This window comes from Ciconia boyciana, chromosome 1, assembly GCF_034638445.1.
Source record: "Ciconia boyciana chromosome 1, ASM3463844v1, whole genome shotgun sequence".
Lineage (NCBI taxonomy): Eukaryota > Metazoa > Chordata > Aves > Ciconiiformes > Ciconiidae > Ciconia > Ciconia boyciana.
Window position 1 is genome coordinate 185,404,367 of NC_132934.1, and position 72,089 is coordinate 185,476,455.

The 72,089-nt window shown below is 42.6% G+C and overlaps 1 protein-coding gene across 1 annotated transcript; it reads right to left on the reverse strand.

Annotated features, from left to right (window-relative positions):
• Positions 1-11,855: 11,855 nt before the first annotated feature.
• Positions 11,856-34,928, reverse strand: OLFM4 (olfactomedin 4). The gene is made up of 6 exons (XM_072854207.1): positions 34,848-34,928; positions 32,538-32,615; positions 28,603-28,755; positions 21,693-21,905; positions 20,608-20,761; positions 11,856-12,906 (listed from the first exon to the last, which is right to left on the reverse strand). The coding sequence occupies exons 1-6, from the start codon at positions 34,926-34,928 to the stop codon at positions 12,113-12,115; spliced, it is 1,473 nt and encodes a 490-aa protein (XP_072710308.1). The 3' UTR covers positions 11,856-12,112.
• Between the last annotated feature and the right edge of the window lie 37,161 nt (positions 34,929-72,089).

A 72,089-nucleotide genomic window follows, 5' to 3' on the forward strand; every position in this document is an offset into this window, starting at 1 on the left:
AGGAAAAGTAGGTTCAGTTCTATAATTGAAGCATCCATGCCAAATCATTTGCTCTGTTAAAATAAAACTACTTGTTATAGTGTCATAGACAGCACTTAGTTTCACTCGTGAAAGCCCAGGCAGTGTTCTAACTGGCACTTGGGGGATTCACATTGCCAGCTTTAGGCTTCCCAATGAAGTGCCTAAATTACGAGGCCAGTTTTCCTGGGCTCCCTGCGTAATCCACGGAGAAAGAACAAAAGGAACCAATCTCCCTAAATACTACCTAAATCTCAAACAGCAATCCATTCTGCAGACTTTAGAGCCTTCCCAGCCCTATAGATGCTTAATATCATTAATAAATTAGGTTTTGGTTGCTCTCACATGGGTATTTAGGACTATGCGAGATACCCTGGGGTATCATGGCTATGAGATAGGAAGCATAGACCCCTCTGGAATGGCTGTGGGGCCAGGCACAGCACCTCAGACAGCTCTAGACCTAAACTGCATGAAGGTCTAAGTGTCTTCCTACTTCACCGCAAAATTCCCAGAAGTTTATGTTTAATTACCCGTGCACACTGAAAAGGACCTCTGTTTTGAGGCTAAGCATTTATTGACTGCCTAAAGCTCTATTACAATCCAGGATTAGGAAGACAGGTGACGTTCAGGAGGCTAAGTCTCTTGGAAAAGCTCAGTTTATTCTGGTCTGGCAGAAATGCCATGGGAAGCCAAACGTCCCTCTTGCTGAAAAGGCTTTTTGGTGGCAGCCGAAAAAGGTAATGTAACGATTTAATGGTAATATTTGAAATTCACTTCACTTCACTGTGTTTGGACTTGTTCCCCCCACAATTGCCTTCCCCTTGTCTGGGACTGAACAATCCCCCTGATGTGACTGTGGAGGTCCTGAGATGTGCACCATATTTGGGACAAAATAACGCTATTATCATACAAATGATGCTGAAGAGCTGCCTCTGTTGTGCAGGCTACACTAAAAAATGAATGAAAAAAAGATTAGATTCTGTGAGATCCTTCCTTGCAGGAACAATGTATTGTGAAGCAGATTTGCTTCATTTCCTTCAAAATCCATCAGATAATGCAGGACAACGCTTTTCAATGGTTCCCACTATAAGCACTGTGTGTCTAAGTAAATGGGAACATGGTACACTTCAGAAATCATTGTAAAGAATTACTGTTTATCTGGATAAGGAAGGGTAGTCTTGAGACCTGATTATGCCTACTGATCCGAACGCATTGAAAACTCTGTTCTCATTTTCACATTCCTCAAGTAGCAAAACTTGACATCTGTGCAAAAACTGTCCCGCTGAACAAAAAATATGGCTGCTAGTGCAACTAAAAGGGCTAGAGTTTGCTGCTAATGAAACTTTCACCACATTTTTATCTGTCCTTCAGAGGAGTTTGTGGTTATTGTTTTTTTAAAGTTCCCACAGGAAATCTCAGCGGTTTTATCTGCACTTTGAGGGTCGTGTAAAAGGTTGAGGCGTGTTTGAACGCTGAAGAAATTATTCAGAATGCAGATTTGTAAACGAGAGCAATTATTTACTCAGAACAATTGAGTCTGGGCATAAAAGCCAGGAAGCACATATACAGCAAGAGGGCTAGATGCCAGGTCTACGTGCTCGCTGCCTATCTGGATTTCTGAGCAGCCGTATCTCTCCGTCACTGACACTAATGAGGGATGAGGATTTTCAGCATCTCACAGGCATGACTGCTATAGGGCTGTTTGTTTGCATGGACCATCCTGGGGTTTGCATGCTTGCCATAGTTCATGGAAATATGGCAGTGGGGATATATCACCTTGCACCTGGACCTCTGCTCTAGCCTTAAATATGCGGTACTGGTTCTGACTGCTGATATTTGTTCATCTCTTTAACACTAGAACGGCCACAGTCGCAATTACCCTGTATGACTTGACAGTATCCTGGCAACAATTTTTGTTAAAGGACGACAACACTAAATTTTCCTAAACAGACGTTCCATCCTGTATAACCTCACTCAAATGCACAGAACATGACTGATATCTCCCTGAAAGATTTTTATCTGTTTCATGTAGAGAAATGCTGAAGTCAATCATTCGGTCATTTGTGTAGTGAAATCAGTCATCAACCGTAGTAGGGAGCAGGCTGCAAACAGTGCTGATTTCATTATGCACAAAGAGCAGGTATTGAAATGATGGAGCATTCAACTCTGCCTCCTAAAGATTCCCCACCACACAAAGCAGAGTAATATAATTGTTAAGAATGGAGGGGTACATTTTCAGAGTGCTCTGCTCAGCAGTTTATTCTCCTGACTCTGATTAAAGTTAATGGGAGTCATGCAGCTGAAACCCCATGGATTGCACATGGTTTGATGACACAATACAGCTGCAAACGAAGGCAGGATTGTGAAGAGTCAGGTACAAAATGGCAATTTTTGCTCCATTTAACTGTCATCTCTTTTTCAGCTCTCAGCACATTAACCACTTTTCTGCTGATCATGTCTGCAATGTCTAAAACTAAGCGGTGCTCTTTGGAGCACCCTACTTCAGCAGTAAAACTGAGACCTTGTCTACACAGCCACCAGTACTATGGTAACACCTGTCTTGTGTTTTGTTCCCAAAAGAGAAGTTTTTTTACAATGATGTGGGCTAATGCAGGATGGTTTTCACCCTGTTGCAGGCTACTACTAATTCCTCACCAAGATACATGAAGGATTAACTCCTGGGAATGCTCCACAGATGCTACTGCTAAACCCTGTTCAGCGTATTGTTCCATTAACATCATTTTTCACTGTATGAAATAAACCTGTGTGATTTATGGGTACAAAATAATTCTTAATCAAAGGTGCATTGTAAACATATTTTACAAGCTGTAAACACACACTATTTATTAGGAAAATGTGCTAAAAGCTTGCTTAATAAAGTATTTAAGTGCCAGGAAATTTTGGTCAAGCATTATTTCTCTTGAAGACTATGAGTCCAGAAACCTGGCAGTCTGTCCTTGTTGTTTGTTCACCTCAAAATCCTTTCAAAGCCAAGCCATTCAAAACCCTTCTTTCTGTTTTGGTAACATCTCTGTATTTACAATTTTCACTTTTATCTTGTTGTTATCATCTTCAGACTACCTTGGACTCACTACATAGAACATCCTGTCCAAAACTCCACCATAGACTGGCAGTGGAAAAACTTCTAGCTCATGTTTTCCAGATATATTTCATATGGAATGCAGTTTCTCAAGCTGCAAAAAGTGTATCCATGACCTGCCTGTGAGTCATAGAAATCCACGTGCTGGAAGCTGAAGCTATGCACTAAGAGAAGACCTATAACTACCAAATAATGGAGGATGAGGAACTATGCTGGACTGCAGATCATCCGCATGGTGTTTCCTCACTCCCTGGCTCTGCGTTGAACCTCTCTAACTAGATTTCTTCAAGACTTAGCTATAAAAGAACTGGGAATTCTCACCAGTAGGGACTAGTGTCAGTCTATGCCACTTGGACTCAGACCTCTTTCCCTTACAATATAGACAGTACCAGTTATTTTTCTGAGGGTTGCAAAGATGCTTTTTTGTGATCTGCTTGTGAATACACAACTCCATTTCCAGGAGGTGAATAGCTGCACTTAAAAAGCCATTGATTTATGAATCTAACTATATTAAAATGCTTTTAGGAAAGCTGCTTTGCAACAGAAAGAAGTTCCTTGCCCATATTTCTCCATATGGAAACATGAAGAGTTAACATCGGATAAAACTAAAAATCAACAGAAGACCATTCTTGTGTCTTGACGTTCTTATGCTGTGACCATCACCCCAGATTCTGGACATCACTCCAGAAGACCAGAATAAGAAAAATAATTGGCATCCTCCTTGAGCCTGATTCTGTGCCTGCAGACACACCTCTGAATCTCTCTGGGCCACTTCTCTTACTGCCAATACAAAGAGAAAAGCAGAAATTAGTCTGAGCTAGGGAAAAGAGAAAATACTTCCCATCTCCCACAGAGAACAGACACACAGTTAAAGCCCCCAGGCCCTCAGTAAGAAGACATCAAAGAATCATTTCCAAAATATAATCCGGTTCCCAAAGATTTACACTAAGAAATCCCTGCAGGAGCTGGCAATGCCAGAAGCAGTACCAATCCCCATCCCAGTTCCTGTCCTGCATGGCAAGGTGTAGTGTGAAGCTGCACAGATTGCACCCCAAAGTTTCTGAGGGAGTCAGGTTGCTCGAAGGGAAAAGACCCCAGTAGTCAGCACAGAGACGAAAGCCCAGATGTACGCGCTTCATCAACCTACAGAAACCTGACTGTCCCCCATTCTGCAAAGCTACACATTCCTCAAGGCGAGGGAAGCTATAAAAGGAATGCTTTGCAGATGAAGAGATCTTTCACAACTTCCAGCTGACTTTTTCTCCTTCCCCATTTTTAAAGGCATGGAATTTAGCATGAATATGAGGAGTATTATTATATCTTCCCCTTCTTCACATTGAGGTTTCCATGCTAAATTACTGTTAGTGAAAGATTCTGTGGCCCACAGATAAAAGACACTATACGAAGAGCTAACCATTATTATTCCCATTTAAAAAGCCAAATGAATCTCTTTCTCCTTTAAAACACACCAAAAAGGGAGATGCAGAAAATGTTAAATCAAGGTGCATTTGATCACTCCAAACTTTCCTGAGTTCCAAAGACCCAGCATCTTTAACGTCACTGTTTCTTGGGGGTATTTTTCATCATAATAAAACGATTCAGCAGAGAATGTTTCCATTCAAAATGTTTCAAATTGCTTTCCTGTCAAATGTATAAAATGTCCTGCATTATGCATAAGAAGGAATTGTACCTCAGCTTTGCTAACATAAACAGTATTTCCAGCACAGGCAACTAATAGAACAGGTTAATGCTCTGGGGTCTTTTCATAATACAGATGGTAATGATTTGTGCAGCTTATGTATGTGCTTCCCACATAAATATCAAGAATCTGAGTTCTTTTATGCCAGTCTTCCAAACACTGATCTTCCATTGCACAGGCAATGGCAGCAATCCTCCGTCACCTCAGTCTTTCCAGAGCCTCCTTTGGCCCACTCTGATTACAGATCAGGAGCTAATTAGTTGAGTCACACAGACGCACATAAAATTAGCCAAGAACCCAGTAGGTTAACAAAGCTATGGCTCACTAGGTAGAGCCACAAAACGCGTTCCCACATCCAGTTGCAGAGTGCCCAGCACTGAGGAAAGTGCCTGTTGATGTACCCACACCACACTGCACAGAGGGGTTTGTCAGGTATTTCTAAACAAGCTAGGTCATTTCTGTGGCACAGTGCTTGTGCTCTGGAAGCAAGTTAGTCACATTAGCATAGCCTGCTAGCCAAGTGCTCATGTTAGTATCGTGCTAAAACAGCTATCCTGTTTTTCAGCTTAAAGAAGCTGTCTATACTGCCAAATGAAAGGTGGCAAAGAGATTTCTGTCCTTGGTCCAAGAGGCATGGACAGCTTTACATCATCTAGGCTTCGGGCCAGCACTCAAGTGTCACTGTAAGGAGTTGCACCACAGGGCACAGGCATATCCTTGGTTCCCTGTGCAATCTGGGGAGAGACCTGAGCTTCTAAGAGGAGGATGCAGAACAACCGACACACTGAGACACCCAGAAGGAAATGCCAAAGACTGAAATATCCTAGTTAGTTGCCATTGCAACACTAGGAGTCAGAGCCAAACTGCATACAAATCCATATAGCCCTCAACTTCCATTACAGCACCAGCAGGGAATAATACAGGGGCTGGGGTGTGGGGTTTGGGTGCAAATTCTCCATCCCTCCTCTGAAAACTGTTTTACCATGCAGGCAGGAATGCAATATCCCTGGAGCCTGAGGGATAATGACAGCCCAGTTCTTCTGTGCATCTCTGATGAAGGAGTCCCAGGGCTGGCTCCTATACCTTACACAGCTTATATATATCTCATGTACACCATTCATGAACATAGGTGCAGGACGCAGACCTTGGGACGCTCCATGTTCATGTTGCTTGGGTTATGGTATTAGCCTCCTTCTTGTTTCCTCTCTTCCTGGCTCCTTAGTGCTTTCCTTTCAAACGAGATGGGGGCCAATCCCGTCAGCAATACAAAAGATGGTGCCAGTTCAAAGTATTATATATGAGATTTAGAGGTAACCGGTCCATTCTCCTCAATGACGATGAAAAGAGTTGTAGGTCAACTGAAAGGAGAGATCAACACAAACTTTATAAGGTTTAGAAAACATGATCTAGGAGAAAGGGGTGGGAAACTGGGCTTTCTTTACCTAGAAAAGAGAAGACATCACAGATATATGAAAAGCATTTTCCACTACGTAAATGGTTCTTACACAGATGAGAGTTAACTGCGCTTTGAATCTGTTGCAGACAGACCAAGAAAACATTCCCAAACTTCAGGCTAAGGAAGTCCACTGGCAGGATTATCACTGCATCCTTCCCCTGCTCCTATACACTTTTCTGAAGCCTCTGCTATTGGCCACTGTTATGTACGGGACGCTGGGGCAGCTGAGCCTTTGGTCTCAGCAACACAGTCATGCTTGTCTTCTTAAATCCACTTAATTTGCAGCAGAGAAGGTTTATGAAAAATTTCCTAGTTTTGAGGGTAGTTAAGTGCCCAAAGAGGCCACGTAGGGAGACTGCGAAATCTCCATCATTAGAGGTTTTAAAGAACAGATTACACAAACAGCTGCCAAGGGCAGCTCAGACATATGTGATCCTGCCTTCAAGCAGAGGGGTGGACAAGGAGATCTCCTGGGATCTCTGTCTAGGATTCTGCCACTCTTCTGCACAGCCCCAGCCAAAAGCAGCGCACTCAGATGTCTTCTTCCAGTGACACCTTCTGCCATCGGTGGATCCACTAGCTGTATGGCAGTACTGTCCATCTCTTTCCCTCTCCAGCATAATACATGTACCAAAGGCAGAGAGATGTATGTGGGATATGGCTGTGTCCTGCTACTCCCTAGGAATCACATGTAGCAGGCAGAAGATAAAGAAGTTTGGGAGCTGCTGCACTGGGCATCAGGCCACCGCTTTCCAGCCTCATTGCTGAGGAAGAGCAATGGTTTAAAGCCGGATTTGCCCTCACCCGTGGCCCAAGGCCAAGTACAGCCCAACTGGCCTGGACAATGTAGGCCAGTGGCAGGAGCCATTCCCTGAAGACTTGAAAGAACGGTTGCCCATGCAGCTTCCCTCACTTCATTTGCTTCCCTGTACATGGCTAACAGCTTGCAAACTGGCAGCAACCCAGCAAGCAGAGGGGAAGACAGGATTCCTGCTAGACACACACATTCACCCTCACACGTGCTCTCTTTTACAAACCATAATGTTGCGATTCCTTAATTCTCATCTCTCCAAAACCAGCTCAGCTACAAAGCGAGCATTTTGTCCTATTAGGAGAACTCCTAGTTCTGCAAAATCACAGGGTTTTGGCAGTATGAAAAAGAGCATGGCTGCAGGCTTTGTGTGTGGTGCACGCTTGTGCCATTGGTCTCTGGCTTTCAGGGAGCAACTGTTGTGCAGTCACAAAAACGCAAAGAAAGAAAGGAAAGAAATCAAATATTTACAGGAGGAAAAGTGATCCTACCCCACATGGTACAAATTTAGGGTTGCATTGTAGCTACATTATGTGCACATAGCTACTGAAACAGTTTCCAACAGAATGTTTACACAGTTGTCTGGAAGCATATTGTTTGCCTACTTTTCAAAGCCAATTTATATGCAGCACACGTAGCAGCATGCATGAAAATTCAGACAAAAACACAGATGCATGCAACAATCCCCGGCCAGCTCTTGCTGCTCTTTATTGTTTGTTGCTCAGAAGTACCTAGGAGAGAGGAGGAAGGCAGCAGCCTGTTGTGCTAGGCGCTGTGCTACCCCAAACTAAAAGACAGGTATCTCCCTTGAGGAACATACAATCTCCATTTAAGACAAGATACAACAAGTGAATGTAACAGTAAGCGAGTGACATACGGGAATGAATAAGAGAGTTTATATGTGCGAGCTTTATGCTCTCACGTGCCATCTAATTGAATACATGATGCAAATAAATACCAGTTGCCTACTGAAGGCAACAAGTTAGCTGTAGTCAGTTGGCAATTTATCAGGACCTTCACAGAGAAATTCATGAGAGCCCAGGGAAGCTGATAGATCGGTTTGGAGAGGGCATTCCACAGAACAGTGTCCGTGTGGGATAAAGGGAAGGGTGTGCGACAAGGGAACAGGAGGATGAAGGAGCTTGGCATCACTTAGGCAGCAAAGCAAGGAGGCTGAGGTAACACAGTTGCTGAGAGGGAAGGATGTGAAAGTCCTGAACCAAGGAATAAAGACCTTGTATCTAACTTGTTAAAGAGAGGGTGGGACCAAGAAGGACTACGAAAGGCAGAAGAGGATGAATTTGTCACTGCACTTTGAACAGACCAGGGGGGACAAGGTCAGCGGGCGTCAGGAAAGTCTGGGTGAAAAGATTCAGAATGAAACTTATGTCACTGCAGGCAAAAGCCATGTCAAGAAATGGTGTGGAGCCACCAAACCAGTAACAGCCCATGCTGGGAAGCATGGGAGGGAGGTCTTCTCCATGTCCAAGGAGGAAGGAGAGGAGGAAACACCCCCCAAACAAAGCGGAGGTAGCACCAGCTACAGGAGAGGGGGCAACAGGGACAGCAAGTGAAGCCTGCCCAAGGTTGTGTGCTGTGGCCAGCTCAAGAAGACGCTTTAATTTTAACAGCCAGCACCACTGAACCACCTTCATCCAAGGCCTGAAAGGACAAGTCTAAGGGAAGAAGTGAAAAGATGTATTACTCCCTGTTCTTGAAGTGCTCCTTTGTAGAAGGTCCCTCTCTCCCCCCGTGCAATCGTTCCGACGGATCAGAGACGAGTCTCCCACCTCAGGTGCCTCCAGTTAGGTGGTGTGAAAACCACTCATCAACAAAATTGCATCAAAGTCCCTGTACTGCAGCTCCCTGTGTCACCGCTCAGACAGATGTCCTCTCCTCTGGGCTCTGCGGCAGGTACTATTTATGTTCAATATTGTTTATATACCCCAAAACCTCCACAGAGAGATGCCAAATCAATAGGCCAAGAGCTGAAATATAGTCATTTCGTGCCTTTATTTTCCTGTTTTTATAAGAACAACGGTCTTTCTACAACTCTGCAAAGCCTCTTATAACATTAACAGAAGCACTGCCAGCTGCCAGGGCCCCAGGGGCACTTATGTGCCTCGCTGCCCACCCTGCCCACCCCACTGGGGCTCCCTCCCACCCTGCCCATGGCCCCGGACCCCATGTCAGCCCCCCAGGGCCATCAGCCCCTGCCCCAGCGACATGGCAGCAGGGCCAGTCTCCAGCTCCCCACAGCCCTGCCCTGCCCGGCCATGGGCCCCACCGAGCCAGGCCCACCCGTGGGCCCATGTCCCAGCCCAGCCTCGGCCTGTTCCCATCCCCAGGGAGGTTCCTGATGCCTGGAGCCGGGGCTGCCCCAGTGCCCCTGGCTGCCCTGCTCCTGGCTGGGGCGGTGGGACAGGACAGGCTGCCAGGCCCTGCCCTGATGGACCCCAGGGGAGCCCGCGCTGCACCCTGGCACCAGCTGCCTGAGAAATACTAGCACAGGACAAAAATCAAAGGACAAGCTCAGCCTTGCCAGGACCGAAACATCCTGACCCAGCCCCTCCGCACAAGATATTTTAAGGTTTTATAAGTGCAGGGATGTTTCTGCTTTCCTTCTGGTACTGAGCTACCAAGTTCTAACGCAATTGTATTTTATCTTCTCTGCAGCCACATTGTGTGGTACCCTGAAGAGATGGCTGCTTCCACTGTCTTCCCACCTCTGGGCCACCTCAGTGAGGTCCAGCTGGAGCCCGGTCCCAGGTCACACAGGGTCTGGGCCACACTGCAGCCAAGCATGGTAGGCAGCCACGGCATCCCCACCTCCACTGGCACCGTGGAAGCCTCCAGTCCAGTCCGACTGCTGTTTCCAAAGGGGAGAAGCCTAGACCACAAGGACCTGTCCCCAGGAAGGACTTGAGAATTACATCAATTCACCAGAGTCGGTCACATACATGCTAACATCAACTCCCTCCCTAAACGGTGGTGAGCTGAGGAGCCTCAAGGCCCATGCTGATGGCATTTCTTGATAATAAGTGGAGAGTTGCTCACTTTCTATGACACACACACAGATGTAGAGGGAAAAAAATTTTTTTTGCAGTATTTTCTTTTTCCTTTCTCACCCAAATCCTTACTTGGGTTGTTACAGATTATTCACACAGCAGCCTCGCCTGTGCTGACTGATCAGATTACTGCACCAATGCCTCCATGGCTTTCAAATCCATTTCACAGGTTTCCAAGAAACAGATGCTGATACCTGATAAGTGGCAGCACCTGGCTTCAAAACGTGTCATCAGTTCATCAGCCTCTGATGTCTCGAGTAACATCTCAGCTTGGTTGAGAAATGTTACCCTAACCAGCTAACACATTTCTGTGTTGGGAAATAAAGCTCCTCTTATGTACTTGTTGACATACTGATTCACACCTTTGTGTTGTTCCCAGAACTATTTAAGCACATGGAGCCCAAGTGAGTGCAATGATCCTGTTTCAAACATTTGGTGCCCCAGCTTCCCATTGCATTCCAGAAGTTACCTACTTGTCACAAACATCTTTACATGGCTCTATGGCACAGCTGAGATCCTTTGAAATATTGTTTTTATTAAAACAAAAGCAATCATTTGCATATGTATTGATTTTTATTATCAGAGGACACAGGCACAATGTCATAGGTAACAGAAGAAAATGAACTACATGAACTGCTTTCTTCATCATTGTAGAGCTCTGAATTTCAGTATTTCAGCCTGCTTTCTGACATGATGAAGGCAAGACATTGATAGAGTGCACACACTCAAAAACTATTATACCATACCCATCAAAAAAAACCCCAACATATCCAACTAGTTTGACCAGAATTGTTTTCCACAAGACCTCTTACCTTGCTGTAAGACAGAATTACCCAGGGAACAAATTGGACCCTACACTAACAAGGCTCTCAGGAATCTAATTACAGAATGGCAAAAATGTTGAATAGAGGCACATTAAATAATAAGGCTGTCATTCTATGGCGATGCATGATATACACCTAAGAGCCGCTTGTGGCCAATAAAGTCAATGGGAGGATTTGCATCAGCTTACAAGAGCATAAAGGAAAGGAAAACTGTTTCTTGCACTGTACTGCTGGGAAAATGGAGCCATGGTGACCACAAAACATGGCTAGATTGCAGTAAGACCATTCGTAAGGCCAGGTTTAGGCACATGGAAATGCTAAGGGCAGCAGAGTGGGACAGAGGGAAAGTTGGTGAAAGTCCTGCTGCCAGTTTTGCCCGCACAGTCACTCCGAGAAGCCAGCCTGGTGCTGTGGCAGCTTGGGAGAGGGCTGAGCTGCTAGGAGGCAGCTACAGGTGGGGCCCAGGGGCGGCTCTCCCACTGCATCAGTGATGGCGAGGGCAGTGAGCTCTGTCCCTGCCCTGATGCCTTCTCTTCCCTCCATGTGATAGAACTTCAAACAGCAAAGTGCATTTCTAGCCTCTCTCCTGAAGCCTTGAGCCAGATACTACTGATTCCACCTAACAAATGGGTTGCTGTCTTCCAACCAAGTCTACTTCCTATACTATTTTAATCCTTTGATTAATTTCTCTGAGGCCTCAGTTCACTCTGATGAAGATCAGTGGAAATTCGTTCTCAGTTTCTGGGGGCTTTGCCTGTGTTACACTGACAAATGCACATCAGTGGGTAATTAGCTTATCGGTCAGTAGATAGGCTATTCCCATCAATTTCTGTGAACAAAATGCACTAAATCTATGCAGTAAATCTACTTAGAGGCAGGACAATTGTAAAGCACCAAGCACAAATAAACACCAGTCAAAACCTAAAGAACCCAGTACTGCCAAACACTGCTGCCAGCAATACTACTGACCAGAGTGGGCAATTCCTTTAAAGAGTATAAGTGATATATGTAACACCCACAGATACAGTACATCAGACCAAATGAACTCTAAACTGGCAGTAGCATTGTCTAAAGGCATATCTGATCTCTTGTTTTAGTTGCTGCCAGTTTTATCGCATGCTTATGTCACTGAGATGCTAAGGCTGAAAGGTCACATCATACCTTAGAAGGTAACCGTCATTGTAAACATACAGACTCTGATCTGTGGGGCTATAATCAATACTCTGGATTGTATCTAACTTTTTATCCATAATGACACTAATTCTACCTTCTTGGCCAGTACTCGTGTCATACATGTAGAAGAGCTCCTCTTTCCTAGTGTTCATTGGCCTTGTAGCGTACAGAACACCACATACCATGAAAGCATTGGAAACAGATGGCTTGTACTGTCTTGTCTGCCAAGTATTTAGCACATCAAGTGTGGTCTCATTGAGTTTGCTAATCACAATGTTGCCCATGCTATTTTCTGTTGAATATATTACCCATAACCCACTTTCATCCACGGCAAAATCTATGGCTTGCCATGATACACCTGCATAAGAGAAACGGTTACCGGTAACAGCATCTGGAAGGTGCTTCCTCAAAACCATGCTGTTTGTTTTTAAATCATGCTTCACCATATTTCCTGAATTATAAGCATGATAGTACAAATAATTATTATAAAGGGCAGCACCACTTCCTTCCCCATATGTTATTCTACTTTCATACATGGGTTTAAACAGCAGCAAATTATCAAAGGAACTATAAATTCTGTAGTATTCCAAGTATCTCCCATCTGTGTTCAATGGTGCAACCCAATAGACTTCCTCCTCTGGGTTAGAGGGAGAGTAATCTCTACCCCAGGAACCATATTTGTAGGAAAATCCTCTCCAGTTCAGCTTTACAATATAGGGCTGGCTAACATTCAGCAGTCCACGGTGAATGCAGCTACCTGCAATTAAAGAGAAAAAAAAAAAGGTTTTCCAAATGTCATAATTAGGAGAGACATTTTGCATACTATAGCCTCCAGAGTGTGCTTCCTAGGGATTAGATTTGTGGCAAAGCACAGACATAAACGCATAGCTTCATGTGTAAAAGGCTCATTTTGGGCCAAAGTCAGCAACTGGATGGCACTAAGTGTTCCAAGTTGACTCAGAAAGTTAGTTAAAAAAAATAAAAGTACATATTATTACAGCTATTTGGAGGGGCTGGGGGGTGGAGAAAAGATAGGGACATCCATCCTCAGTCAGAATTAATTAGCAGAAAATAAGTGCTCACTGCGCTGTTCCAGACAAGGGACAGATTTCTGTTTCTACCCATTTGATGCACGCCAGGCCTGAATGCACTAGGAAATCCCTTGGAAAATACAATTTCAGAAGCATTTTAGGTTATTTTCTACCTCAGTGGAACTGAGAGCATGGGACATGGGGAAAAAAGAAAGAGGAGCATCTGATTTCTGTGTATTTCACTGCAGAGGGGAAGGAAGGAGCAGCAGCAGCAGTAATTCCAGAGTCACATTTCAGATTAGCATTCTGCTGTCAGAATCACAGCTTTACAACAGTGCGTCACAGCCGCATGGTGCCTTCCACCTCAGGCCCTCAAAGAAATCTGCAGACAGTAACAATCACAGCCTAGGAAATGTAGACAGATATTACTCTGAGTTTTCATGTGAGGCAACTCTAGAGAGAATATGACTTCAAGCTGAACCAGAACAGCTCTGTTTTCCACATATCAACTATGAAGCCATTTTCAGGATCACGGATAAATGAATTTAGATACTAGAAATACTTTCCTTTTACTCATAGTGAATGGCAGTGACATTCTGTTTCCTGATAAATTCTCAATATTGTAATTCACTGGTGGAAAAAATGCTCCACTCAGAAATGTCTGTGGGCCTCTGATGAGTCCGAAGCTGCCACTGGCAAAAACCAGCATGCTTTTTTCCAAGTGTTAACATTAGCTTTTTGTATTACTGCCACAAAAGTGTCCCAGATTTTTCATTGTAAGGATATGTTTACCTGAGGTAATGGAGACAGAGGTGTCAAGTGACTGGCACCAGCTCACAAGCTTACTGGTACTCCAGTGTTTCCCAGTTCGGTGGGGTGGTCTAGCCACTAGACAGCTTTCCGTATTAAAGATGGAGTACAATATGAATAGACCCAAGTCTCACATGTCAATTAATGGATAAATTAATGGCCACCACTGTTTAATGTTAATAATACCTCCCTCAGCACAGGAACGCTGTGCACCACTAGCTATGGTGTCAATGATGAAAATCAAACTTATCTTTCAAGGTTTTAATACTTTGCATGGGTACCATGTCACAATTTCTTACAGCCTGTATGAAGAGAATGGCTGTTCATAAGCTCAGTCATATGAAGGGTTGTCTAGCATATAAATAACCTGTGTTTTAGCACCAAAAAGAAAGAGAAATAACAGACAGATAATTTACCTTTTACCTTCAAAGCTGGCCATCCCTAAGCGAGGCCAGACAATACTTACGAAGCTGAATTGAAAACTCCTAAAGCCACTGACAGAAAAAGCCTAGGAGGTATCTTATTCTCAAAGGCAACCTAGTCTATCCCACAGATAGAGGGAAATGCAGAGATAGACCGATTTGAAGTACTCTGCTTGGAAAAAGACTGGGAAACAAGATATTTGGTGAAAAAGGGACTGTTGCAAATGCAGAGAAATCTTTTTCTGACCTGCTTTGCCCACGGGGAAGGTGCTCTGCCTCTGGGACGAGGAAACCTGTGGCCTGAATGTTAGAAATGTCCAAGCAAGAAGGTAACATTTGTGCCAATGTGTAAAGTCTATTTGGGCAGTGAAGCTCTCCATGTCTCCTCCTTTCTCAAGAGGTACTATTTCTCTCCTTCCACTACATAACACCTGCACCCCTCACAGTTTTGTGCTGTCTTGCGCTAGTGACTTTGGGGACATGTGATTCACCTGCAGCCTCCTCAACATCTGTGAAGAAGGTGGGGAGCAGCTTTATATTAAATATAAATCACTATGCTGAGCTAAATCCCTGTGTCCCCAGGCCACGTTGGCAACTTCCTTGGAGTCAGTATTGCCCATGGGAGCAGTTCTGCATCACTGAGTGCCCAGCTCATGGCAGAGAGGGTGACACAAGTTGTGAATAACACCATCTCCTCCCCCAGCCCCTTCTGTGTCCTGGGATTCTTGCAGCTGAAACGTGGGATGACCCTGGTTGAACGCTGCTTCCCTCCGTGCCACCAAGAATCAAGGCGAATCAGCATTCCTGGATCGGAGCAGATGAGCATTTAAGCATGCACTTAAGTGCTTTACAAAGGACGAGGCCCTGAAGCAGAAACCTCATTTCCAAATATAGCACACAAGGAAGGCACTGCTGTATGACTAGCCAGGCTGTATCTCTGGAAATGGCACGTAGCGTGGCTAGTAACATGGCCTCAGCACTTGGCACAGATACCAACGTTTAGAGGTGCTTATACCTCAGCTCATGCAAAGGAAGAAAGCTAAGGGAGACAGTGCAAAATGGCTTGCAGCCTGCCAACTCCATAAATCAATTTGAACTGTTTTTTTCTTATATCTCTATTATGTATTGTTACCTCCAGCATGAGGGCTTCTTTCAAGCTGGTGACATTGAATATATTACTGTACTTAAATCACAATAAACTTATCTCAGAATTAAATGGTTATTAAATGCTCTAAAACTCTTGATTTGTTTAGAAAAATATAGCACTGAAGCTTGCAGGTAGTGAAGCACTGCTAAGCTCATCTATATGCGACCTCAAATAATTTTTCATGTCATTAAGCAGAACACAATTCCAGATTTATTTTAATAATTCATACATTGTTTCATAAATAAAAAACAAACGTGTGTTCAGTAGAGAGACCTTTTTTTACAAAAGAAATAATAAATTATTATTTCTTCCCTTAAAGAGATCTCTCTGCTGAACACTTGTTTGGTTTTTATTTATGAAACAATGAATTATTAAAATAAAGTTAGAAGCGTGTTCCGTTTTAATGACATCAAAAATTGTCTGAGGTTTCTATAGAGTATGTGCTTGATTTTGATTTCCTTGAAAACTCTCCCAGAATTTTTTTTACCCAAAAACTCTGTGGTAGTCAGGGGGTGATCTGTCTTCTGCACAGGTTCAGAAGAATTCATTGTTGTTTATTTAATCTAAACTTGCCTTCCTGTCTGGATCTTGTGGGAAAAAAATGCACAAAGGAAACAAAGTGTCATGTAATTTTGTAAATATTAGAAGGTACTTGAAATAAATCCGTATGCATTATTCAAACTTTCAAGTTTTTAACTCCTTTCTCCACTGTTTTGGGCCACTCATAAATGACGTCCTGGTATTTTTGCCTTCCTTTGTTTCATGCTTATGTAGCAAATAGGCAAGAGGAGGACTAACATAGGTACATACCCATGTACTTCTCCTTCTCCCTACATAAAGAACCAGTATCTCAGCTCAGTTGTTCACTAATCCTTCTGATTCATCAGAAAAGGAGCTGGCACTTAGTTGCCAGGACCAGAGGGAGCCTGACTTGCTTGGCTAATGAGCTGCAGAACTGAGCATGAGACGCATCCTGTTGGGTCTCGCTTCACCCACTTCACTCTGAAGCACTCACAGAGTACATCAGCTTCTCACTCCAATAATACAGGTGCCAAAAAAACTCCATCAGCCTCCCCCTACCAAGCAGCTGCATCTGACTGCAGAGGAGAAGGCACCACAGTTCGCCTATGCAGCTCAAGATCATGAAACAAGGTGGGACCCACATTTAAAGGAACACCCATGAGGGGCACAGAGACCAGGAGCAGGCTGGTACTACACTCTCACACATGCTCCCAAGCACCAGATGTGCACCCTCCTCTCCCATCAGACAAACCACTGCATCCAGATGTGTAAGCTGTTACCAGCCTTACTATGGCTTGAGACACAGGAGACAGAGCTGCTCAGGGAAAGGCTCATCTTGGCTCCTACTGTCTCACTGACATATGAAGACGCCCACAGACACCTCAGTCTTCACCAGTATCACAGGGCACAGATACAGGCTGACAGCTGTGTCCAAGAAGCATCTAACAGGGGATGAGGTGGAGGGCTGGAGTTCATTTGACCTACCTTCAGGCAACTAAAAATTCAGGTGCCTCAGCTAAGCTCTCTCCATTGCCAATGGAGAAATGCATGTGTCTCCAGGGGCAGTTCAGGCAGTCCTGGAGAGGAGGTACTGGCCAGCTCTTTCCAGGTGCCTGTAGGCATGTCTCTCTCTTTGTGTATGGACATATTCATTTCAAAACACAATGCAAAACACCTCAAAAACACAGCCATCTTGGGTACATAGAAGGTAAAATAGAAGGTAAAAGTGAAATCACTATAAGACTCCAATAGGATTCCCTGAGTTTCAGCATTAGGCTACACCAGGTCTTCCTCCTGCTGAGACCTGTTCACCAGCAACTTGAAATCCTTAATTTCTAAATGTATAAAAGCCAGAAAAATCAGCTTTGCCCTTTTTTTCCTTTCTTTCTTTTTTTGCCTTTGAGAGTTTCATCTGACTCACTTCTCCCCGCTGCCTCTCTCAGATCATTTCAGTGAGATGTGACAAAGAATCTGCTGCAGAGTCCTCAAAGAACCATCCTGGGGTCTTTTCTCTCTATACCTGCCCTGATGCAGCCAGATGAGATCAGTGCAAAAGAAAAATGAATGGATAAATATTTTTTCCTACTGGAGTCATGAGGAGAGAGATGCCAGGAACTGCTGCAGATAGGCAGGGATGATGATGAGGATGATTAACTATATATCTACTGAGCCCCATCTCAGACACTCAGACACCCTCCTCTCCAGTCGGAGAGAAAGGCAAATGGAGACCAGTGATTTCTTTCTGCTATGCTGTTTGAGAACAGGCCTGCTCACTCTGAGAAATACAGCAGCAAAAGCCTTGGGGGACAGAGTCAGAGGGGCTGTGTACTACAGCACTGAGAAGCAAGAAGCTTTAATTAAACTTGCCTTCAGACTCATGGTCTTAGACAGCTTGGGGATTAGCCAAGCTCTCTCTAGTTCATGTTGCCTACCCAAAATATGCAGGAGAGACGATGAAGGGGGAAAGAAAATGCAGTCTGAAAACAGGACAAAGAGTCAGTTTAATACAAACATTATAAATATAATATGAACCAAAAGCAGGGCAAGGCCAAATGGTTTGGCAGGAATTCAAGGCATTCAAGCTTGCAGAGAAAACGTATGGAAATTGTGTTTAAATGCATAAATGAGAGCTTCAGAGGCCTAGGTGGGAGCATCCATGCAAAGCCTCCAAAATGACCATCTAGAAAATGCAGCTCTCTCACATCTTACTCCATCTCCCCAACCAATAACATCTTCCTCCCGCTACTTGTTTTCAAGCACAGTCTGCAGAACATGTAATCGCTCTACAAAGTTCTCTGCCCAGAGAATATTTGCTCCCCGCAAGGCACACAAAGTCCCACGTGGATTAGCAGGAATCTGAGCCTACATAACACCTGGGTTATCCATATAGCTGGCATCTCCCAACAGGCAGGAAAGTTGCCAGCCCTCCGCAGTTGCTCTGCCATTCCTTTGTGCCAGCCTCAGAGACCACCCTCACCCTAAAGGTGGCCATGACAACGCGCCCACACACATCCTCCAACCCTTCCGACATTCCTACTGCTGTGGGCAGGAGATAAACTCACAGATAACACCAGAGGATGTCCTCAGCTGATGTCAGTGGTGGTAATTCTCTGGAAGTCAATGGAGCTATTGTTGTTCATACCACCTGGGGTTTTGGCCTTCTAGGTTATTTTCTGCTCTGTGGTTCCCACACAATGCAGTGACATGCAAAAGTGCCTGAGCTAACTGGCACACCAGTCAGGAATAAGGCAAGGCTAAAGCAATACCGGTCTGGTCCCAGATAAATGCTATACATCTCCTCATTGTGCCTTAAGAAGCAATGCTAAATAAGTCTATTACGGTCACAAGCCTATGCAGTTACATTTACCCATCCCAGAGCTATCACCCTGCTCTAGGCGTGACTTGCCTATCCCTGCATGGAGCTGCATTGTGAAGCATAGACCTCCCTTTCTCACTCTATGAAAGCTCCTACATTCCACAGACGCTCAGGCCAACCACCCAGGCATAAAAGCAGCCCCTTCCTCCATCACTCATGGAAGGACACAGTATTCTTGTTCCAGAGCTCAGTACTTTCTCACCAAAACAAAGGCTTGCTGTAGGCTTGAAGAGAAAGAGGCTGCTTCTTTCCACACACCGTCACCCTCAATAAATCAATGAGATGCCCTTCAAATACTTTTAAAACATTGCTTTTTTTTTTTCATTGAAACATTTTAAGCCCTTCCTTGAGGAGCAGAGAAGGGCCTTGAGATTTTGCAATGCAGGTTTTTATTTCAGCTTTCTCTCCTGCCTGATCCCCAGACAAGGTGTTACTCGTGCATCCTGTCAGAGAAGTGCAGCAGCTGCCCGCACTGCCATGGAGCCCTAAGGACATCGCAATAGGAAAGGCTGCTGACCCTAAGGGAAGCTTATATTTCTGCCTCTCACCTTTCCAACGAGATGTTTGAACTAGATGTCCCCAGGGTGATGAGAGGTAAATGCTGGTCAGTGCAAATCTGTGCTCCTTGCAAGCAGGACACCACTCCTCCTTTTTTATGGGCTCCTCTAGCTGATTGCTAACCAGCTTATGTGAAAAAGCAGGATCCTTCCCCTGGGTATTGTATACAACAGAGCACTTTCTTACAATACTCTGTCAAAAGGAACCCCATGTGTACAATCCTCCTGTCTGTTAGCAAGTGGGATGCTTGACCTGCCGTACCTAAACTAGTGTTTCTAAATGGTTTGCTCCAGTGCGTCATATCTGACTCTCAAAATTTCTCAGACTATGATTCACTCACAATGTGATTTTTCAAACTGAACACACTGTCAAGACAAAAATTATTCCAGTTGTAAACTGATTACCACATGCCCTGTGACTGGTGATACTTTCATAGGAACAGCACTCTGGGAACCACTGATCTAAGCCCCAGAACATAACCTTTCCTAGTTAAGAAAATGATAAAATCCTAGTTCCACTGAAATCAGTAATAAAGCTCCCACTTATTTCCCTGAGACCAGAATTTTCCCCCAAGGTTCTTGACCTTCTGATTTAGCAGAATATTTTGCCTGTGAAACAAAAGTAATCTTCATGCAAAGCTACCTTCCAGAGCTTGCATACCAACAGCTTTAGTACATCAACTGTTGCTCATACATTTCCCAAGCAGCATTAGAGCAAAATTGCTGTGACACAGGCCACTTTCACAGGAACTATTAAAAATCAAAGCTGGTCAGAAAAAAGCATAGTTTCCCACAAAAAAAAGGTAACTGTTTGGAAAAAGAGAAGGGGGTAGAGATTTGTTTTCACACTGCAGGTGAGAGGAAGATTACAACTTTTTCCAGATGAAAACAGATACTGTGTCTGGGTTTCCTTCCTGCCCTCATTTTCCTTTTGAACCTGTTGATGAAACATTAGGAGCTGTCTGCTCAATTTTTCAAGAGCTAAGTAGTATCATTACAATTGTATTTAATATTAACAAAGGAAAATCTCTGCATTTACTGTTCTACCCATGTATTATGTTGTTTCTTATCTGATATACAAGAGAAATGCTTACCTGGTGGGAAATAAGGGGGTACTGTAGTTTTGTTTGTGCTCTCTTCACACTCTTTCAATCGATTCTGCAGAGACACAATTTGTCGACGAATTGCAAGGATATTGTTTTTATCCAGTGATTCTAGTTCATTTACCAGTATAGTCAGATTTGTGATCTAGAGAAAAAAAAAGAAGAGAACAAGTTTAAATTTCTGTCAACTTTATTTTACAGATGTTTGCAGGCAGGGTTGATCATACCATAGAATATGCTACAGAACCGGTTTTAAGAAATATCCCTACACCTAGACCTTATCCTGCTAGCCTGTATTTTACATTTCCAGCAGAGGTACGTGAATGGAAATACTTTAACACTCAGTTGTATACCATAATGCAAAAATATAGTATTATTTTATACATAGTCTAAAAATATCCAGTAAGTCTTAGGCAAGTACTAGCTATTATATATAAAAAGTACTTATTCCAGCCTTACAAAAGTATCTGGAAATTTTCTTTGCAAAGATAAATAATGTTCTCAATCACCTACTTGATGATCTAGAGGACAATGGAGAAAATGATATTTCACTTTCCATCATCTGAAGTAATTATTCTCTCTAGGTGAGTGATTAATTACAATTTTGAAAATGTGATTTATAGTCTGCTGGGAAGGTGATAGTCTTTCCCACTTCTTGATTTCATATTGATTGGGCCACTGCCCTAGCAACCAGAAGCTAATTTTTTAATTATCTAAGTTAAAGCACAGTGGCTTTCAAGCATGAGGGTCTATAAATTAATATTTATTATAATTATTTAATCAGCTCGTGTGCTTAACACTATGCAAAACTGTTAACTTTCAGGCAGATAGTTGGCAAAAATAAAGAGGTCCCCATTTGTTTTGAAGTTTCTTTGCTTTTCTGTGCTCTATATCAAGGAAAAAGCTGTTAATACATTTAAGGTCAAGCTTTCTTTTAATTTATGCTGATGAAATGCTAAAATAATTCCAGTGGCTGCAGTAGAGACAGGCTACATTTCCTCAACCTAAACACTAAAGAGAGAATAGACTATCTGTATATTTGAACCCTCTGTGGCTAATTAAGAGTCTGGCAATACCTCCAAATATATTTGCTCAACGATGACATTGCTTCCAACAAGGCTGGATTTCAGCTGAGTGACCAGTCTCTCTAGGTCACTGATTTCCAGTTTCAGTAACTGGAAGTCCAGTTCTGTGTAAGATACACTGGTCTGCTCCATATGCTCCACTCTGATGGTTATATTAAGGATTTGCTGCTGATACAGTTCAATCTTTTTTGAGTACTCTCTAACCTTAAAGAAAAAAAAAAAGGTACATATTCAGCTCCAGGTTAGCAAATAAAACAAGCCTGTTTGACATCTTTATTATGTTTCTGAGTATTCCATGCATAACTTCCACAACTTGACATATATATTCTTCACATAAACTACATAAATGAAATTCTCATCACATGCATAAAAAATGTAAAATTTAACCCTCATTTATTGTTGGCAGTTCCACAAAGTCCCCTCAGGAATGCCTGGGGATAACTGAAGGCAGAATTTTACTTGCAGTCTTCCATTTTTTTAGTTCTTTGCCAATATTGTCTCTGTGAGCTAATTTTATCCTCAGTATGCCAAGAACTTACATTGGCGAAAATTTTATTAGGAAATCTGCAGTGTATTATCTCACAAAAGCAACCCAAGGACGCTAAAAAATGCAATAAAGGATTCCCAAGTTTTTCAACTTCATTTCCTATTAACTCTGAATCCAAATAGGATTTTACCCTGTGTACATTTGAATTCTGCCAAAAGTTGGCAGAACTGGTTTGGGGTTTGTCTTTGGGCAGGGGGGGAATGTTTAAACACAGTGTTAAAAATCAAATCTGGTTTAAATTAACGTGTAAAATTTATTGCAGGCTTTAGCTACGGTAATTTACATAGCAGCCTTTTCAGCCTTTGAACCATTAAACAGTTGCCCAGATAAATATATTTTCACACTTGTATCTGCTGAGGTAAAGGTCACAGCACAAGCACTGTGATGCAGAATGTTAAGACTATTATATGGATTTGGGACATTCCTTGGAAAATATTAGTTCCTTGAAATTTAACACTTTGGGAAAGATACATAATTTCTCTCCTATATGCTTCATAAAAGTCATGTCTGTTTTCCCTTAAATCACAAAAGTTATATCACAGAAGGTAAGAAGTAGGAATAAATATAATTAGTTTGTTGCACCGGTAACTCCATATTTATACTTGCAGCTGGTGTTTGTAGTATAAGTCCCTCTCTCTACAGCACTATGATTTCCATAACTATTACTTCTTTGACTGAAAGATTTTTAGCACACATCATCTCAAACATTCTTGCATCAGCTTAACATAAAATGAAAGTCAATATTTTTCCCCATTGGCTCTGGAATGGCCCCTAAAATCTTGTCATGGTGTGAAGACCATGGACTCCCTTTTCTCCTTTTCTGGCAGCAGCCCTTGGGATGGGGACCCCAACAAACACACTTACCAAATAATTCCTTTCAATTTTGATTGAATCCCTTGCGTACCAAAGAGGAGGTATGGGAGCTCATGGCATGGGAATTCATGAAGGGCAGAAAGGATCCTTTAAAATCATAAGATATTTAGTGATGTGGTTTAAGAAGGAGAAACATAAGTGAGAAGACCCTCTTTTCAGAAGTGTAATTTTCAATAGTGGCACAACTACACTGTAAATCTGAACAAACCCCTCTGCATGCACATACATAACATACACCAAAAACAGGCTGCTCAATCCCGTGCATTTAAATCAGGGTTTGAAACAGATCTTCTGTTCTAAATGTGTGCAGCCAGACTTTGAGCTGCTCTGATATAAACTGGCATGTCTCCATAAGCTGCAGCAGAAGCACCCTGACTCATAACACTGGATGCTCTAGATCTCCCAGGTCAAGCCTGGGTAACTTCAAGCTAAGGAATAACTAAGCTATTTATTACAATTAAGAATAACAAAAATAATAGCATGTAAAGACTTAGACCTAGCTCCTTGTATATGGCTGACAACAAGGACAGCTGGGATCCCTTGTCCTAGCTGTCACCATCATTCAGGAGGGAACAGTAGGAAGAACTGGACAATGTTCTTGGAAAAGCCAGATGTAGTTGGACCTTACACTTTCACTGATCACCAAAATCAGTTTGGAGTTGGAAGATATCCTCAAAAAACTCTTCTGAAAAATTCTGCAAAGGTCAATGTTTAAACTGTGTGTCTAGAGTTTGCACAACAAAAAAGAAAGCATGTACAATTACAGCCTGAGAAATATAAAGCAAGCCCATGTCTGAACAAAATTGCACTGCTGTGTGAAGCTATGTACATCACAGAGATATTTGGAAATCTGTCTAGGTATTAATAACATTTCTCACAGGAATACTAATAGTAATAATAATAATAATAATAATAATAATAATAATAATAATAGTGCAATACAGACCAAATCTACAAACCACTGAAATAAACAGACTGCTGGAATTAGTGAGGGCTACTCATCAGTATGAAACTTGTGAATTTGGAGTTTGTCCAGGGTCCTGAGAGCCTGGACAAAATGCTGAGGGCTAGAACAAGGCATAAGTAGTTATTTCAGCCCTGACTGCAGAGTGCTGCAGGACACAGACCTAAAGTTCTCCTCCCACATCAGAGTTTTTTCACTCCGTCAACCATCTAGGTCGTTTAAGGACATGTCAACACCATCCAGTGGAGTATAGCTGAGAGATAGCCATACAAGTTGAGCCTGAACTAGCCCCAGCACTCCGCAGTACTCTATACAGCCACACCAGCATCGCAATGAACTTAAGCTAATAGCTCCCCTGGCGAACTATTGGACAAATACGATTTTATCAGCCGTGCTGCTTTAACAGGTCTATACTGCTTTTGCAGACAAATCCAGCACATATGTCAAGCATTGCAATGCCCTGTGTGGACATTCCCTCCTGCTCTGATCTGGCTTAGGAGTTTCTGTAGTTTAGAATTACCAGTTGAAAAAGGAACTTGATGTTGCTCTTGTGCTGGTTTTGGCTGGGATAGAGTTAATTTTCTTCACAGTAGCTAGTGTGGGGTTATGTTTGGGATTTGTGCTGAAAACAGTGTTGATAACACAGGGATGTTTCAGTTACTGCTGAGCAGTGCTTACACAGAGTCAAGGCCTTTTCTGCTTCTCACCCCACCCCACCAGCGAGGAGGCTGGTGGGGCACAAGAAGCTGGGAGGGGACACAGCTGGGACAGCTGACCCCAACTGACCAAAGGGCTATTCCATACCATATGGCATCATGCTCAGCATAGAAAGCTGGGGGAAGGAGGAGGAAGGGGGGGACGTTCGGAGTGATGGCGTTTGTCTTCCCAAGTAACCTTTACGCATGATGGAGCCCTGCTTTCCTGGAGATGGCTGAACACCTGCCTGCCCATGGGAAGTAGTGAATGAATTCCTTGTTTTGCTCTGCTTGTGTGCATGGCTTTTGCTTTACCTATTAAACTGTCTTTATTTCAACGCATGAGTTTTCTCACATTTACTCTTCCGATTCTCTCCCCCATCCCAACAGGGAGGAGTGAGTGAGCGGCTGTGTGGGGCTTAATTGCTGGCTGGGGTTAAACCATGACAGCTCTGTTGCTTGGCAGATAGATTTAAGCAGCTTGTAATCCCTGCTCTTCTACTGCATCTACTTGCTGGGGACTGGCTGTTGTCGCTTGACAGGCTGGCACAGAAATTCGGTGCATATCCCATATTTAGGGATACAGACCAATAACTAGTACTGATTGATGCCACATTTATCGTAAAAGCCTAAAGTAGGGTATGATGAGTGTATAGGGCCTGTATTAGCCCTTTATAGGAAGAGAAGGGAGCCATGTGAGGCATATGTAGGAAAAAAATTCCTCAGTTTCAGTTTTTTCTCCTTTCCAAGCATTGTCACCCTCATGGAATGAAAAGGGCAGGAAAAATCTGCAATGCTCATTTACTGTGTCGTTTACCTGCAATTGGTATTTATCAACACAGGTTTTGCAGCATGCAAACAGACACTTCTCCAGCACGCATTTGGAGAGTACAGAAGGGGGAACAAAGGTGCAAGATGAATATGTAAAAGAAAAAAAGTGGGAGGACTGAGGGAAGATAAGAAAGAAATGACGAAACCAGCAACTCTATAAAGTCACTCGGCCCAGGATGCTGGCTTCAGGCGGGCCTGACCTCTACAGACCCATAAGGAGCAAGGTTGGCAAGCAGCTGCAAGCTGACACCGAGAAGAATTCCACTGCAGGTTAACCTATCTTGAAAACAGCTATTCCTGGCAGAGGGCAGGCATGCTTTTTTTCTCCTGTTTTTGTTAAGTGAGGATGTTGTGGCCACTGTGAGGCAAGTTCTGAAAGGCACTTTCTTTCCTTGGGATCACATGCTGATCCATCCCTGTTACAGAGGTGTCCTCTCCCCTTTCCTATTGAGAGGAGCAGCCAATTCCCGCTTTGCTTTGAAAGGTTAATTTTCTTCTGTAATCATAATTATGCTGGCAAAGGTTGATGTGACAGAGGAAAAATTAGTCTGGTATTTTCAGCCTACAGTTTGTACTCATTTGGCACATGAGAGCATCTCTTTATCTGTGAGCTTCCTTGCCTGCTGATTCTATAAAAGGACCCCCTTGCTTTTTGAATTAGCCTACAATCAGGCAAAAGGTTAATGATTCAATCAGGTTGTTTATCTGGGACTTCTAGCACATGGAAAGCATCCTTAAGAGGGTCCGATCCTGTAGCTCTCACCCAGGAAAAGCTCCCATGAGCTTCAAAGGGTGTTTTAGAAGAGCTACTAAAGCATGGATTCTCAGAGTCAAAAAAGGAAACACTCAGTAGAAATTCCCACCCCTGTGGTGAGACTAGGTTATGTTTGAGTGTGATTCCCTAGGAATTTGCTCAGGATCATTTCTAATAATGATCAGTAATGAGAGCTCGGCTTTCCTCCATTTCATTATTTCCTTCTTTCTATGAGTATTATCATGACTAAAGTAATATACAGGATTGTTTAAGGAGGATTTTTTCCACAACTGGAAAGGTGAAGAATTTTTAGGCATGGATACTCATGCATCACAAGATCTCAGACTACTTAAGTTCAGATATCAATAGGGCAATGCTCGACAGCGTTCTTCTTTCTACAGAAAAACATCGTAACTGAGAAATCTTACACACATAGAGTTACACCAAAATGCAATCTGTTCATTTTCATTTCTGACCCAAACTGTCTCTTTGCCTATATCACACCAAAGTATATGTCACACTTTATCTAACTAGATGCATTGTAACACTGCTTGGCTGATTGGTCTCGACAGGATGAAATTCAGTTAAACCTGAGTTAGGTCAAGAATTTTCCCTGTCTGCAGCAAGAATTGAAAGCCAAGGTCGGTGTCTACACCGCAGTACACTGCTGGGCACCTAAGGATGACAACACAGTAACACCAGTTGACACCAGCTGGCAACCTAGACATTAAAGTCCATGGTGGGGATTCAGCTTGCCCTGAATTTAGAGGTGAGTTTCAGATACAGATCTGGACACTTAATTTTAGGTATTTATAGTAACCTGTGTCTTTATATGAGCAAGATGTCTGAACTCCATGGACATCTGAGGTTGTCCACTTGAGATGCTCTGCAGATCTGCATGTCACTAGCAGGTAAGTCACACATCCGAAAGGAAACATGCAGCATTCTGAGGAAAGTACTGGTAAGATACTGGTTACACCAGGGCAAGTGACTGGGAAAGGTGGTACACAAACACCTTGAAGAATCACGCCAACTTTCTGGCTGGGAGTCATGCCCCTGATCCTGTCCCAGTGCAATTAGCTTAAAATGCTGGCACTGACCGCAGTGGGAACAGTATGGGGACCTGAAATCTCAGTGATTTTCATGGATCATTAACTCTGAGCTACACCTCCATGCTGCAAGGGATCAAGTAACTCCTGTGCTTGGAGGCAGTGGGACTTCTGTCAGCTTGCCCTTCATATCCCTGCTGACAGCTGAATGTGTTTCATTGTTAGCTCCAGTTCTTTCAAAACAAATTATTTGAACTGAAAGATCTTACCACAGGATCCTCCGCCTGTTGTGGTTTTTATGCACAACTTCTTATCTGTTCTTGATTATACCAGAGAAGGGTTATGAATATTTATGGCTAGAATTTATAATTTAATGCTGTGCCTTTTCTGCTGATTAATTCAAGGACACTTCATTTCTTAAGACGCTTGGTTCCTGAAGAAAACACTTTCTGCTGGACACCTAATCTGAATCCTGAATATTTATCCACTATCAAAAGTCAAAAACAGATTTCTGTCTTCACAGGCAGCTTCACCAAGTGCACTGCAGCATGTGTGGGTTTGCCTGAGTTCCTCAAAAAATTGATCTGAATTCATGCAACAAGCAGCCAAAGTAGTGTAAGGTGTGTTTGTCTTCAACAACAATGCATAATTCAGCAGTCTCACTGCCACAGCTTCAGATGTTGACAAGGAAGGTATTTGATTTTTTAAATTTTTTTTAATCTGTGAGACCAGAAGAAGTGAAGGGGCAAATATTCACCTACTTTTTGACTCTGGGCTGTTGTGACCTTTCTCCTCTTTCCCTTCATTTCCCTCTTCCAATCTAGCTGGCTTGATACAAATAATAACACATGAAAGAGCAGGAGGCTTGGCTTCCTGTAGCTCTGTGTAGCAATCACAAACCAATAAAACTGAGCCAAAAGAGGAAAAAACATAATGATTCTTCCAAAAATACCATATGCCTCTAGCTGCAAAGGCCTAGAAAAGGGACCTAAGGATATTCAAATGTATGACATGCTACAGTGTCAAAGATTTGAGATTTAATCACCTTTCTCCTTGTTCTTACAGAGCCTTCTTTCCCACTGTTCGAAGGACAGGTCACAGAAAACCACTGACTGCTGTACTTTTTCACAGGCAACCATTTTTCAGCAAAGATACAATTGTTATATTTATGAGAAAATAACACCTTACTTGAGAAAGCTCTCTCTCAAATTTCTCCGAGAGCGTCGTGGCTATGATTTCCAATTGCTCAGCCTTCTGCACTGGAAAGGTGGTATCCGGCAAGTACACAGAGCACTGACAAGTTCCCTCGTCATCCACAGAGCCAGAGACATTGGCAAAGAGCTGCAATAACACATTGGTAAGGAAAAAAGTGTTAATATTCTTCTTTGGAGTCAGTAGCTAATGCTTGACAATAATATGAGCTGTGACAACCATGAGATCAACAACCTCATTACTAGACATCTTTCACCTTTTTCTTCCAAGGAACTCAAAATATCTAGCAATTTTTATGACTCAGCCTTACAAATCTTTCTGCAAATAGCTAAATATTGCTGTAAAGATTTTACCATTAGAAAAACAGAGGCATATAATAGTTCTTACTTTCCTAATCTTGTGGACAATGTTCCTAAGATAACGAAATAACTTTTCCAGCAGATGGAAAAGCACACAACAGCAGGAAAATAATAACTTAGTAAGTTAGGTCTTATGGTTACTGTTCTGTTAATCTGAATTGAATTGATCAGATCATCTAGTCATTTCCATCCATAGAGATGAAAGCACCGAAACAGAACTAGTAACAGGGAAAGTTTTGAAAAGGAAAATGCTTCGTTTGAAGTTTCTCAGCCAGCCCCAGTAAACAGACATATGCATTTAATTATACACCACTGAAAGGTGACGAATTAAATATGCAGGCTCAGCCTAAGGTAGAGATACTTACTTTGCTACAAAATATTGCACGTAACACCCACACATCACAGCCCACTCATCCACGTTTGTGGATAGTTTGCAAAGCTATTGCCCGTGCCATTAGCATGAATCGCCTTGTCCTGGCTGTCTGCATGTTCAAAGCATCACCACTGGAGCAATGTGTATGGTGTATGGAAAGGTCAGGGCTGGCAATTCATGATCTTGCCATAATTTACGGGCAAAGCACATCATTTCCATAAACACTGGTCTGAATACTGAGTGTGTTTGAAGCAGGTCTTTTTTGTTTGTACACAAAAGGCTTCCCAGTTCATAAACCTATCACGAATTTATTAATAAAGATATTTGATGTTACTTTAAAATATTCTGGCACACACTTCAATGCAGCTGCATATTTTAAAACTACAGGCTTGCTCTTTAAATACACTTCTTTCTATAATCTCTCCTCCTGCCTTGCAGAAATCCCAGTAATTCGTGTGTTTTCTCTTTCTCTCTCCCTCTTAAAAATAAATAAGCAAACAACAAAACTATCTACTGAAAGCTGACATTTCAGCACTTCTTCCCTCACTTTTTCACAGTGATTTCAACTAACTTCCTCCCCACCAAACCAGCCCAGAACATGCAGTGATGGCCAGCAGCAAAGCTGTCTTGATCTGTAAGCCCAAGAAGAGAACAGCAGGAAACAAGAATGATCCCAGTTCACACTTCTGGCAACCTCTTTACCACTGCCATAACAAACAGCACGCATCTCATTTTGAAAGAAAGCATGAAAAGACTTTTCATCTGTGTTATTCAAGCACCATGGGCCTTAAAACTTCACTCATAGCCAGACTGCTGAAGACATTTAACATGAAAAGAAGCAGAGAAGTATCTCATGGCATTCTAGAATGTCCCGGCACGTAGCTTCCATTGATTTCTCTGCCAGGTAGGTTACCAAAGCATTTCTCAATATCCCACTGAGAATATACTGCAAACTATTTCTAAGTTTCCAAGTACTTTTGAAGATATGGCTGTCAGTACTTAAATTACTATGAAAAATAGGTTCCTAAGTCACTTAGATGCTTCTGCACCTCTGAGTCTCTGCGTCTGGGCATGACTGGGATGGAAAGTTGCTCAGCAGCAACAAAAGAAACAGAGGGGGTGAAAAAACAAAAGAAGAAATAAACGTGGCTTAGTGAGTACATGGGACTTTCTATAAGACTGTTGTGCACTGGCATGCTAATTTTTGTGTAGAAGGTATTGTATTCTATCCCTTCTGTGTATAACACAAACATAATATACATGTGTATATGTATACCAAGAGAGTATATTATACATAGTATAGCATAGTATGTACTATACATATACATATGTTTCCATATATAGTATAGTGCAAACTACACATTGTGTACTCTGCTATAAACTACAGTCCTGACTATATATAGCCATCAGTTTATCTAGAGGTACCACGCTTACTCCATGTGCTAAATAAACCATTCATAAATGTATTCAGATGATCTCCCAAAAAAACTCCAACTTGTGCATTTAAACTCCCTATGAAAAACAATCATTATATTTTAACATTTGTGTTATGAGAGCCTTTAATTGCAGGCAGAGCTTCACTGCAGTAAGTGCAGCTTATATCTAAGCCAAGAGACAGTTTCCCCAAAGGAGCAGACAGCCTGGGCAGACAGAACTGCTTCCATTCTTTCCACAACATTACAAACATTGGGATCATGGTGTTCATGAGACAAAGAAGCATTGCTTAGTTAAAAGCCCCTTGGGTCAGTAAGTGCTTCAATCAAAATATAATACCAGTCAAATTATAACCATATAACAAAAATGTCTTCCCTCACCCTGTCAAAAAATGCACAAGACAGGCTGTTACTTTCGATGGAGTTGTAAGTTTTTGAAAGTTTAATAATTTACACTGAATGCTTAAAAGAGAGCATACTGTCCAGGCCTACAGCAAGGACTTGATCTCAGTCTGTAAAATTAAGCTGTTACATGTACATATTTGAAGCTATGAGAAATGTTCCTTTTCCACATCCCTTCGATTTAAGAAAGGGAGTAGGACCTGAGAGGTACTTGATTTTCTGAAAACCAGGAAATCTATTCAGCTGCCTAAATGTGGACATAGGGTTACATCCCCAAAACAGCCTAGCCATTTCAGTGCTAAGTTTCCACTGTAGCCCAGTGGCATTCACAGCTCTGAATGAGCTACTTGCTCTTCCTAAGACAGAGAATGGGATCCACAGAAACTACATGGGAGGGACAGAGGCCACCTTAGCTGGGCAAGGAGATGGATGAGGTCTGGGTCCTGCTACTGAGACTCAGAGAGAGACTCCTAACTCCATTTAACTTTCTAAACCCTCTACTGGAGCCAGAGACTTAACTCTCTCTCGGAAGAGGTCCTTCCACACTTCCCAGGTACCACAATGGTCTAGCCTGGACAACAAAGACCTGCCATCGAGCTGTCTGCCACCTCTGACCTGATCTGGAGCTGTGCTTTGGACAAACCCTGTTCTTAATACTAGACTGCAGGACCATGCAGAGCACGTGTGTCCCATTGAATCTGCTCCAAAGCAAACATGTTATTAAGCAGTCACTGACAGAGAGAAGGAAAGAAACCAGACCCTGAAATCTGCAGACCATAGACTTGAGCACTGTACCAGAAGGCACGGAAATCAGATTCAAGTCCCTCTATCAACAAATAGTTGAATAAAATTTGAGCTAAGTAGAACAGGAAGAATCAAGATTTTCTCACCCGCAGCAACCACAAGTAGGCACTTCTCAGAAGATTGTTTCAAGGCTCTGCTCTGGTTTACATGGGAAGACAGAGTTGAAAAGAAGTCTGCCCCTTCCTCCTGGGAGGCTGTAACCACCAAACTGTTTGGTACATTGCCATCAAACCCCCATGGCCCCAGCTGTTTCATGTCTGGGGTCCAGTTCAGTAGTCACAAGGGCAATGCCAGAGCTTTGGATGTGACTCAAGACATTGAATGACATGGCAACAGCACTGGTGATTTGGGGAATTTGCTACTGCCTAAAATCCTGGATACACAATACCTAAACACCTTTTCCTGGGCAGCCTAACTGATGAATGTGTATCAAGGTTAGATCTCTGAGTCACAGTGTAGCATTTAAAAAATGGGACATTTTGGACAAGTTCCTAATTTTGTTTTTCTCTGGACTTCACTGAAGAACAGTAATGGTCATACCTTTGGGGTAGTGTGCAGGTCACCAGTCGTCTTGCTAGGCTGAGTCAGATATGGAAGCACTGTACTGAGATGAGTGGTCTAAAAAGCAAAGGAAAGACTTTTTCAGTGTGAATTCCTGCATATGGCACTGTCCCTTCCCCACCAGCTAGCCCCCATCCTGCAGCTCCAAAGCACTTTGATTTTATTATGGGAGCCATCCCCAGCAACCATAAAATTAATTGACTTTTCTGATCTGCTGCTAAGGTGACTAAAGTTTCCCTGGGCACAGTGTCACTTCATAGACACCTCTTCTTGAAGAAAGGCTCTGTGTGACCAGTACAAGGCAGGGGACACAGCCTGCCCAGGATGTGTAAGCCGGGGCTCTGACAAGCAGCCCTGGCAGACTGCATGGCAGTCTAAAATGACAGTACCGTGCCCCCCTGCCCTCAATCCGGACACTACTGTCCTCCCAGCAGGGACGTCCACTCCTTGCTGCCCGGCTCGCACTCCAGCCTCTCGGCGCAGGACTCACTGCCCCTTTCACACCAAGCTGTCAGGCTGCGAGCTGTGATGGCTGGGACACATGTCCCGCTCTGCTACTAGCACCATGGAGGGGACAGCATCCCACTGCAGGGAGGGAGCACCGGCAGAAGCCACCACACTGCCAAGGATACAGCCAGGTCCACCTTGGGAGTCTTATGTAGTAAGACAATATACACCCCCTTTAAATTTCATCTGTGGCTGGCACCTGCCTTCCTGTCACAGCAAGAGAGCGGCTGTCACCCTGCACTGTACTGTGTCCCTAAAGGGCTACTGCGTCCCCACGTAGTGTGCAGAGCACGGTGCATCGCTGTGATGCAGCACACTGTCACTTGTAGTGGGGTCTCACCAAACTCTCTGGCAAACTGGGAACTGCAGCAAGACACCCTCAATGTCAAATGGTGTGACAGACCAAGCATCAAATGGTCTTCCCCTGCATCAGGACACCTACCCCTGGGTCTTTCTGCATTTCCCAAATCCCGGCCAGAGCCCCATTCCCAAGCCAGGGAATGGTGGGGAACTCCAAATGGCCGGCAAAGGGCAGGTCTATTAAAGGGCACAGCGTAAACAAGCTTTGGTGGGACAGTTTGTCAAACAAACCCATTTGAACAAGCATTTGTGTGCTCATATGATTACACTGAACATGAGGGGGCGCAGCTGGTAGCAATTAACAGAGGTAGGGCAGAGAGCATCACAAATTGTGTAAATTACACAAACTGGGGACTAGCTTAAAGCTAAGCAGACTGAGGAGAAATGTCTCCCATATTAAGCTTTCTACCCTCAGCTTATCAACGTATATTTACACCTCCATGTTGACTTCTGCAACTTTCCGTTCCTTAAGCAGATAAATGCACCTTCCCAGGAGATGCTGACTTCGCTGCCTGCATCCACAGCGCTCCCAAACTTCAAAAAATATAACTAGGGGCACGCAGGATTTTTCTGGTTGGTGACTAAACCAGACGAATCAGAAAGACTCATTGGGAGCCAAAATGTGTTTTTTCCAAATTTTAACTAAAAAATACCAAAAGGCAGTCACTTTGGGTCAAACAAAACCAAAATGTTTTGTTTCATTTGGAAGAGCTTTTAAGCTATTCGTAAACTTTTTCTTCTGATAATTTAAGCCCAGTTTTAAATTTAAAAACAATGAGTCAGTACAAAATCAAAACAAATCTCTCACTAATGTAATTTTTACTTTTTACATTTTTTTTTCTAAGTTTTCTCTTCTCCCTTCCTCCCTGGATTTGTTGGTGGGTTTTTTGTTTGGTTGGTTGGTTTTTCTGATTAATAGGTTTGATTTGAACTTCTCTCTTGCCCAAACAGATACGGTTTTATGGGGAAGAGGGAGAGCACCCCACAAAAACCACCCAGCATGGCTTTCATACGCCTGGTCACAGAGTATGACAGCAATCATGCAACTGGGAAAGCCCCCACCTCCCAACTCCATCCACATCAAAGATGTGGATCCTTTCCTGCTTTAAGCCCTTGCTAATTAATTAGAAGCTACACAGAGTATTTAATATCCACTCAGATCCTCACTGGGAGTTACACTCATCTAACCAAAGGCAGAATTTGACTCTGATTTTAAACCTGTGCCTCACTTTTACATTTATTACCCAGTCCCTATACATTAGTTGAGGGGGAGGATGGAGGAATACTTTAAGCTTTCTCCATACAGAGATCTCAACATTTGCCTAATAATTTTCCAGTGACCTTAAAAGATTTTTCAGCAATCTAAATTACATGAGAATACAAGAAGGCACCAAAGCTCAGGTTATGAGACCCCCGTCTTACCACTTCTGTTGCTGCCGTTGTTCCAGCCAGAGCAATCATGCTTTGCATGAGGAGCAGCACAGCCACCTGTGTGTACTTCATCTTCTCAGCCAGCAGTTGTGACAGCAAAGGGACAAAGGAGTTCTTTTATAGTAGAGTCTGTGGATTTTCGCAACCAAACCTTAGGGAACTCACATGATATTTTTGTAAGGTTTTGGAGAAGTGATGTCATGAAATCATATAATAATAGGTGCCAAATACTAACGTACAAAGAACATACGAGTTACTGTCAAAAATTAACTACATCCAATTTCCCATATGGTGCAATATCTAATCTTAATCTTGGTTATGCAGAACATCGGGTGTTTGTTTGCTAGGACAGATAGGTAGACATTTCCTCTTACTGTGACTCAATCACAAAAATTCTAATAGATTCCTTCTAAGCTGTGCAGACAATAGAGGGCTGGGTGGTATTTATTACTTCTTATAGATACAGAGAAGAGCAGATCAGGTTAGACTTTTCACACACCAGAAACATCCTCCCAGTATTTCAAAGGCCAACAGACCTTTGGCAACAAGGAAAATGCACTGGGGTCTCTACAGCTTTTCAGTTCCCTCAACTCTCATGTAGCACAGGTGGGACACAGACTATCTCCTCCCATTCCTTTCCAGTAGGCTTATGTCTCATACATTAACACTATGTACCCATTAATGCTTACTCGTGCATTAACACCATGTAACAATGCTTACTCACTTGTTCTGTTTTCACGGAGCTGCATGCCTCCTGACCATAATGATTCACTGTCCTGTCTCTAGACCACTGATACTGAAAGAAATAAAAAAAGGCTGCAGTCAACATCTAGTGTGGCCCCCACACACCACACTACGGTATGACAGGCAGTGATTTGCCAGCAGTTCCCAAGGCATCCAGCCCACCACGGGAGCTCCCCACTTCCAACAAGCTACTGCCTTGGTGGAGTCAGCTGCAAGCCTCCACCCAGTGCAACAGAAATTAAAATTCCAGGCTTCTGTGGATCACTGGGAAAATGAGCTTGGTGTTTGGGAGGAAGGTTCCGGTCAGGACTAAGGGGATGGCCATAACTATGCACGTATAAAAGAAGTCAAGAAGTGCCTAGACCAAAACATGTCATCTCTTGTCCATTCCTGTGCCTATAACCTCAATGTAGCATTTGCCCTTTCCTTCTTCATTTTGTCAGACTTAGTTCTTCTACTAGGTCAGCAGCAAATGGTTGCAGTTGTGTGTAAGTAAGTGGAGAAAGTGGTTAGGAGACCCTCACTCCCTTCCAACGTTGGAGGGCCGTGGTAAGGGCAGGAGCAGCAGTACAGCCTCATACAAAAGCCACCTCCCGGCTGAGGAACTCAGAAGGCTTTCTTGTGTTACCATAGCACTATCAGCTCCAGTTGGCAAATGGGAAAACTGAGGCTTAGGGCAGATCCATACTAGAAAACTTTTCAGAGCAGTCAAATCCATTGGGGTAACACGTTTTTACCACAGCTTCGCATAAGTGTAAGCCTCCTGACAGATTCACAAGGCTGGCAGCAGCATCTTTTTTGAGGAGTAGCTCATTTTGTAAGGAATGGATATAATATGTTCTTGGAAAAACACTTTTTCACAGCAGAAGCATCTCCACTGGAAGATTTCATGGCTAATAATTCAATGTAAGATAGACAAGACCTGTGATAATGTCTAAGCAAAAAGAACCAGAGCCATGGTGGTAGAGCAAAAGAACAAATCCAGGCCTCTTCCTCCCAGGTTATAGCGGTCTGCTTTCCTGGGGTAAATCACAGTACTTTCAAGGGAATGGAGAGACTGAAGCTGTAATTACAGTGTCTTTGTAAGGGCTCAAGCCCTGAGCTCCAGTCCAAGAAGAGCAGACTGGCCCACATCAGAGCAGCTATAGGCTATGAACTATCCTCTGCACCATAAGAAAAACACTTCGGTCACTCTGGAGCAGAGTTCAGGTGCAAACCAGCACATACGTATTGCAGATAACCAGTAAGCCTACACTGCCCACCAAGTTAAATCCCAGTTTACGCTCAGGTTGTGATATCCTGATATTGCATAATTGCCACTTCTTTCCCAGCCTCTTTTTTGGAGTGAACCGACTGATCTTCTCCATACAAAACCAAGGGAAGTCCTGGAAACAGATCACTCCCAAAAGGTGGCATTGAAGAGGGTTTGTTCCTTATCAACCCTGCCTGGTCCTAACCAGCCCTCCAACAACATCTCACCAGGTCTCATACTGACAAACACCTGCCATAAGCCCTCCTGGCACATCCCTTGTTATGGAAATACCACTCTGGTGGGCTGCAACCCATGCCTCAGGTTATTTCTGATGCTCCAAACAAAAAGAAAAACAAAAACAAAAACAAAACCAACCAAACAAAACAAAACAAAAAACCAACCAAACAAAACAAAACAAAAAAAACCCCACCACACAGAAAAGCAATGATCACATCTTAGAGCCAAAGGGCCCCGCAGAGACCCAAAAGAACAAGTGCTTCATCACGTGGATACAAGGGAAACCACCACGCTGCTGTAAAGGAGCCAGCTTTGAGCAGGGTGCAAAGAGGCCACTTTTCCTGTGGACCAGGCATCATTACCAGGGGTCGATGGATTTAGCAGGATAGATGCAGCCTCAAGGGAAAGCCTCACACAGAGAAGTGGGGAAACCATCCTGACAGTACAGATGCATCTGTATGTATGCAGACCTCAGGTGAGCAGCATGCTCCATGCCCCATCCACGCAGCAATGCCTTGGCAGCCTGCGAACTGCCTGAAGGCAGCTGGCTATGGCACGTACAAGCCCGCTGGCCTTGCTAGGGTACCTGCAGTCCTGCTGGCTACAGAGAGGGCAACCTTGCAGCACACATGGCCACAATCACAGGCTCCAGTGCGTAGCAAGCAAGTGCAGTTTTGAAGGCAGCTTTTGTGCAGTCAGCACAGACAGCCTGTGAGTTTGGAGCCCGGATCTCTAATCAGGATAAAAACCTGTTTTCTGAGCGTAACAGTGAGTCTCTGTTCCTTCCAGGGGCTGGTACTGCAAATCACCCACAAAGTACAATAGTTTCTTACCGGTTTTTCTTTTATGCTTAAAAGCCAGTTCCAAGACAGGAAGCAAATATTAGCTAAGTAATGATAGTTAACCAGTTGCTTTGGCAATTTCTCCTATATTTCTGTTTGCACATGACTTCACAGAGATAATGAGGACCTACGTTTTTATTCCTAGTCAAAGCATATTTATTACTAAATAAAAATGTCTTCTTTAGATCTATGTAGAGTCCTTCATCTGAAAAATAAGTCAGACTCATTGTCTGCATTTTAGAGGAGAGAAATTTTACTTCTATGTCATACAGGAAGGTTGCACTTATTTAGGAATTTCCACTTAGGAAAACAGCAAAACACAAGGATTTTCTCTTTATAGAGCTGCACCCACCAGTACTTCCTCGTTGTGCAACAGACCTAATGGGCAATCCAGGGAAAAGTCCCTGGGGCACAGACTTTCTCTTTGATTTCAGTGGGAGAAAACCCTTTGTCTCTCAGAGGTCTGTTCAGGAGAGCCCTTCTCAAACCCAGCCTAACTTAACCATTGTGTTTACTACAGCAGAGATTATTTCTATTATTATTCAACAGAGAGAGAGCTGATTCAGGTCATATGCTCTCTAAAGCTGCTGGCTCCATCCAAAGTCATTGGAGTCAAATATTATTTGATCATGCTGGGTGGTATGAACATAACCCTCTACATCTCAGTTTCCCATCTACATTTGGAAAATGTAGTATTTCCCTGCCTCAGAGTCATGTTTTGAGATTAGATGCATTAACAAGAATAAGAGGCTCTCAACTATTACAGGAACAGGGACCACATTAAACATGCAAAAATAAAGGCAAAAGAAAGGATATAACTTCTCTCAATTTATTAGGCTAATGACAGGATGAAGAATTGAATGTAGGTTATGTATCTTTGTTCTATCTATCAAATAATTGTCAACTAATATATTTATTCTAGCTGATGTGACAATTCCAAATTCTCTCTGAACTGTTCAGGACATTCCCAGGACAGGCATGTATGACTTACACTTTCTTAAAACAAAAACAAACAAAAAAAAAGAAGATTCAAAGTAGGGCATAGTACCTAATTGTGCTAACCTGACAGAACAGTTCAGGCAGACAGTACTGTACTGCACGTTGCATTTCTACTCTTTGCCTGCAGACACGATAAGACTCCGAGACTCATGGAATCAGCATTCCAGTGCATGTCGTCCAGTACCCTGTATACTGTGGATTTAGCAAAGCTTACCTAAAGCTTGTTAAATCCCCCCTCCCACCAAACCATGTATTTCTGAAGTAAAGCCAAAAAGATGGAGAAAATATTAATTCAAATTCATCCTGTGATACAAGCACATAACAGCTAATATTTCCGAAGGTGGCTACAAAATGGTTCTTTCTGAAGCTAACCAGTCTGGGCTTCTTTGGTCATAGGATTATCCTGTAGTGAAACAAGGAAGTGAAGGTGTGCAGGTCTCTTTGGTAAGATGCTGTGTAACTACTGGCATCATGAAATCTTGCTATTTCACAATATCAATGTCCAACATAGCCCTGTTCTACTCTGCTAATCTCTTTACAAATTACTTGCACTTTTTCCCCCTCCAAATGATCATCTATCATAAAGCCCATCTTTTTGGAAGACATCATGCAAATACTTTCATTTAATCCCTTTATCAGTAGAATGTCAGGTTAGTGTTTTAAAAACCATCCCTCTGGGCTATGTCCGAAATAAGAAAGCGTATGAGAAATGCTAACACCTACTTTAAAAAATGGTGTCAGTAAGGGTGAGTCTCAGTTTTCTGAGCCTGTAGGAAAGGGGTGTCTTTCTGCAGCAGAATGAGAAACTAAGTACTATTTGCAGAGAGGGCAAAATTTCCTTTACAGCTTTAAAAATGCCACTGACACAAACTGAGCTGACTGAGCTGCCAAAACTGAGAGAAAAAAAATTATCCGTAATGTGAAAAAAGAAAGACCTTCAGTAAGAAAGACATAAGAGGAAGAAGACAGCAGGTAACATACATGCCAGCCAGAAGGATGAGAAATGATTAGCCACAGATTCTGTGGCTTGGCAGAAGAGCTTGTTACCCTGAAACAAAGCAACCTAGAGACTCTTGGATAAATTAATTGTGTCTAGCCATAATCTGCCTGCAAGTTGAAAGCCAAAAGAAATCAGGGAAGTATAGTCCTGGTCTGTAAGAATGGGAATACAACAGGCAGAAGAGAGAGAGGATGGCAAAAAGGAGAGAGCATAGATGAAAACTGGCACACTTTATTACAGAAAATCAAAATGCATGAAAAGCAAAACCTAGAAGAGCTCTAACTGTACATATGAAACATGGACAGCAGTATCAAAATATGCTGGAGTGGTGAGTAAGAATGAAATGTCATTGCAAGGACACTTAAGGAAAAGCAAGAACTACTTCATTAAAAGAAACAAGAACAAAACCAAAGAGTAGGGTATATTCATACAGCATGGCAAAGAAAGCTAGAAGGAAACATCTGGGAGAAGGAAGGTCATAGGACAGTTGGGCTAGGAAAGAGATGTACCACTGCATTGGGATTAAGATAGATTTGCGTGGATGGCTAGCCACATGTATAAAGGCAGGAGAAACATGCATGCAAATGCTTTTAAAGAAGAAAGAGTAATCGCTCAACAATAACCTGGAGCAATGTCAAGGCAAGGGACATGTTATTGCTGACAACAGATAACTGCTCCTTCAAAAGGCATCTTGGATGCAAGGAATCATTTACTTTGGTATTATGTTGCAGATAAATCAATTTTCAAAAGTAAAAGTTGACACAGAATTAGGAAAGACCCCAACCTAATAAGGGTTTTCTTCTCATCTGAGCAGCTATTTGTTCAGTACTTCAGTACACTTGCAGTTGAAACTCTCAGTCTTGCATTTAGTTCCCGTCCTTTACCCTAAACTTGTGTCCAATCATGAGAATACCTACTCCTTCAGAAAGACTTGTGCTTCATACATATGTCGCCAGTCCCAGGGAACAGAGGAACATGGTCTGGACATGGTCTGAGTCATTAACACCAATCCCAACACTTACAGGCACCTATATAATAAAGACTTAATACAGAAAGGTCCTTGAAACATCTGCTCCACATACCACTATATCACAGGTCCCAACAACAATAAGACCTTTATCAAAAAAACAAAAGCCATTTCTCTAATGCCTGCACATGCCTCTGGTTGGTGAATATAAATGCAGCCACTTGGCCAGAGGGAAAAGGCTCCCAGCTGCTTTTATGGCTCTGCACGTTCCAGGCAAACTGCTGCTTCTGTCAACTCACAGAGCAGCACCGGGCTCATGCATCGACAGCTCCAGCTGCTCCATGAATGAGAAATGGAGCTAGCCCAGCCAGGAGGCAGCAAGTGTTTAGTGACCACTTGACTAAATGTGCACACACCACATTGTGCAGAGTTAAGGGATAGGAAAGAAAAAATCTTCTCCCCTACAATAAACCCACATCTGAATGATGTGGTCCTCTGCTTCTTATTCTTTCCACCTGTTTTGAATCTCAGCCCAGGGCTGCCTTGACCAACCTGAGGTGATGAGAGAAATGGGTTTTCACAGCAGTTCTACTAATACTTTCCTTCTCATAGATACAAAGAGGATCTCTATATGGGCCAAGCAATGTAAAGTGCAATATGTTCAATCGCACCAAAAACATTAATGACGACTTGCTCTTCAAAAGACAAAATCTTCTGGGCTTGGCATGGTAGCAAAAAGGTCCTCCTTCAGGTGTTCATCTTGAGCCAGATATCACAGTGAGGAGGATATGGAAAATATCTGAGCTGGAATAAGAGATGAGGAAACCTATAGACTATCAGCTGGATACAGCTGCAGCTTTATTTAGCCTTTAGCATTGTGAATATGTTCACATTAATATTAGATATCCTTAAGCAGGCCCATAACATGTATTTCCAAGGCCTCATTGCTCCCAGGCAAGGAGAATATTCTCATGCCTTTCCTGTGGCATGCACACAAGAGTTAAACCAACCCTACACCTGCTCAGCCTCCTTGGAGCATTGCATCATCAAAGCACTAATATATCCGGGATCAAGGTGTGACCATTGTATCTTCAGACAGACCGACATTGTGCGGCATAGACATGCTGCATTCATATGTGAGATGGGCGATATAGGGACACGACCATGATCAAACAGACTAGATGAGCAGCTATTCAAACGAGTAGTCCCTTCTCTTCAGCTACGTTCATCACTCAGGGATCAGTGAAAAGAAAGCTCACACCCAGATAACGCTTGACTCTAGAAAAGAAAGTCGTCGCTTGGTCTTATAAACTATTCAAATGTTCTATTTTGCTGTACCTGTAGACGTGGACATGTGTGCTTTGGTGTCGTGGCAGACTTTTGTGGGGCAGGACGTGAAAAAACTCCCCACCTATACGGACCAGTATCTCAGCCATTAGGAGTCAGCGCTCTTCTGCTCAAGAGAGAGGATATAGAGAGCACACACCACGGGGCACCCTATGGTTTTACCTGCGTGACCACAGAGAGGACATGAGGAAGTGGGATGGGGGAGAGAATCGGGAGAGGAAAAGTGAGAAAACTCGTGGGTTGAGATAAAGACAGTTTAATAGGGAAAGCAAAAGCCACGCACACAAGCAAAGCAAAGCAAGGAATTCATTCACTCCTTCCCATGGGCAGGCAGGTGTTCAGCCATCTCCAGCAAAGCAGGGCTCCATCACGCATAACGGTTACTTGGGAAGACAAACGCCATCACTCCAAATGTCTCCCCCTTCCTTCTTCTTCCCCAGCTTTATATACTGAGTATGACATCATATGGTATGGAATATGCCTTTGGTCAGCTGGGGTCAGCTGTCCCAGCTGTGTCCCCTCCCAACTTCTTGTGCACCTGGCAGAGCATGGGAAGCTGAAAAGTCCTTGATTTAGTATAAGCACTACTTAGCAACAACTAAAGCATCTCTGTATTATCAACACTGTTTTCAGCACAAATCCAAAACATAGCCCCATACTAGCTACTATAAAGAAAATTAACTCTATTCCAGCCAAAACCAGCACATTTGGACTTTGCAATGGACACAATAATCCATTCTGACCAGATACACACTTTGCATAATGGTAACTGCAAGCAATGCCAAAGCAGCCCTGCTCTCCTAGAAATAAATAGATGGACCACAGGAGAATGTGCACATTGGGCAGCACGAAGGAGAGTCATGCTCAGAGATGTTCTCTGCAGCTGATTGACCTGAACTGTAACTATAGTGGCAAGCCATATTTCTGCAAATCTCAGAATGGGATGGGCTCTGCGTCACCTGCAGTTGCTATTATGCAACTCGGCCTGCTTCTCAGAACAAATTAACATACCTCTTTTCAACTTTTGAGACAACTGAAGCAAGAGAGTCTGAAGAAAACAGAGTAGCCCAAGCAGCCCACCCTCTCCCTGCCCTGGAGACCCTTGAGAAAGGAAAGCTTTCCTACAATAACGCTCACACTATAACATCCATGCTGATGGCTTTCCCCGCTGTTAACTACTGCAGGGTTTCTATAGACTCCAGAGTTTATTAGTCCAATCCATCCTCAGCTGCAGTGGGCTTAATGCGGTCGTAGAGAGAGCACAGGTAATGACCCCTCTATTAAGGCATTTACCAGGGCAAATGCCTCATTTTCAGTCCTTTGTAATACAGCCAAATTTCAAGTGTCTGAGCTCAGTGCTTGCCTTAATGTTTTTTTAAGACTCAGGGGGACCAGAACAATTTTTTGTTGCTGTTGCTTTGAGGGCAAGATTAAAGGAGAACAGACAGTTCTCCTGAATGCTATTTTTTGGCAAAATTCTGAACAGCCTCACTGGCTTTCAGAGGAACCTGACATTCAAATGAACCTAGTGCAGGGGCTGAAAAATATTGTTGTTGATCTCAAAAAAAAATCTGATCCAATTTGGCCAAGTTATAAATTCACCTTTTATAGAAAAATATCAAAGACACTATGCAAGGTCGCTCACACAATGATGGGGGAAAGAACACAAGTCTATAATGCCCAGACCACAGGGTGAGCTACTTAGCCACGCCACCTCTCAGGCATCTTCTGACAAATCTCTGCGCCTGGTTAATCTCGCTGCAGCAGCGGAAGATGGTGCTGCATCCAGCTGCCCCCCCTGCAACAGTTTAGCACCCCCAAAACAGAGACAAAGGAACAGAACGTGCATCCTCAACCACATTCCAGTTCACAGTCCAGTGTAACTCGTGAGTGAAACCGGATTTGTGCCAAGATGGTATCCTTTGAACTGGAGCGGTAAGACTTGAATGAGCCTGTGCTCCAGTCTGCTATCTGCCACCCTGGCAGGAACTTCTGACAGAGCGGCTGTGATAAATAGCAGAGAAGGTGGGGAAGTGATAACATCTTGAATTGCGGTAGGTTGAATTGCACATGAACATGAGTTGGAGTACTCACAAAAGCTTGCAAATGTAATTCAGAACACATGGCATGCTCCTGAGGGCTTGTTTACACGACAAAGTGTATTTAGACTGAGATAGTGTCAACTTTAAAGAAAAATAAGTCTTTCCTCAATCAATTTTTGGATAGGCTCTCTTATTTCAAAATAAGAGTGACTTAGTCTGAATTAGTTTAAATCCACTCTGACCTGAGATAAGCTAATTCAAAAAAAGACACTCTATTGATGGAATTAGAGCACCTGCCTAGAGAATGAATAGCTATTAATACATCTCTATGTAGACAAGTCTAGAGCAATTTCTCAAAACGCATATCAAAAACAGGCAAGAATGTGGCACCAGAGGAAATGTTGGCAAAAAGGAAAGAGAAGCAGAGAGAAAATCCGGGTGTAAAAACCCCCAGAATTAAAATGTTCACTTATTAGCCATTAATTGCTGTAAATGTTCTTCTTCACAAGGCCTTTCTGAATAGTCAAGAGCAATATCTGAAAAAAAATACATTTTTTCACAGACCTTGCCTGTGGAACCCGTTTCTTCTTTACAGTTTGGATTTCAGCTTCTCCCTGAACGTAAATGAGTGCCGCACCATAAACCTGACAAGGACCCATCTGCACGTCTACATATTAAAAACTCAGTCCTCTTCCCATAAGACATACCCCCAATCACTGTTTTAGTGGAACAGCAGCTAATTTCCAATAGCCTGTGGAAGTTTGCCATTGGGTCTGGAGTTCCCTGCCAGGCTGGTTTCTGCCAGTTTGTGACAGTATTTGCGCTGCTTTATCATTATGATCTCACTAGGAGTCTGAAGCAATGGTAAAATGTGTTTACACAGAAATAGACCTTGTTTCCACACAAATACTGTATATGACATCAGAATACTTCATTTTGCCCACAAGAAAATTAAGTCCACCTTCATGAATGATTCTGTGCATTTCTCTATAATAATCATAAATTAATCCTCTAGATTTTGTTTCAGTAGCAGTTTTTAAAGAATAGCATTAACATCCTAGTCAAACAGGATCTCAGTTCTGATCTCTTCAGTTCTTTAATTAAAAATGTATATTCACCTTTCTTACATATTAGGTTATAAACTCAAGATGAAAGTAGAAAGTCTGCCCCTCCTTTAAAATACAATGAAAATTTCTCAACTCATTAGTTTTGATTTTAATTGAAGTAATATTGCTTAAAAACAGGGGTGAAACATCCATCTTCTTACACCCCTTGTTCAGTATCTGCCCACCTGGACTCTCTTCTCATTATCAGAAGAGTACCAGAGGGATGTCAATAGAGCTTCACCAGTGCAAATCTGAGGAGAAAGGAGAATAACCCTCACCATCTGTAGATACCAAGACAACCTGAAATCTCTGATAGGCAAGTTCTGGCAGTTCTTGGCATGACACTTTCACAGGTTTCTGCCTTCAACTGTCCACCACATCACTCTGCAGATAGTACCACGCGGTAACACAGCAGGGAGTGTGGCACTCCCCAAGCCTTCTCTGCTCACATCTCAGCAACCCAGCTTCAACGGCTAGAGGAGGTGGTGTCCACGCGCAGGATGTGCTACCCTTTGCTTGTTGCCCCGTTGGCTGGGGGGGGGGTGAAGCAGAGCATGAGGCAGGGCAAGCAGTGGAGAAGTGGCAAGGACTGCGATGCCTCCCACATGGGTGACAGCAATAGACCCAAGCCTGCATGAAGCAGGGTGTGCCAAAGAGGGAATGGGAGCACCTGAGGCAACACAGCTCTCAAAAGACCAAGGCACAGTGTGAAATGAGTCTCAAAAGGGGACTCGCTTCTCCAGCTGGTTCAGCTGAACTCAGCTGTGCTACCTGAGCCGGGGTGAAGCCACCTTGCTGAGCCCAGTAACACTGCTGTCCGACGGCAGAGCACATGGCAGGTGTCAGACCATAAGAGGGGAAAAGCATGGCTGAGAGATGCTTCCCAGTTCCCTGCTACACTCACACCAAATGCTGCATAGATATTACACAAACCGCTTCCCTTCTGTTGGATTTGCTCACACCTGTTATAATCTAATTAGGAGGAAATTGGACTTCTTCTGCTCACATCATAAACAGAGGCAACATAAACATATAAATCTTTCTCTTAAATTCCTTTTTCTTCTTTCTGAAATGCCAGAAGACTGCCCTGTGAACCCAATGTGCAATTCTCTTTTGCATAGCATGATGAATAATGGATCAAGCTTATATCTACCACAGCTGAAAATCATGTCTTTCTGAAATCCATTGACTGCTTCACAGACCCCAAATCCTCTAGGTGCTATACATTTCAGCTGTCATAAATCTGTGTAATGTTCCTGTGCGTGACACTATTCATTTAGACCACCAATTTAGTTAAAATGACAGATGTGAAAAAAACACATGTAACCAAACAACTCCCCAGCAATCACACAGCTGCTGATGCTGAAGGGACTGTGTGCTTTATTCAGCGATAGTCAGGCACTTCCATCCCCATTTACCACCTGCTGTCAATATAATGTCAGGTGGAGCTGTGCAGTTCTCACTCAGCTTACTTTTATTCATGCTGTTCTCCTTAAGGTTTTTGCAAGCAAATTAAGTGCAGTAGGTGGGATCCTGCACCCTCTGCCCCTGTGTGTCTTAGGAATCTCCCCACTGTTGGATCAGGGCCCAGAGACCAACTCTTACAGATGAGGAAACCTAGCAGCTGATCCTCATTTCATCTCTTTCTTTGCAAAAAGCCCTCGTGCCTATCAAGAATAATTCAATGTAAAACCAGAGAATAGGACAACACGCTAAAAAAAGGGTATTTATTACCCTTATCTTTAAAGTCTAGGTCCTGCCATTCACACTACAGTTCAACAGTCCTTATTCTCTAAGTAGTCCTGGGCATCCTCAAAGTACTTTAGGGACCTTCTCAAACTCAGCTAGGCAAGGTATAGCAAATCAGGCTATTGGGCCCCTATTCAGCAATGCTCTTAAGCAAATGCTTATGACTCGTTAGTGTAAGTAGCAAAGCGCTTTGATGAATTGGGTCTTTAAACAACAAGGAAGCCATATTTCAAAGTGGCACCGTATATCTCTAAAATGAACATATGGCTCTTAATGTTTTCTGAAAGGCTTTTGTTTTACAATATGCATCAATTTTTTGTGCAGTATCCAGTGTTTCTCACTTTTTAACATAATGAAAGTCATTGGGAAAAACTAAGTTTGCTTTTCTGATAGAATGGGCAAAATGTGTTCAAATTACATTTCTCTTTGGTATACAACAAAGAACAACTAGAGGATGTGCTTTCTTCACACAGAATTCACCATTGTCTTGATATGAAATGGGAGAAATATATGCTTTTCTGTTCAAATCACTATAAATCAGCTTTCATCATGGACTTTGTGCATAAAATTAGCCTGCCCAACCATGTAAACAAATAAATGAATCAATGTAACATTGTTTTTATATGGCATATTTTCATCACTCATTAGTAATTTAATTCTGCATGTGTTCCGCAGTTTGATAGACAAGTTGTGCACAGGAAAAAAAATAACATTCTTAAGGCTTTGGCACCTACAGCTAAGCTGTTAAATTCATATTAAAGCTTCAAAATAAGTAATCAGCAACTCTGAAAATCAGGTCATTCATTTTTGTGCCTAAATATAGACCTAGATGACTAACTTTAGGCATTCACAGTTGAAAAATGTTCATCCAAATGTGTCATCAGGGAGGGTTGAATAGATTTCTAGAAGAAACACTTGAGAGAAAAATTCTAAACGATAACAATTTAGATGATAAACAGCATTATAATTTATTATTCATATAGTTCTATTGGTGTGCCTGGCATTCTAAAGGCAGCAGAAGAAATACAGCTAAATATGCTATTCTAAACATACTTTAAAGACTCGAACTGAGGCTATAAAGATTTAGAACACAATTACTGGTGTTCAGCTGATTGTAGTATTTTTCTGAGGAAAGGATTTATGCAGAGATTTTTCTCCTCTGCCCTGTGAAAATAAAAGGTAAGATGATACTTGTGAACTTAGAAGCAGACAGAAACATCATCAAACAAAATTTTTCAACTTAGCCCTAGATACATAAAGATATTTAGACGCTTAATTTCTACGTCAACATCCAACTTCCCACTGACATCAAGGGGAAGACAATGGGAAGCAGGGGTGGGATTCATCTCTAAAATCAGTAGAGAGAAAGGTAATTCCAAAGAGTGACTTACATGACACTAAGGTAAATGTCTTAGAAAGATTTGTGATATTACTCTCTTTCTGTTAATTAGAGAGGAAGAAAGACAACTAGTTTCAACTGGACACCTGACTTTCAGAGGTGAAAGAAATCCTTTTCTTGATTCCTACATCAAAGTTGTGTTTCTGTATTTCTGTTGGATTGAAGCACTCAAAAATTCCAGCATTGGTAGATGCCGAAATCTAGGAATATTCAGCACACAGAAATCCCATGGCTTTGTACAAAAATGCATGACCCCTCATGACCAAGAATAAGGTATTTGAACAGACACCTTAAAAGGGCCAACAAACTTTTGCGAAGGGAGCAGTCACGCTCTTGACAAAGTGAAAAGCAAGCGTTCATTTGAACAGAGGGAAACAGGTATGAGCACCCAGAAAATATGTGCTCCTTTTTAAAGATGTGTTAAACAATTCATATATTCCTGGTGAATCCCAGTCCTGGCAGGCTGTGTAGTAAGCAGATAGTGACCATCTGAGTTTCATTCTGTGCCAGCTTCTGTATCTGGCATCCCAGCCAGTTAGTACGATGGATTGCTCTTCTTAAGGATCTAACAGCACTAATGAAGAGTTACTGATCAAGTTTAAATGCAAAAGAAAATACATTATCACAGGGACATTCACAGAAATAACTTAATAATAACTGCCCATTTTGCAAAGAGGAAGATGGATGTTGTTTAACAAGGTCTTTTTTCAGTAAGACTCATTTCTGTCCCTCTAGGGAAATGTGTCATCATACGTTACAGAGAACCCATTCCTTTTGTGTCTAGGGAGAAAACAACTGCAGTGTAAAAATTTCCCATGAAGACAGCAATGAGGCCAGAATCTGGAAAGCACTTTAAATGTGCACGCCTGGATTACATTTAAGAAAAAATGTTCACAGACTAAATTCCATCTGTGCTACCACTCCCTGATATGAGAATGGCAGTAAACCAGCTCTGAGTCCATCTTCAGCAGCGACACTTGAGTCTTTGTGGAGTGTTTCAGTGTTGGACAGTACATCTTTTTGGTCTGGTCAACACAGATGGCAAAGCTGAGGCTCAGGCTCTGGTGACTATAAATGCTGCAGCTATCAAATCCTTTCATAAAGAACAGAAGCACGAGATGGTTCAGAGATGGTCAAGTCTGTCTATATAAAACAGGCTAGATGGATCACCTCTCCCTCTCTCTCCCCACTGGCAGTAGAATCTAGAGGCAAGTTGTCTAACTAGCTTAGGCTAGACACCTAACTTTTAGACAGTTACATTAAGGTAAAACCAATGCAGGGAATAGCCTCCAGCAGGGAATAGCCCGAAAGCACCAAGGTCTAAAAGATGTACTGAAAGGTTAAATGAAGTTGGCTATGTGGTGGTAACTTAGCTCCTTGCTACCTCACCTGCAGGGTTGCCCTCTTGGTCCTGCTATGGTAAACCCTTCACCCTTAGTCCACCAGAACAAAGCAGGTTCCCCAAAGGGTAGTCAGCCAGGAACATATGTGGTTTTCACCCGGATCTGAGGGCCAGCCAGAGCAAAAATAGCATCTTTAAGTTTGAGAGATGTGTTTTGCTGAAACAGAAGTAGTTCTTACAACCTGCTTTCTGAAACCAGAAGAGTAATAAAAACACATGCAAACTTCAGCAGTAGCGAGGCAAACCAATATATGAGAAGCATACATTTAACTAGCTCCACCACCACAAAACAGCATGTAAAGGCCTGCTACCCTCATAGCACAGCTAAACAAGCTATGCATCAGCTGGTTACCAAATCTGAAAGCACAGGCTGTCAGTGTTCTCCTGACATCGCTAAACTTCTGCAGGACTCCTACCATGCCAGCGGTGCCTCTGTCTTTGTACAGTGCATTTCCCACCAGCAGGTCGTACAGCAGTACAGTTGGGGGGTGCAACGGATACAATGCCAGCTCCTGATCACGCCCATCACCAACAAAATTGACTACCTTTCCACTGCTCCCAAGCAGTCCCTGATGAGGAACTCCTACCGGGAGTTGTCATTTTGTCTGAAGGCATCAATGACCTGCTTTCTCCCCCTGACACATCTGGCAGAGGTCCCACTCTTCCTTCTATTGTCTCTGCACATCCTTAATGAGAAATATTAAATTCTCATGTTCTCAGAGTCCTCCCCACTCAGGCCCTCCTTGTAGTAGGGTGAAATAGCAATAATGAGACTGAATAAATCTCTGATGCAGTGAATATCACTTTGCTTAGGACTGCTCAAGAGCAAGCACAAAAATAGGTTTACATCCTGCAGCCATCATCCTCATGATTTAGGTCCAGCTAATCTAGGCTCAGAACAAATATAGTGTCAAATTTGGCAAACCACTCCCTCTCCATGACAAAATCAATCTGATAAACAACTGATCTCACAAGCAGGAAACACTGTTGGAAAACTGTAATGATATGTTTACAGTAAGCCTATTATGGGAGAGCATCGAGAAGTTGCAGTTAATTATATTATATGTTTTACACCATTTTTACTAACTTTTCTCATTTTACGGACTGGACAATTTTTGACCACTTACAAAGGCAAATATTCTTCCTTAGCCTACTCAGTGTTGATGGGGAAACAGAATAAAGAAGATGTTTGCAGTTTATGGGTACATCTGGTGATGCTGCAGCTCATGAGCCAAATTGATATTATTTAATTGAGTGCCATCTACCACCAGTTAAATAAAATCCCCACAGTTCCCATGTTAAAGAGCTTGAAACTGGGTATATTTGAATCAGGGTTTTAAATTTAGCCCTTCTTGTCTTTCCAGCCATTTCAAAAGAAAATTGTAATTTATAACCATAACGGGTTATTCTGCTACCAAGCAGCTAGATGAAAAGGAAGAAGTCTTCATACTCATAGGGCCTTCACGTAACTAGAGCATGTAACCTCCATGACCTGCAACATCAAATGAGAACAGACAATGCTCAGTCTTTCAGCTTTTAGCTTTAAGCACTTTGAATCTACAATTAACTCAATTCTGAGCATCTGGTCTTTTTAACCCCTTACATTCAAAGGTCATTTGATCTTTCAGCAGAGTCAAGATTTGACAAACATCATTTCATACTTATTAAAAATGGAGGCCAGCTCATGACATGGGAAATTGGCTACAGCAGGGTTATAAGTTTTTATGATCCTTCCTGTTATTTACAACTTAATTGAAATGCTAAAAATAAAAAATGAAATTAATTCTGACCACTTGTATGACACCTTTTCTAGAAAACATGCATTATGGTGCATGACAAAGTTTACACACGCTGATGAGAGTTACCAATTTACAAGTAGCTCAAGCTGTCTTTTGTCTTTCCTTCAGGAATTTATCATGGAGTTTAGTTTGGTGTGACTGGTATGGTTTGAGCCACTGCTACTTTTCTAACTCGATTAGGTTCTGGTGCTGATGAAAGCAGGTCCCTCCTGCTACTGAAGTCAACAGCAGAGTCCTGAGATCTTCAGCCTGTACGAATAATTGGCTGAGAAACAGTTATGACTCACTGTATTTTTACACTAATATTCTGTGCAGAGATGAATCAACCTCTCAGAATCCCAATCTGAATTTTAAATCCAAACTTCCACCCATGTCACCAATATCAGGTACAGTGTATCTGCTTGGATTTCTGCTCAAGATGAGTGACAAAATCTAGGTTTCTGTCCCAGTTTCTTCAAATATGAAGCTTTCCAAAACAAAGTCTGGGGGTCTTAGTGTCTGAGATTCATTTTAGACATATCTTTAATTCTCCAATATTCTGAAAGTATATTTATGACTGCTTGAAACACTAAATGAGTCAACTTGAACATCCATCCAAATTCTTCAGAAATGAACTCTTCAGTTTATGCTATAAAGCTGGTAACTATAAAAGATCCACTACTCTTACAAACACTTAAGCTTTGTTTAACTAACTCACTAAAGTCATTCAGACTATTAGGTGCACAACTTGAAGCACGTGAGTTCAGCACCTTATTTAGAGGGCTGGGAAAGAGGTGGGAAAGAAAGAACCAATTTCACCTAATTTGAGACAACTCACTGAAGTAATAAATAGGGAATTTAGTAATCTTAAATGATTTTATACAACGAATAAAGCAAAGAACATATCTCCAGGGAGGAACTCATGTTAAATCACCCTTAACTGGTGTTGTCACACACCCGCAGACCAATACTTCAGTGCAGGATTCATAAATAATACTAGAATCGAGTCATCTTTTTCAACTACTTCTTGATTACCATTCACACCAGAATTAGCATATCAAGGTAGGAAGAAATACATGAATATTTATTATCTCCATTCCTACATGGAAGCTTAAACGAAGAATTTGCAAGAACATGAGGACAGACCTACAAATATTATTTATATGCTTAAGCAAAACCTTCGAGCTAAAATTCTGATGGCATAGTGATGACTTTGAAGGAGTGAGAAAGCCGTGTCTATGAGTGTGTTATTTCTGTGAGATACCACTGAACTAATGGCAACAATTACCCTAACTGGCTGTACTGACAGTGAGTGCAATCCATGAAGCCCTTGAAAACAGGCAGCCAGGAAACAAGGGGAAGAGCACAGCTGAAGCCAGATGAACAACAGCAGCGCACATGGGCCAGCCAGGCAAGCATTGCTTGGGCGACATTTTGGCACTATGGGGACACATGAACTCCCAGGACTTTCTTCCTTTCACCCTGAAAACTTTCAGAGTGGCAAAACTCCCATCCTCTGCCCAGCAGCTCCTTCCCATCACCAAGCCCTCCTTCCCCGCAGTCACTGGCCCAGGGGACTGCAGGGAAGACTCTACCAGTGGGTATCCTGCTATCCACGGGTATTGGGCTTCCCAGAGAGAGGTTTAGGCTGGAAACCAGTCTGTCTCCATTATTTGTCCCCCTAGGTCTCAGACAACCATGCAAAACCATATACACTGTGTCAGCATCATGTGGCCCTTCTCAGCTGTTGCTGTATCTTAGAAAAGACTGGGAAATCCGGTGTACCACTGTGAGACTCCATTCATTTTCTTGAATGAAGAGAGGAATGTCTATAACCCAGGAGGTTTTCAGAGGTGTCCACTTTTCTCAGGTGTCTACCTTTCTCCACAGATTAGAGAGAAGGTGTTCCCTGCAGGAGGACAGAATTATCCCTCCCTCCCAGGCACAGGTAACAAAAACTTAGACGCATCTGCACTCAGGTTAGGTAAATACCATAATCATACTGGATCCCACCTCTAAATGTTTCACAGGGGTACAGTAGTGTTTTATTACATCATTTATGATTGTTTGTAATGGAAAATCCCCAGCTGATTCCTGCGTTTTGCCTATTAACCTGTGAACGGACTAAAAATAAAGGTACGTATTCATCACATCAGAGCGGCTGGTCCACGTCAGACCAAGCAGCATCTGTTTTGGTTCCAATAGTGGCGCGTACAGGGAGTATGAGAAAAGGGAGTTTTCTGGGAAGGAGAAAGAAAGGGAGGAGAGGGAACATAGGAAAAACAGAACAAGGAGGGGGAGATGAGAAAGAAGATCACTGAAAGCAACTTTTACTGCAGCTTAAGATTAATGATGGCTCATCCACAAGCACTCTACAATCTGAGGTAAGTGGAAAAAACTGGAGATGCTACTCAATAGCCAGTGTAGCCCTTTGCAGACATAAAAAGCAGTACGCTGATGTTCCCACTCAGATGTATAAAACCAATGTGATGTATGTAGCTTTTAAGTGTTGGTGGGGTATAAAAGTTTTATTGCTGCTTTGGCTTCAAGAAAGCTACAAACCTCAGTTTAGGAATTGCAACCCCCTGTAAAAATGGATATGAAAGGCATTTTTCCTAATCATGTTAGCAAACCCTTCCCTCCATTTTCCCTCTCATTAAAGAGCTTAAATATTTTACAGCTATAGTGTGCGGGCTTATGTCCAGATTACCCTTCATTAAATGACTTTTACAGTAGCTGGATACGAGCCTTGTCTATTATTACACACCAGCTAATTATGTCTCCTTTGTTTTCATTTCATCGTTTTAAACAAAGCTTTTAGGGACCCAGCCACTCTGTGAGAGGTGTTGCCAAGCTGAACACATTTCCAGCACATCCCAGCTGGGCTGCATTCATTTCATCTGATGATCTTTGTAACATGAAGTAGCTTTCTGGAAAAAAATAAAAAGGGGGGGGGGGCAGACGGGGAGGGAGGAGAAGAAAAATAACAACAATGTTCAACCTATAGTGCTCTTACGGTGGTTTAATGCAAAGGTGACTTCTCACTGGGGAAAAATCCAGCAGGATGTCAGTGAAGAGTGAAATATGATGTACAGTGATTCTAAACATCATAGCTAAGCTATGTGAACAACCGGTTCTATCAGGCATTTTCTGATTTCTGACAACGTTGCTGTTTTCAGATTACCCCAGTAATGTTTCCAAAGTGTATTATTATATTCATGGCAAGAAGAAGGGGAGGAGGCCTGAAAATTACTTCCCTCATGGCAATAAATTGTCATTTAGGTCCCATGTTGAGCCAGCTCTTTGCATTGCCTGGGAAGCCAAGGGAGACAACAAAAAGATGATTTCCCCAAAGCTGGGGGGCCAAGGGAAATGATCAGGCATCCGAAGTCTCCCCAGGGTGCAAAGAGCAATAGCAAAAGGCTTTGCTAAAGAGAGATATTTTTCAGTATCTGTGCAAATAAAATCTACATTTAAATACTATTTTAATTACTCATTCTCATCCACGATACACTGAATAATCAAAATAATCATATCGGGAATGATAATAAGGTTCGTTATGTGTATTTGCATGTACAAGGTAGTATATTGTTTCTTGTGAACAGTATGTAAGATGGCTCGCCCTTGCTCCACAGAGCCTAAAATGCCACGTGTGACATGATGCAGAAGCCAAATGAGAAAGGAAGCTGTGCAGCTCTTCATAGGAGTCTCAGTTCTCCTCCTTTTCTCACAGGCATTTTGTAACTCTCTTTTAACATTTTTTTTATTGTTCTTCAATCCTTTTAAGCCTTCCTTGACCATGTAGCTTTCTAGCCTTCCTTGAGCAGCTGGTATTCAACTAGCCCACTGAGGAAAGTTTTGCATGTTTCTGCTATCCACATCCTTTGGGTTTGCAAGTCCCACCCTTTACTTTCTATATATTTGCAGTTGTGGCCATGTGTAAAGCCTTCTAGGATTTAGTGGGTATAAAATCCCAAAAGACAGTAAGTTTGAAGATCTTCTATTGTCATCAGCCTTGAAGGTTATAGGATTCTTAAGGGATTGTGCTAACTTTTCTAAAAGTTTTTAAAAAAGCATGTCACCACTAAGGAATTCAGCAGAAAACTCAAAAGACTGAAAACATGACCTTATCTGTACAGAGTATCATAAGATGGTTCATCTTCTATTAAAATCTGTGAAGTTTTTCTGTGACTTACACTGCCATCACATATTCTTACTATGTATCGAGGGGGAAACACTCCTTTGCCTCCTAAATGCTTTCTCACATAGACAGAGGAAGAAATGAGCTGGCAAAGGCAGCAGATATAACAGCCTTTCTTCAACCTTCATATCTTGTGAAGAAGCTACGCATGGGTGGTTGTCTTCATGCTTTCCCATCCCAATTCCAGGTCAGTCTTCATCTAAATAGGATCCAGGCTAACCAGTCTTCCTAAAAATCAGCTCCAGCTGACTATATAGTCCATCATTGCTCTTCATCTCAAATATTGCCAGAGCAATATGACCAATACGCTCATAAGATCAACAGTCATTAAGTATAAAGTATGCACTCCGCTCCAGAAACTCTCTTCTCTCCACCCACTTCACCAACTCTTTTTTCTAATACCTAACTCGATGGACTGTTTCAAAAAGACCTGTGAGGTGAGAAGGCATCTTTATCTGCCACTGACAGAAGGCAGGAAGCCACCTCCCATCCTATTAATCCACAAAGCTCCAACCCCGTTTGCCTTATACAACAGCAAAAAGTAAGCACAAGCCCCCTCCCCATGTTTCAGATGCATGAAATGTAATAGGAAAATGAAAAACAGTTTGGCAGAAATGTAGCTCTGCAAGCTCCCCAGCCAGGTTACCTTTCCAAATCGTGCTTGTTTTTCAGCGATAATTGTTCATGGAATAGAAAAATATGGAAAACGCACCCACTTCTGCCCACGTAGATGTTGCCTTTATTTTCCTCTTAAAAAAAAAGAAATCCTCTCCCTTTCCATCCCCAAGGGAGAGGTCTAATCCCCAAAAGCCCGTGTCCTTGTCGCTGTCCCGTTGCACCGGCTTTGGCAGCAGTACAGCAGGGGTCGCGGCAGCTGTTGGAGAGCCTGCCCTGCCTGCCCGGCTTTCCCTCTGCTCCTGCTATTTTACTACTATATATGCAGTATAAATACCAAAAAGAAAAACCTGTCAAGCAGACCGTTTCCTATTATTTGGAAATTAGCAACCTTTATACTGTTTCTAAAACAAATTGTTTCCATTATCAGAACATTGCAATGCTATATGCATCCACAAGAAATCACCACACAAATACGTTTCTGGCTTTAATATAGTGGGGGTTTTTTCTGTGAACAATTTGCCCCCTTTTTCCTGAGACTCCATTCAAGAGAAATATAATAAAAACTCAGGTACAAAGAGACTGTTTGCAATCATTTTCTTGTGCCCTTCAGTACCAGGAGAACAATTTGTTCTCCTTAATTTCAAAAGAGAGCAACAATTAATTAAGCTAATGAGAATTACAGGAAAAAAAATGAAAGTACTTCAAAGGATTTCTGACCTATGAAAAAAATTCTTATTTTGGTCCTGGTGCTAAAAAAAACCTTTTTATTTGCATAAATAATCTCACTGAAGCTTTACCCTTATAACATATTCCCAGGATTCTTGATTTAGCAAATGTGGGCTCCAAACTGCAGTTATATTGATGAACTGATTTTGATATGTGCATTTGTTTGTAAAATCCTTTGTTAAGTGAGGATATTATCACCAAGCTGGAAGCTAAGACATAAACCCAGGATGCTACCCAGTAGCAAACTGGGCAAACGTTTGTATGTTTAACAACAGCACACAGACATAGACTTTTTGACTGTTGCTTTACTAAGGAGAAGAAAAAAAAAAGTCCGTTCACTGGTCCAAATGTCCCCCTTAACAGAAAAAGGCCTGCAGGGAAAAGAAAACACATAAAAATGCACTGAAGCAAAGTAATGCTCCTTGAAGCTGGCTGTGCCCCTAAACTATGCTCCTGAGATTATATCCCAAGGTGGCAGGGGGCATGGTTAAGAGCAATTCTCTCCGGCTCCGAAAGAATGAAGGCAAGTGTCAGCACTGCCATAAAATCAATTCATGGATGATTGCTCCCAGGATGACTCGAAGCAGCAGTGACATGAGTCTGGACATTGTGCTGGTGAGGAATCACCCCTAATGGCTTTCCATCTGATCCCTGGCTGCAGGGGTCAGTTCAGCCACTACACGAGCGGCAGGGCTGAAACGCGAGGTCACAGATCCAATGTGTCAGCGTGCGGCCAGCTCGTGACGGTGACACTTGTTGCACCGTAAGAGAGAAGGTTGCTAAACGGGATGGTGTAGCTTAGGATACCGCACAAATCTGGCAGGCTTCCTTGTACCCTGTTAATCCACTGTTCCTGTACCTTACAGAGCACTATTATGTGGGGTTTTCCCAGTTTTGAGGTCTGAATTACAGGTCCTGTTAACAAGGGACAGATTAACATGTACCATCATAATATAAAGGGACTTTTAACCTTTATATTATGGCAATTAACTTGTCTCCGATACTCTTTTCAGTATGTGCTAGCCTGATCTAGAGACCGTGGACCAGTCTTACACACCACTAATGACATCTCTCTCCTTACTGACAAGGAGATTGTGTGCTTGCTCACAAAATTTGCACTAGTATAATTAAAATTGGTTTTCAGATTGATTCAGCCTTTAGCTAGCACAGCTTCTCTGCACAGGGACACTTTCATCAGCTTACCATCAGGTTATAGCAGCTAGCACAGGATTCAATCCCATGAAACATTCAAGATACCAGTTGCCATCTGTCAGCTGAACCATGACAACAGATCATAAACCTATTTCTGGCCTGCCCCTAGTGCCCAATAAAATGCTCTTAAAAGCCCCACTCTCACTTCTCCGACCAGCTTTTCAAGACCACACAGCACCCTGGGGCACGCCAAGCATAGCTGGAACTTCTCAAGCCTGCTCTCAGAGTCAGCCCAGCAGCTCCCCCCATTCCACTTACGTTCTGCCAACATGCTTAGCACCTTCAGCTCTTTTCCTCTTCACTGCGCTACACAACAGCCCTGGAAATCAAGCCTTTGATGGATACCAGTGGCTATTAAGAGTGAATGAGAATTCTAATTACAAGCAGTCACATTGTGTATGGGGTTAATTTCCCTACACACCCTGAAGGACATCAGGAGGTGAAAGAAGGGAGACATATGCCCTGAAATCCCAAAATGGCAAAGCAATTTCCTTTCTGCATTGTATTCTGCCACTCCTCGTGAAAGAGATGACGAGAACACGATGACCACTGGTGCAAACACACTTCTGCACTCAGCGGCATAGCAGTGACAGCGAGAGATAGATACTTGCACTGGATGTGTAAGTAGGAGGTGTTCTGTGGGTGGGTAACAAGCCTTCTAGTCTTCTGCTCCTGCCATCTTTCTGTACTGTCCACTCCCCAGTTTCTTGCATGTTCCTCTGGCCACTCAGAGTAACCACTGGTGGCAGTTCAACCTCAGGCAGCAGCAGAACCAACAGGAGTCCAAGGAGAAGGGTCAGGGACAAGGGAGAGGCTGTTTGGGACAGACAGTTGTCACCATTTCTTCTTCATACACACACCACAGCCCTCAGCACCCAAAGTCACCTCTGATACCCCCGCCTGCTGTCTGCACAGCAGCAGGAGCCAGAGGGGCTGCCGGAGAGGAGACAGGAGCAGGCAGCAATAGGGCAGTGGCAGCCGTACATTGCAAGAAGCACAGGTGAGGAACCACGTCCTGTGGACTGAAGCAGATCTCGCATTTCAGCCACAGAAGCCCGTAGCAGTGTAGCCCCCAGCTGCACACAGAGTGCCTGCCACAGCACGCCATACAGCTACTGTAAAGCTATCTTCTGTCTAAAGCTGCACTCCATGGCTGCAATGTACACTTCTAGATCTTCCTGTACGTGCTCTGACATGGAGAGTAACAATGTCAAACTAGAAAACTCATCCTGGTACACAAGGAGTTATACTGAAGAAGGATCTATAGTGGGATCCTAACATGATATCAGTTAAAATCAATAGACTTTTATTTTTCATTAAACAGCAGTAAGTGTAGCTTAGATCCTGTGAGCAGTGAAACATTCACATGGTTTTTACTCATGTGAGTGGTCCCATGAGGTTGCAAGATCACATTTCTCATGCAAATCAGCAGCAACTTTTCCATTAATATTATTTGTAATTTTTTAATAGCAGTACCTACATGCTAAGATCAGGATTCATCCCACTTAACGCTGAATGTCTAAAACCGAGGTGTCTAGTCTGAGCTCGTTGCTCCAGGCTAGCCTAGTCAGTGGGAAGAGATAAGCACTTTCGGCTGGGTGAGTCGTCTCTCATACAGCAGGTGTCTAAGACATGCCCTTTGGCAGTGCTAGTTTCTTTCTGCTGACTATAACGGGAGCCAAAGGTGACTAGCTCAGAAATAGACATCATTTAAACCGCAGAATTCTAGAGGCAGGTAAGATGAATCCTATGCCGTACGTTTAAACAATTGGACCTGAATTCTTTGAAAGCTGCCCCTGTAATATCAAACCTGTCTGCTTTGACTCTTTCCAAAAGGACAATCTAATATTAATGATAAATAATTTACCTGGGGAATTAGGTCAAGGTGCTCAACATTTTGGAAGTGGAAGAGGTTTGCAGAGCAGCCATATCTACAGTATGTCCCACCTCACTCCTATCCAAATGGCTTCTCTCAGAGATCCCACAAGCATCTACCTTTGGCAAGCAGGATGGCATACCACACTTCCTTGCTTGTGACAGTGGGGAGCCTTAGGCACATCCAAGACTGTACTTACAGGCTGAAAGCTCTGCTTAGCAGCCAGCCACCCACTGACCCCACTTCTGATATGGCATCCAGACATGACACATGACTGCTGAACGAAAAATTGCTGTAGTGCACCACAACCATTCCCTACAAGGACAGTAAGAAATAAAGGTCTGCCTTCAGGAACGCCAGAGACATTGCAATCAGCATTCCCCTTACCAAATCTACATCTGACCATCTACATCTGATCTACTAAAAGCACCAATCAGAGTGCCTTTCCCTTTCACAGACATGCAACAGCACCATAGTGGAAGAGCTTTACCTCAACTAACTCTAGCTGTCAAAGAACGAGTCATCTGGGGTAAGCCAGTTGCTCTCTGGGCTTCCTCCCTCCACAGTCACTGAAGAGGGACATTTCTTGGTGCTCATCAAAGGCTACTGATCCCATTTCTCCTACATACCTCCATCAGGACAGAATACACCACAAATTGGAGAAGTCTGTTGTTCTTCACTGACTAAAAGCAAAGCCTAGATGGCTATCTGATGCTAGCTGCCTTTTGGAGGGTTTTTTTGAACAGCTAAAACTAGGTGAGATGAATCCCACCTGAAATTTGCAAAGCAATTCAGCAAGATTTACTACAAGACCAGAAACAAATATGATATTTATTATTCTGTGTTCACTCATCTTCACATTAAAAAGACAAACCAATAACCTCTCTTAGTTATAGAAAGTGGAGACTTTAAATAAGAACATAAAATGTTACATAAATACTTAAGACTACTAATTTTCTACCTATTTTAGTTAGGCACTTATCATAAGATGTAACACTCAAAAATTCTCATTCTGTTCCCTGGCATATGCTTGTGTTTGTTTTCATAGGCTTTCAGGAAGGCGGGTGTCGGTCTCTTCCCCCAAGTAACAAGCCATAGGAAAAGAGGAAATGGCCTCAAGTTGCATCAGGAGAGGTTTAGACTGGATATTAGGAAAAATTTCTTCACCGGAAGGGTTGTCAAGCATTGGAACAGGCTGCCCAGGGAAGTGGTTGAGTCACCATCCCTGGAGGTATTTAAAAGACGTGTAGATGTGGTGCTTAGGGACATGGTTTAGTGGTGGACTTGGCAGCGCTAGGTTAAGGGTTGGACTTGATGACCTTAAAGGTCTTTTCCAACCTAAACGATTCTATGACTCTATGAAAAATACTTCAGCTTTTGTGGAGTTGAGGCTTTTCCAAGGAAAGGATTACTACACCAAAAAAAAAAAGAACAGGTTGTTGCTAGGATGCTGGATTCCATTTTTAGAGGCAATCATCTACTGTACTTAAGAGAAATAATGCGTTTACTATGTTGGAGGGGAAATTCTGATGCAAGCCCTTTTCAGGTGACAGTTTAAAGATCTGTAAGGGAAGGAAGGTGGGACCAGGCAAGACACAAATGAGCCGACCTGAATCTGCATTCTCTTCCTGTCGCCTACTGAATCTGCATTCTCTTCCTGTCACCTACCCCCTTACTCCTTAGAGAGAGTATCTGTAGCTCTAAGCTAGTCTGAAGTGCGAGCAGTTTAACTGCAGAAGTTAGTCCCCTGCAGTATAAGAACGATGAATCAACCCACACTATCAGCTAGCCCCACTCAAATTATCTGTTTCAAAGGCAGCGTAGGTCAAATTAGCTGTTTCAAAGGTACTTTAGGTATATCACAGGTACTTATTACACGCTACCAAGCAATAAGAACACTGTTGGTGTTGCATTAGAATGGTTATTTCTCACGGTTACCTTTGCAGCTGGAGCTCACTAGCCGGAATCTATCCCCTGATTAATTAATTAAATTAATTCTTTAAATTTGTTGAATTACTTTTAGCTTTAGTGAGTTTGAGGACTTCCAAAGGACATCAAGCTCCTGCTTTTATTCTGTTTTTAATCAGATTAGAGGTAATTTTTGTATTCAAATGAAAAGTAACAGATGTAGCTCTGGGTGGTAATGCTGAATGACAAAGTAATCTTACAGTAAACAGGCTTTTTACCAATGTTGACTGTTCAAATTAAATTACAATACGTGCATTTCTAAATTTCATTGTCTCAGTTCTCTTCACTTTGACCTGAATATAAATATTGATCATGGATACTTTGATTGCTCAACTTTTGATATTTTGGCTGGTTTTAAAGTCTCTTAATGCCATTAGAAAAATTAATCTTTTACTGTGATGAGCAATTTTTCCCTTATTATTTTTACATCGAATTTTTGGATAATGGTTATAATTAGGTGTTTGCACCTCAGCTACAGATTTTACTCATTCTTGGATCCAGTCCATTTCCAGGGTATTTAATTCCAAGCCAAGTTCTCTCCCCAGAAGCCGGCAACCAATACTGGAGTTTGACAAGTTTTTGCCTGAAAAATACACATAAACGAAAACATTTGAACCCTGCTGGGTATGCTTTTTGAGACACCAGATACTTAAATGGCAGCTAGAATAGACAACACAATCTGCAGAAAGAAGTGCATTATCCTACTTTGCTTTCTGAAAGTAATAGGTTTGTACACAATACCATGGATGTACTCTGAAAGGGACTTTGATCAAATTCCATCCATTCCAATTACAAATATAAAAGTTAATTGAAGCACATGGAATTGCATAGATGGGGATCGAGGGGCAGCCGCAGTTTAGCTCCCAAGCCTCCTTAAATCTCTTACCAAGTTTCTTCTATTTATGGACCTGATCCAAAGCTTGTTATAGCCAGTCAAAAGACTTCCACCTTCACAGAATTCAAGAGCAAACCTAAATACATAGGTCACCATCTGCAAGGGATGTAAGCACATAGCTTGACTTTAAGGAAGAAAGTAGCCCCACTACAGTCAGTAGCATTACTGAGAAACTTCAAGACTGGCTTGTGTTTCTATGCCTGACTGAATCAGGTCATCATTCCTAATTACAATCCTGATTATGTTCCTGAACTGAAGTCAGTGGGAATAAGAGCAGGGAAGTATGTCTCTGGAGGGTCACATTGACATAAGAATTAAATCAATACCATGCAGCTCCACTCCAATGAAATCACTGGAGTTAACACCAGCAGAGACTGGAAGCATACAGTGGTAAATCAGATCCAGAGTCTGTTACATGGTTTTGACACATCTTTCAGTTTTATCAGAAATCCAAACACAAAACTTAGCACTCCAGAACATCAGTGGATTTTAGACACTCCCTGAAGGGCTTTGAGTACTGAAATCAATGAATGGATTGCAATGAACTGACCTATAAACGTAGTTTTTCAGCTGTGACAAATAAAATATTGATAATGGTCTTCATTTTGCTTAACTCTTTCCCACTCTTTCAAAATATCGTGTGTAATAGACCATAGCAGAATGAAAATTACTTATAAAAATGTGAGATGGGTTGGCAGGGTTTCACAGAAAGCAACAATGATTTTTATTTCCCTGAGAGACATGCCACATACCATGAAATGTAGCAATATATACTGCAAGAGGCTGCAGCAATGATTGGTCCAGCATAGGGATTACTGATGGGTTGTATCAGCTCACAACTCTAACACACATAATTAGGTTCTTCATTTGGGGATTCATTATTACAGTATATGAGCCTTACGTAGCCATTAGAGTTCTCTTACCTGGATGCCCTCAAGGCCACCGTGGCTTTACAGAGGGAGGCTCACAAAGCAACTGTGAGATTTACAAAGGGAGTTGGGGGCCTTCCAGGAACCTAAGTGCTACCAGTTGGTTCACCAAGGACTTGCCTAACCCCTAAATAATCTAATATCCTTAAGCATTCAAAGCCTTCTCATAAACAACTCCATGCATGTGCTAAAGCACCTTCTTCAGGCATGGGCTTCACAGCTGAACAGGAGCTACTCAAGCTTTGTTGATCCCAAAGCCCCCCCCTTGCTGCTGAACATGACAACATTGCAGCACCTTTGTGGACATCCTCCTTAAGGACTAGTCCAAGACCATTCAGGAGGCTGAGCTGAAGCCAGGTTTCCTCAGTGCCATCATTCTTACTAGACTCCAGAGGCTCTGTGGGATGAAGGAGAACTGATGTTTCTCAGTACAGAAATAACCACAATAAAAATCCATCACACGAGATATTAGGAAGTGCACTCTGGATTGCTGAGTCCACCCAAAGCACAAGGTGAGAAACATCTAACCACATCTAGACACGGGAGGCAAAATGCAGAGACGAGTCCATAACCATAGTTTCAGAGAAATCAAATAGCAAGACTGGGGCAGTGCCGCAGTGCCACAGTGCAGATCCCTAAGAGACATAGGGTGGAATTTGCAAGTTAACCAGGCACATCTTCAAAAGCACAAAATGGGGTCTTTCACTATGAATTACCAGGCTGTCTGACAAAATTATCACTGTCCTTCCATAATCCCCATCTCTTATTCTTTTAAACGAACTGGGCTGAGAAAGCAATCAGGAAATTAGGATAAAATAAATAAAAACCTTATAAAACTCATTCTGATCAATTTCAAATGCATTGCATACGCCTCTCCTTAACGCAGTATAATGAAGTTTCATTGCTGTCTCTTCACAATATAAAAGGAATCGCCAGACATGAAGGAGCATATGTAAAGTGGACAATTAGTGAAGAGCTGGCATGTTCTGAGCCACTATTCATTTATCGGCATGGATCTTTTTCTTTTTCCCTTTTTTTTTTTCTTTTTTTGGAATTGGCTTTCAAAACGTTTCCATGGAAAACGGAGAGGAAGGCAGCTATCAAGAGCAACAACAGAGCCTACCCAGCAACGTGCTTTTTTGGGCCCTCCTTTTTCTCCCCCTCTTTTTTTTTTCCTCCTTTTCTTAAACTTGTCCAGGCTTAAGTTGAACAGTTTGCACCAGCATATGGCAAAGGTTGAGGTCAGACAGATAAAACGTTTCATTGCGCCGAAGAATGGTTAACAACACGTGAATGTAAATTCTAACACATCGTAAAACTGTTGCAAAGCAGGCTGAAAGGGGCCTTTAGTTATGGCAGGAAATCTGCTTCCCAGCCCCACCCCATCCCTTCCAGTTCATTTCAGGTATTGTGGAGCCCGGAGGGGCTTTTCAGTCCCCTTCCCTGGCAATCTGCGCCCGGCCCCTCCGACAGATTTCTAATGACTTTCCAATGAAGATTTAGGAGGTTTTGTGTCCTGGCGCTGTGAAGGATTTCAGCCAGGCACCCCTCTCCGGCAGCCAGCCCCAGCCACCACTTTTGTCCCCTTCCTGCTCCACTGCTCCCCTCGGCCCCACGCTCTCCCTGCGGATCGACCAAGCGGAAGGGGACCCCCCTCCCAACACCTCCCTGCTCTCCGCTGGGCCCGCAGCCACGCCAATTTGTAGCCGTGCTGGTGGCAGGACCACCCCGCCGCCGGGCCTGGGGCAACCCCCCGGCCAGCCGGGTCCCGCCTGGGCCTCGCTCGGCCTGAGCACAGTCTGTGGGGCGCAGCCTCGTTCCTCTCAGAGGACTCGGGCTGCCCCAGGGCCCCTCGGGCTCCTCTGGCCCTGCTCTCCCTCAGCCTCTCCTCCTGGCCAGGCCCCAAAATGCCCTGTAGGCCTTGCTGGCCCAGATCCGGGTGGCAGCCCGCTCCCCAACTGGGTTTTCCTCAGTTAAAGCAAAGCAAAGGGAAGGAGTGACCGCCCCACCTCTGCAAGGGCTGTTCTTCCGCCTCTGGTGTCGCTGCTTTTTTTTTCGCTTGCATTTGTGTTCGTTCTCCCCCCCCCCGCCCTGTTCCCACATTTTGTCACCATTATTATAATAAATACAAAGGTTCTGTGCCTAAGAAGAGACTACAAAAACATAAATGAATAAATAAATACTTAAATATCGAGTGACATGTTTGTGTCAGGCATTAGTGCAGGCTCTGGGTTGATGTTTTCGTTTATCATTTGCTCTAAGTTGCTGCAGCTGAAGAAGATAAACCCCAGCTATTCAAAAAAGAAATGTATAAATCATAACAAAGCACCCAGTTAAAAAGGGCTCTTTTTTATTATTATTATTTTTACTTCTCCAGAGATAAGCCACAGAAGCATGGTGCTCAGTTGTATGCCACCGTCTCTGGAGTGAAACTGTTAAGGTGGTGGTAGGTCATATACATCAGAGCAATATATTGGGGTCTGTAACGCGCCTGCGGGGAGTTTTTTGTTTGTTTGTGACACAGACACAAACATGTACTAACGAACGCATGCACCAAGACACCGATCACCTTAATCCCCCCAGCCTCTCCGAAACTGCGCCTGGTGTCCTACTTCCCTGTTCAGCGCTGCTCTGAGGCGAGAGTGATTAATGCTCTTTTTTAATCTAGGAAGATGTTAAAAGTGTGAGGGACATTGAGTTCAATTATGAAATATGAAATGCTGAGAGGGTCAAGTCTACTCAAGCCCCACAATGGAAGAAACACTCCCAGGAGACTTTGATTCTCTGTCGGATGACTGATCGTCATGTCCTCAGAAGGAATTAAATTTTATTACCGGCTTTTTGGCAGCATTTAGAGTTTAACGTGGCTAGAATTAAAGAGCGCTTAGTCTGATTTTTCTTTCTTCCCCTTCCCTTTTTGTTCAAAACCTGTTCCATTTTTCTCACTGACTTGGAGGTATCTGTTAGAGAAATGCAGGTGGCAAGTTATCTCTGAAGGATTGTACTGCCAGGAAGTTATTCACAGCTCATATTTGCATAATCTCTTGTCTCTTCTTAAATCTTCTGTCTTATTCTCCTTCCCTTCTTACTCCCTCAAGAAACCCTTGCTACAGCCTGGCTTGGGTTTCTTTCCTTCCGCATGCCTTGGTAACACTGATGGTTTTTATCAAGGGGTTGCAAGGCAGTGATCACTCACACCTTCCTTGCCTACAGAGAGGCGATGAACACTGCAGAATGTGTTTACTTTTAACATCTGCCAAGACTTTTAACGTCACTGTGCAAGGAAAGCCCCAAAGACAAATCCAGAAATGAGCATATTAATAATGGTTGGCAACCGGGATCCTGCAGCAAACCAGTGCTTTACCTTTTGGTGCTGTTTGCCCTTCCTTAAAGTTCTTTCTTGCCCTACATTGTGAAAAGACTTCTGCTGGCTAAGAAGAAACTAACTGGTGTCATTGAGAAGCCTAGTAGTAAATCTTAAAATGCTCAGTTTACTGTGCCGAGAACATTAGTGAAAAACCAGCAGAAGGATTGGGGCAGCAGAAGGAATTCACATGCCCATTGCATATGGAAGCCTTTACTCGGGAAGGAAAGTTACACTCTTAGTTGATTTCTTTTTAGTTTAAATATGCATAATTCTGTTTGCTTTTCAAGATTCTGGAGTCTGTTCTGAAGTATGTAACTGCTGTAACCAAGTAAGACAAATACAACAGAAAATCAGAAAAAGAAGAGAGGAGACAAGGAGAGGAGCAGGTGCTTTCAATGTTGTGACTACCAATTAATTGCTCCCCCCTGTCTGGGGTCCAATTCAGTTGCCTAAATATAGGCACCTTGTGCTTTCTAAGATGCCCTTATGCCTGCTGAGCCCCCAGCTGCTCCTTCAGAAGAGAGCAGGTCTTCTGCAGGTCCTACGCCGTATCTGCATGCCCCTGCAGATTTCTTACTGGCCTCTCAGATGGGACAAGACACTTTTTGTTAGCCGGCTGAGTCAAACCCCTGTGCCCTATGCAATTAATTAACTCAAGAGTACAATGAGATTCCAGCGCTAACATCTAAATTGAGGTGTCTAAAAGTAGGTGTCTGTTCATTACAGTTAGTGGAGACTGATCAAATGCTGGTATCTACTTTTGGCTGAGCTGGATTGTTCTCCATTCTCTGTGGGATGTAATGGGAGACAAAACACTTAAGTCTCTTCTAGAAATCTAAATGTACAGTCTGGACCTGGGACCTCCAGATAGAAAAACTGGAATTAACCTCTGAATTCACTGACTTTGGTCCTTTACTACCTCAGGCACCATGTCATGCTCTCTTCCTCCATAAAACTATCAAGTTCCATCCTGGAAGCAGTTAGTGCTTCCCCACTCTGATGGGAAGACCGTTGCAGAACCTCACTGCTGTATCCAGTAGGGACACTCTCATAACTCTGAGGCTTAATACATCCATAGCGAGCCTATACCCATGTGGTTCTTATGTCAACAACAGCCTTTGCATAAAAAGTTCTTTTTTTTGTTGCTGGTGTTTAACTGCTCCTGATGCACAGAGAGCAGTTATATCCCCTCTTAGCCTTCAGTTTGTGGAGCTAAGCAAGCTAGGGTCTTCTATTTTTCTCTCATATGATAATCTTCCCTTTCCCCAATCACCTGCGCAAGCATCTGTCAGTTCCCAATCAGAAGTTACACAAGGTCTCATAGGAGTCTTGTACAATGTTGTCAGTGCTTTGCTATATCAGTAACACTGTTTGAAGTGGAGAAAAAGCTGTATAAAGCAAGTAGAAAATATGGGGGAAGTTTAATTCAGGGAGGAAATGAATAAGAAATGACACCATATAAAAATATACAACAGCAAAGGATATAGGAAAATATAAATTGTGCATTAATCCTTCACCATAACAAAAACAGGCACTGCGTATCAGAAGACAACTGTCAAAGACATCTTGGAGGACAGTAGTTTACTGATTTTTAAAAGATCCAAGACTTATTTGAATAGTACCAGCCTCTCCAATGACAATAGGTAGAATTAGGAAAGAGGGAGAAAATCACTCTTGGTTCAGGACACAGGCTAGAAATTTACTGATAGGGATAGAAATAGGAAGGAATTTCTCCTATGAGCAAGTTTTGTTTGTATAGGACACCCTACCAGCACTGGCTAGCACCAACAATGGTGGTACTAGCCACCGACCAAAAAGGGGTGTGGGTATAGCTGGACTGCTGACTTGGATTGGAAGTTCCTGCCTGTGATTCTGCTCATCTTGGAAAAATTGTGTGATGATTCTGTGAGCCATCCACATGGACCTGAGGAATGATTGCTTTCACTCATTTCTCTGTATGTCTTGGTCAGAATTTGATTCTCTCTCAAATGCTCCAGGGCTTGGTTATTGATTATTGTATCACCTAGACTTTAGAGTCTGAACTTCAGGTTCAACCTGGTCCATTCTGAATCAGCAAACATCACCTATAGCAGGCTTGAATCCCCCTCAACTTTATATCGTGCCAAAAAGGAAAAAGGGATGGAAAGCAAAGATACCAAAGTCTTGCTGAACAGGAGGGCTACTCTGCTGCCCACAGCATCACAAGATGTGCGTAACCCCAGCCTGCATCAGGGTAATGGGCAGAGCACTAGGAAAGAGGGCAAAGCATTGTGCAACAGTCAGAAATGTGAAGTGGATGCAAATGCAAGTTCTCTGAGCTTTAACTCATGGAGTCAGGCAGTGGGTGTGAAAGTGGACTGATGGTGCTGCACTCCCCTCAGGTGGAAATCTTTTATGGTCTGAAGGAGGGGAAAGGCAGCAAGAAGGTGACTTCGACCTGCAAGCATGGCATGCAAAGCTGCTGTACAAAAAAAGCTACAAGCTTATATAAACAAAAAAATCTAGTGCACGTTAAAGGGCAACCAATTAGAATTCACTTAAAATGGAAGAAAAAGTCCATCCACTAACTACCAGAGTCACAGTTTAACATGGCAATTTTTGTGGGACAAAGCTGACCTCCCCCATTGACTTTACTTTTGTGAAGAACACATAAAAATGTATACAGCAGTAAGGGAATGCAGAACAACAGCATCATCACTGTACAAAGTGCTGTCACCCCCATTTTCACAAAGCTGGCAATTAGTCACTGAGATCAAAGATTTACTACCATATGTTGGGTCCTCATTTTCCTTGAAAAACACTCTTAGTGGATCAGATGAGGCAAAATGACCAAGAACATTGCCATTTTCTTTGCTGCTTCCTACCAAATTCCTGACATACAAACTCCAGGTTCCTTTATCCAAACATACTCAAATTTATGAATGTACCAAATTCCTTTCCCTCGTAAACCAGCCTTACCATCTCCATCCAACATCTTTTTTTGCCTCTGCTTTATAAGAATGTGGCTCAGACAAAGCAGAAAATATTTGGCATCATAGTTGCTTTCCATAACAATATGAAAGAGATGCCAAGCTGCCAGAACCTCACACTCTCCCATGTCATGTTTTCTGTTTCCCTTGTTTTATTTTAAGAAATGACAGGAATGAAATTGAAATAAATCTCAATGCTCCCACATAACACTCCAGTGAGTAAATCCAGTGTTATTTAAGATATTTTCAAGCAAGTGTTGTTGGGTTGTTTTTTTTTTTTTTTTCAGGAGAAAGAAGAAAAGGCTTTGTACAAATAAAAGGAGACTGGTATGTTAAAATGCAGATTTGTTTGATTTTGAGATTCAAAAAGGTGTTATTCCGCTGGCTGGAAATGCAAACAGTGAGCAAGTGCAGTGTATTCCAACTCTGCTGTTGGTAAGAACTTGTATTGCCCTGTGAGCAACAAGGAGCAGTGACAGACATTTACAACAGAGGATGAGCCAGCCCTGATTGCTGCTCATGCCATGCCTATGAGAATGCAGTTCCTCTGCATACATTGTGGTTTTTGAACAAAACCACCAGGTCAGGATGGCCTTACCACACGGAACACAGTATAACACTTGGAAATCATATTTGCCATGAAACATATTGGCAATGAAAACAGATGCAATGGGATTGTAGGAAGAAATAGACCAAAATCCCAAGTTTCTCACCAAAATTTGGTAAAAGCAACTCTGTTTGTGAGGGTCCTCTGATTAGTGTGATGCTATTCTGTTAAAAAAAAAGGCTATATGAAGATTCATGGCTATCAAGGTAAACCTTTAGTTCTCCAAGATTTGATTACCCCTATGTGAATCATTCACCTACTGGGCTTCTGTTCTATTCATATGTACAACAGGCTCTCTTCTGGGTTAATTCCAACCCTCAATAAGCATTTCCCAGCTACCATCACCCCCCTTTGTGGAAATGAAACTGTCCTTGAGACATGCTCATATCCATGGATGACAGCATATTGATTTTGCATAACTTAAATGGTTGAGTCTTATAATGCAACTCATTTACAGAAATTATGTGAAAATTTGCAGTATGTTTGGCACGAGTGCTCTCTTTTTCTTTTTTTTTTTTTTTTGTCCAGCCTCTGAAAATTATGCGATGAGAACATTTCCATTGTCTTCTCCCTCCCCTGGAATGTTTCTCCTTTGAAAGTTCAGGGACAGGCAACAGAGAGTAGCAAATTTTACTGTCATGAGCTTGAGCGTTCACCTCAATTCATATAATTCACCCAGCATTATTTCAACCCAAAGGGATACAGGATTGGATTGTAGATATTAACACATATCCTTTAGAGGTGAGAAGTAACCTTTCAAGCCAAATTTACTAAAATACTGTAAAGAAAAAAGCAAGCATACATCTTTCCTTGGCAGAAAGAAAGCAATTTTGATTTATGGTCAGAGATTATACAGTTATATGTATAGTTTGGGTTTATGCCCTACCTACAAATCCCCTTTCACTCACTGGCCTATGTCCCATCACTGTATGACCTCACTGGCATCACTGATTCATAAATGTTTCCCTTTACTTGAGTGGAAGGGATAGTTAAAGCTGTAG

Coding starts and splice junctions, on each gene's coding strand:
- OLFM4 (XM_072854207.1), bottom strand. CDS start 34,928: ATGAAGTACACACAGGTGGCTGTGCTGCTCCTCATGCAAAGCATGATT. Junction 32,616..34,847: donor CAACGGCAGCAACAGAAGTG/GTAAGACGGGGG, acceptor TTTGCTTTTTAG/ACCACTCATCTCAGTACAGT. Junction 12,907..20,607: donor ACCCCCTTATTTCCCACCAG/GTAAGCATTTCT, acceptor CTTTAATTGCAG/GTAGCTGCATTCACCGTGGA.